The 69,514-nt window shown below is 41.8% G+C and overlaps 3 protein-coding genes across 4 annotated transcripts; all 3 read right to left on the bottom strand.

Annotated features, from left to right (window-relative positions):
- Positions 1-9,089: 9,089 nt before the first annotated feature.
- faxcb (failed axon connections homolog, metaxin like GST domain containing b) lies at positions 9,090-28,542 on the bottom strand (the record flags this gene model as incomplete). Its single annotated transcript, XM_080426115.1, has 6 exons — positions 9,090-9,406; positions 11,663-11,779; positions 14,405-14,622; positions 24,737-24,933; positions 25,311-25,446; positions 28,271-28,542. 6 exons carry the CDS (start codon positions 28,540-28,542, stop codon positions 9,090-9,092), a joined length of 1,257 nt encoding a protein of 418 aa, XP_080282241.1.
- A 1,426-nt stretch (positions 28,543-29,968) lies between these two features.
- On the bottom strand, positions 29,969-46,459 carry coq3 (coenzyme Q3 methyltransferase). The gene is made up of 6 exons (XM_080426089.1): positions 46,164-46,459; positions 43,970-44,107; positions 42,125-42,224; positions 40,231-40,479; positions 32,206-32,365; positions 29,969-30,944 (listed from the first exon to the last, which is right to left on the bottom strand). The coding sequence occupies exons 1-6, from the start codon at positions 46,358-46,360 to the stop codon at positions 30,754-30,756; spliced, it is 1,035 nt and encodes a 344-aa protein (XP_080282215.1). The 5' UTR covers positions 46,361-46,459; the 3' UTR covers positions 29,969-30,753.
- Positions 46,460-47,338: 879 nt separating this feature from the next.
- On the bottom strand, positions 47,339-56,367 carry pnisr (PNN-interacting serine/arginine-rich protein). 2 transcript variants are annotated; one of them, XM_080426615.1, is made up of 13 exons: positions 56,271-56,367; positions 55,629-55,741; positions 54,701-54,877; positions 54,269-54,334; positions 53,862-54,097; positions 53,299-53,467; positions 52,475-52,674; positions 52,217-52,357; positions 51,318-51,417; positions 50,618-50,671; positions 50,082-50,279; positions 48,292-49,399; positions 47,339-47,704 (listed from the first exon to the last, which is right to left on the bottom strand). In XM_080426615.1, exons 2-13 carry the CDS (start codon positions 55,720-55,722, stop codon positions 47,671-47,673), a joined length of 2,577 nt encoding a protein of 858 aa, XP_080282741.1. In that variant the 5' UTR covers positions 55,723-55,741; positions 56,271-56,367; the 3' UTR covers positions 47,339-47,670. The 2 variants fall into 2 exon arrangements, with proteins under 2 accessions (XP_080282741.1, XP_080282742.1); XM_080426616.1 differs by lacking the exon at positions 54,269-54,334.
- Positions 56,368-69,514: the final 13,147 nt, after the last annotated feature.

Raw genomic sequence — 69,514 nt, 5'->3', positions numbered from 1 at the left:
ACATGTGGGCAATGGGCATCTGAGTGTGTACCGTGTGCGCATTGTGTGTGCGTGTGTGCGTGCGTGCGTGCGTGCGTGTGTGCGTGCGTGCGTGTGAAGATGTCCAACTGTGTATCCTGGGGGTCCCACCTGCAGCAGGAGGCAGGTTCTGGGGCTGTAGAGCAGCTGGCCTGGGGGCTGCCATGGCCCCTGTCTGTCCCACCAGACCCAGGCAGTAGGAGGCAGATGGACAGACTGCAGCCACTGCCAGAGGGGCCGAGGGGGCCACGAGGGCCACGGGGCCACGGGAGAGGGCCAGCCAAATCCAACAACAATGCTCACACACACAGTCAGAGAGGCACACAGCAGAACTGCACGGGCCTCGAATTTTAACCCGTTTAGACCTGGAAAGCATCTGTGTCTATTTTAGGATTTAGACATTGGTGTAAAAAGTACTCACATCTTTTACTTCAGTAAAAGTATCAATACTGCAATGTAGAAATATTCTGTTACGAGTAAAAGTCAAGAATACAAAATGTACTTGAGTAAAAGAACAAAAGTATATCAAAATGTACTTAAAGTATCAAAAGTAGAAAGTACTCATTGTGCAGAATGTCCCATTTAACATGTTTCAAATGTATACAAATCAAATGGCCGAAATGTATATAGGGCTGAAGTGGTTAATGTGTGATTTGTAATAAAAATCTACAAAGTAACTAGTAACTAAAGTTTTCAAATAAATGTAGTGGAGTAAAAGCACAATATTTGGATCCGAGATGTAGTGGTAGTAGAAGTAAAAGTATTGGAAATTGGAAATACTCAAGTAAAGCACAAATACCTCAAAATTGTAGTAAATAGTAAAAAAAAGTAAATGTAGGCTACTTAGTTACTTTCCACCACTGGATTTAGAAGGCGTTCCTCTACGGTCGGGCAGAAACCTCTTATCTCCATTTTCTAACTGGTTGTAATTGTATTTTTTCGTAAATTTGTGCCCTACTTGATCATACTACACTACAGCATCACACAAAAGGTTTTGAGCTTGTTGATCTGCAATTTTTTTATTTGAATTCTGAAAAGTTTTGGATATATGAGGTTCCAACCCGACAGACGATTTGAAGAATCGGCCTCAGGTCTAAATTCGGTTAAAAAAGCACAAACTGTATTTACAAATTGTGACTGAGGTGTGCAGCCAAATAGTGGTGGCGTAGAAGGTAGCCACCGGCTCCGCTAGTCCAGATGCGCCACTGTTTGAGTGTTGACTCGGTGTAATTTGTTTGCACTAATTTGTTTTGGCGTGCCAGGGGAGTTCCCTTTTTAATTTTGCACTACGTGTTGATCTGTGAAAGAGAGAGAGAGGGAGAGGAGAGAAGAGAGAGAGAGAGAGAGAGAGAGAGAGAGAGAGAGAGAGAGAGAGAGAGAGAGAGAGAGAGAGAGAGAGAGAGAGAGAGAGAGAAAGAGAGAGAGAGAGAGAGAGAGAGAGAGAAGGGAGAACAGACAGTGTAGTAGAATGAGAGAAACATAGGGGCCTAGAGAAAGAGAGAAAGAAAGAGAGAGAGAGAAAGAGAGAGGAAGAGAAAGAGAGAGAGAGAGAGAGAGAGAGAGAGAGAGAGAGAGAGAGAGAGAGAAAGAAAGAGAGTCAGTGAGAGAGTCAGTGAGAGGGGTGGGGTGTTCAGAGAACCAAATTAAAAAAGGAGCAGTGCAGATTGTTTTAAGCTCTGGCTGCCCCGTCGGGCCCAAAGGCCTCGCTTGCAGCCTGCACCTGCTCCATCCCGAGGGAGCCTGGTTCCTGATCCGTGGCCCTTCTCTTCTCCCCGAGCCCCCAGCCCAGCCCCGCACAGCCCCCACCCTCCCCCTCCTCTCCAAGCCCCCCCAGCCCAGCTCTGCATGTACTGTAACCCTCCTCTCTTGTCTTTTCTTTCCTGTTCTCAACTGTCTCTCACCCTTAACATTTTCCAAGCTGTAGCTCTTCCTCTTGCCTTTGCTCACAGAATTACATCCATCTCTCTACCGTCCTGATGCTGTGACTTCCTTCCTAATCCCTCTTGATTTCCAGTGATGGAAGAAGTGCCTGAGATTCTTTTTTACTTAACCCATTAAGACCTGAGGCCGAAAAAAAAAAAAGAGTTTAAAAAAAAAAGAATATCTAAAAAAAAAGTTTGAGTTACAATTGTTCGTTTTAAAAAATATGTTTTCGAAGATCTGCACAAATGTTGTAGATCTGCAATTTTTGAATAGCCAAATAAATCTAAAAATGACACAGATGCGTTCCCGGTCTTAATGGGTTTTTAGCAAAAGTACATCAACGATAAAAAATAATACGCCCACACTGCACTGCCAAACTGCAACGTACAGGAGCAGCGATTTATTAAAAGAAGCAAACGTTTCGGTCACTGATGACCTTCTCCATGGCCATGCCTGAAGAAGGTCATCAGTGACCGAAACGTTTGCTTCTTTGAATAAATAAAACCAGTACCGTGCCGTTCGGCAGTGTGTGTTCGGGCGTATTCTTTTCCCTTGATGTTGGCCTACGCACCTGCTTTTAAAGTTTTTATTCTAGGTGTGCGAACGTTTTTCTAAACACTTAACCCTCGTAGGGTCTTCGTGTTTTAGTCACACCCAGGGCCTTCGGGTCACTTTGACCGAAGGCCCTGTGTGAAAATTTTCATTTTCATGAAAATGAAAATTTTCATTTTCATATCACATGTTTAGTACAGTAAATAAGGCAAATAGAAGAAGTTTCATAGAGAACAAAAAATGTTTACATACTTTTAATTCATGTTGAAAATGTTAAACCGGGTCAAAAGGACCCGAGGACCCTACGAGGGTTAAGCAAAAGCAGCAATTTACCGCAATATCAAAATACTCTGTTGCAAGTAAAAGTAGGCTACCAAAGCAAACACACTCCAATCTTTCAAAATGTTTCAAACTCTTTTGATCCACAACGTGACGCGACGCGTTGTGAGCTTGTAGATTTTCAAATAGCCGAAGTGTAAAATGCGGCATAAGTGGTTAATTTGTAATGAAAATCTAACTCTATAAAGTAACTACTGTAGTAGCCTCGATCTCCAGGCTTTTATTGCTTAGTTTTGCTAAAAAATAAAAGCCTGGCCCAACTATAGCCTGTACTGGGTATGAGGAAGTGTTTCATTTCCCAACCAACCAGAGTGCAGTGGGCGTCGCTCGTAATGTTGTGTTAACGGGGCGGGGGTTGACGGACAGATCGGTGAACCAATGGGATCAGGCGCCGTCTCTCGCCGGCTCTATACACACGCCCCTTTATACACGAAATCAGGAGGGTTGCAGCAGGCTACTACTGTAGTAACTAAAGCTGTCAAACAATTGTAGTAAAAAGTGCAATAGTTGCTCTGAGATGTAGTGGTGGAGTAGAAGTATATATAAAGTATCAAAAAAATGACAGTAAGTACAATAAAACCACCTCAAAATTGTACTAGACCTGTTACACCTATACATTGTTATAGTATACCTTTGAAGTTTTCCCGAAAACTTCGATTTAGAAGGTGTTTTTAGAATCAGCCTCAGGTCTAAATGGGTTCAGTACAGTACTCGAGTAATTGCACTTAGTTACTTTCCACCACCGCTCTCATTTCTCATTCCACCTGACTACTCTCCTCTCCTCTCTTCCCCACTGACTTCTTCCTCTCTTGTTCTCTCCCTTTCGGACGACCCCATAGTCTTCCTCACTCAGCAGCTTGGTGATTCACCCGCCTGCCCTCTCCTCTCCTCGCCTCCGGACCACCTGCTCCTCTTAGGCCTGGTTTACACTTCACCGTACCACGGACCCCCATGTCCAGAGCCAACAGGAGCGCAATGGATGGGCAATATCCAGTGGTGTAAAGTAACTAGGTACATTTATTCAAGTACTGTACTTAAGTAAACTCTTTAGGTTCTTTTACTTTACTGGAGTATTTCTTTTCAGATGGGGGTCCGTGGACAAATGCATATTAATTTGGGGGTCCTTCACATGAAAATGTTTGATAACCACTGGTTTAAACAACATTATAGGAAGCAAGACCAAATAAGCAACTACACTTTAGAAACAAGCCCAAAGAAACGCAACCCGCAACTACAAATAATTACAAGCGATGCATTTGTCCACGGACCCCCATCTGAAAAGATTTTATGCCAGGGATCCGCATACAAGATGTGTGTATTTAAAATGTTCCAAAAAATAATTTGTCAAATCTTTTCTAGATTTTGAAAATAGAGATCTATGCGATGCGACGTGTGTGTGTGTGTGTGTGTGTGTGTGTGTGTGTGTGTGTGTGTGTGTGTGTGTGTGTGTGTGTGTGTGTGTGTGTGTGTGTGTGTGTGTGTGTGTGTGTGTGTGTGTGTGTGTGTGTGTGTGTGTGTGTGCATGCTTATATGGCCCGTAGTAGCTTCTTTTGGGCTTGTTTTCATAGACCTGGATGCTTGTTTCTCTCGCAAAATCTGGCATCTGCTTCCAGGACCATCAGTGGGGTCAGTTAAGTCCAAACCTCCTCTCTCTCTCCTCTCTCCTTGTGCTCCCATTTCCAGCTTTTCTCCTACACAGTAACTCTGAGAGTGTAAAGATTGATCCAAATGTACCCGGGTCAATTTTTACATTCTCTTAACCACTCAGACCCTACAGTATATACTTAGTTCAACCGGGTCCCCAGGGGTCTGTACTTTGTCACCTCCTTTTTTCCCCCTCCACACCAATTATCCTTGCTAAAAGTAGCTGATCTACAATCTTGAGCTTAGAGATGTGCTATTTCTTTTCCAAATGGTGGCTTATTTTCACTGGATGTTTGCCCAGTTCACCTTATGGCATGCCCAGAATAAAGGTTGCTAGCGTTCATGTGTGTTAAATAAACACTGAGGACTGAACTGAGCATCACCCTGGCCCCGGCTCTTTCCATCCCACCCCTCAGCTTCCCCCGTTTCAGTACTTCTCTCCTCCTCCAAACCCCCTCTCCTCCTCTCCTCCTCCAAACCCCCTCTTCTCCTCCTCCTGCTGTTCTCTCTTCCTCTTCACTACTCACCTCAGCTCCCAAGTTTCTCTCCTCTCCCCACGTCTTGCCTCCAGCGGCTGGCAGAACCTTAATCAGCCTCCTCCTTCGTGCCTGGATGACTGCCGCTTGTTAGCCTGATTGAAAACACACTCACACACACACACACACACACACACACACACACACTCTCTCCCCCTCTCACACGCGCACACACACACACGCACTCACACGGGAATGTCACATATGTAAAAATGTAGACTGAATACTTAAGTACAGGTCACGTGTGTGTTTATGTGTGTGTGTGTGTGTGTGTGTGTGTGTGTGTGTGTGTGTGTGTGTGTGTGTGTGTGTGTGTCATGACATCAATAGGTTATCTTCAAACCAACATTACAAACACATTTAAGGGCACCAATCAAACCGATGAATAACACAAAACTCACACGCGTAACGTGTAATTAAAATTGTCACAGCTATTCTTTATTGAAATCGTTAGGAGTGACCAGTGTCGCCCAGCCACTCTGGGTTATTATGACACTATAGGTCTACAGAGTATTATAGTATTATGTTACAGTTTGTCACACGTATTTACATGACCCACGGCTGTAATGTTACAGTATGGTTTCAATAACAAGACATGTTTAATTCGATGTGTTCTCTAATATGGCTTGATTAAAGCAGTCAGACTTGATAATGGTGGTCAGTCTGTATGTAGCGATAGCATGGACAAAGCCACCCACAACACAACCCAGGCCAGATACAGTGTTGTATTCTCAAGTCAGTCTTCCCACACAGAAAAATATCTGAGGTTAATGTACCTCTGAGAGGTACAAATGGATCAAATTAACACTGAGAATCTTTTTAGTGCAGCCGACTGGAATGAATTCTGGGGGTGATAAGGGTCATATTTGACACTCTCAGACTCGGTTTGCCGTGTATCTGTTTCCATAAACAAGACTTGTCATTCACATTTACAACCTGAAATTACGCCGTCTATGTACGTATAAGTACTACATTATCTTTTTTTTTATTCTACAACCATCATAATGCTACTGTGAGTACCTCCCTCGAAAAACTAAACGGAAGAGGATTAACGTTTTGACCACTTGCTGAAATGTTTTTTTGGTCCATTTTGTACCCCCAGTCAACCCATTAAAACCAGGAAAGCATCTGTGTCATTTTCGATTTTTTTTGTGTTGGCTATTCAAAAATAGCAAATATACAAGCTTGTATATCTGCTATTTTTGAACATTTTTGAAAAAATCTTGAAAGTGTGAGAACTACTAATTAAGAAGGCATTTGTAGAATCGGCCTCGGGTCTTAATGGGTTAAAATAGGAGGTACAGCTTTTTTCTTTTCCTTTTACGACTAAATCACACACACAGTTTGTATTGTAGTTCATTTGGTATTTTGTCACTGTGACTGTGTGTGAAGATTTAATCATTTTCCCATCCAGCATTTTCCTGAAGAAACGTTAACCAGACGAGACACTGACATTCATAATCAACATCTCATCATCTACAGATGCATGCGCACACACACACACACCCACACACACACACACGCACGCACGTGTCGCGCACGCACACACACACACACACACACACAAAGTAAATTCACGCTAGTGCAAAAATAAGCAATAAGGAAACAAAGATTAACCGAAAAAACTAATACACAGCTTTGACACATATAGAAAGAATTGTAAAGTGGCACTGATATTAAATAACATAAGAACTAAGATTCCATAAGACAATAAAAACCAAAACTGCACATTCACCTCATTCCTTTCCTTTTTGAGCACCTCTTGTTTTTAGCTGAACTCTGCTCCACACCATTACGGTATGTCTTTCCATGAAATATATCACATGAGCATATGCACACACGTGTCCATGGGCACACACACGTGCACGAGCGCGCACGCACACACACACACACACACACACACACACACACACACACACACACAATCGTGCACAAATCTAGTCATCATCAGAGGAAGGGCATCACTTATACGCGCTAAGACTGAGGAGAAAGTAAATGACTGCATAATTCTATTCATACACATTCCGCCAGTGACAGAACCACTGACAGGGCCTCCCAATGACCTTGAGGTGATGGAGTAGAGGAGACACCAGGCTTTACTTGAGGACACAGCACCCTCTAGCGGCCACACACTGTACCTGCAGCTCTACTGAATCAACATAAAAATGTAAGTCGCCTAGACCAGGGGTCTTCAAACGCACAGATCCCCCAACATTACTTTCCTTAGGTTATAGACGCCCCATTTGAAATGATTCTGTCCTATTAGACCCTGATATGAATAGAGGTATTTGTTTAAAATATTTTTTTGTATAACTGTAAATTTTACATGTGATATTAAAATACATTTCACCCCACTGATTTACACCTGTAAACCTGTGATGTGACAATAAATCTGATTCTTATTCTGATATATTGTTGTTGTATACTTCTCATTTGGCTGGGGGGATCCCCTGGAACCCCCTCAAGGATCCCTGGCGTCAACAACTAAAGTAAGCAAAAATGTAACATTCTGATCCAACTGAAACAGGTAGCCTACAGTACAGGTGTACCCCGTCCCCTCCTCATGCCAGTCCCCTTGCTCTAAGCCTACAGATGAGACGTATCGATTGTGATCGTGCAAGCACTCATGCATCACTTTTAGAGATGAATCACTTTTGCTTTGATATTCGTACGGAGATGAAGTGACAGGAGGATGACCTTTTAACGTAACAGAATAGACGACTGTCAGGTGATCAGGTAATCTCCACGTACACTAATAGTTTTGTGCGTTAAGACACAAAGGTATACAGAGCAGTCAGTGTTTCCTCTAATAAGAGAGATGGCACATGCCTCGTCTTCAACAGGTATCTTCTATATAACTCTGTGTAATGAGTAGATCACATCTAGTACCTGCATTTAGGCCAAGTGCTGGCGAACAAGGCGGGAATAAAACAGTAAATAAAATATCCACACACTGGGTCCCAAACAATTTTCTTAAGAGTGCAATGTTTAGACCATGTAGGTCTTCATCAGGCAAATGTTTCTTTTTTGTTTTGTTTTGTTTTTTACAAAGGAACATACCAAAGTCATTGGTTAATGACAATGTATAGCACCTGTGAGCCAGAATGAAGCAGCCTAGCAAATAATCCAATCACAGGGACAAATCAAACATTTGCCGTCATGGTCGAAATGTTGCAGTCTTAATATATATATCATTTGGGAGCTTTAACCCAGTGTGCAGATATTTTCATTTTCTTTTGTTTATCTTCTCTATCTCTCTCATCCCTGGACCTTCAAAAGTAAACAAATGCCAAATTGAATGCCTAGCCTACCTTCCCCATAACCCATCTCCAGCTCTGCAACGAGACCAATAAGGCAAAGCGGAACTGTCAGAGAAACAGTCCCGACAAATCATAGCGTCGCTGTCAGGGGGAAACCTTGTATGTCCAAAATGTTTTACTTTTCAGAAAATGGGGGAAAATAGAACCTGTGTTCCAATGGGTCCACTGTAGTTATTATTTAGTCTTTTGTGTTAATTAAGTTTGTGTTAATACTTTTGGATTTTTTTCAATATTTATACAAACCACAGATACACTTTAACTCTTTACAATTAAAAGAATAGCAATAATAGCCAATCTACAAGCTCACAACTCGCCACATCTTGTAGATCAGCTATTTTTGCTACTTTTGCGCCACAGTCTTGTGTGATTAATTTACAAAAACTAAAAAAGTTGAATTATGGAGATACAAGGTTTCTACCCGACAGCAACACTATAATAGCATGTATGCGCTTTCAGTTCATATGCCCTGCATATAAATTAAATACCCAGTTTGTCCATGAGACGGTCGGTTACACACTGATGTTACTCTATCGGGAACTTGGATGTTTGTCATCAGGATGGAATAGTTGGAAACAGTTTTCTCCATGAGTGAGTGAGTGAGTCTTCTCTGGCCCTGTAGGAACGGCCGGTTGAAGGTCTGTAACCTTGCTCCACGTCTGTAAAACCATACAGGAGGCCAGTAGTATCTCTGGACTGGTTAAGGCTGCGGTCAGTCGGACTCTAATGTCAGCCAATCTGGTCACTCGCTCCCAATAGCTCAAACATCCAGGTCTGCCTTCGACTCCTCTTTGAGCTGAACCTCGTTGTCCGACCCCGTGCCCACGTCCGAGCCAAAGAGCGAGGGGGAGGGCGGGGTGTGTGTGGGCGCCGCCGAGTGGCTGCTACTGTCACTGTCGTCCAGAGTGTCAGTCCTGGAGAACAGGCCCAGGTCCAGCAGGCCGGTCGGGGAGCCGCGGCCGGTGCTGCTGTCACTGTCGTCCCCCTCGTAGTACAGGTCCTCCATGTCCACGAACCACTCTGGCCAGAACCTCCGGCGCATGCGCTCACAGAACATGGCCAGGTTGATCAGCTCGCCTAGAAACCAAGACAGGAGACAAGAGGTTTGACCCAGTAAGACCTGAGGCCGATTCTACAAATGCCTTCTAAATCCTAACAGTTTTCTGATAAACTTACGTTGCTATATCAGTGGTGCTCAAACGTTTTCATGTCAAGGACCCCCAAAATTTTATGTATTTGCCCACCATCTCAAAATAGAGCAAAGATTTGAGTTAAAAATGTTTGCTTTAAAAAATATATATATTCAAATATTTGCAAAGCTATGAGCTTGTATATCTGCTATTTTTTAATAGCTAATGTATAAAATATGGTTAAAGTGGCTACACAGATGCTTTCTCGGTTTTCATAGGCTAACTTCAAGAGTGTACACAACACGGAACCAAATCCATTTGTAACCTTGTGGGGTCAAAATCTAGACCAATCACAGACACTGGTACAGTACTGACTGTATAGCATTAGACTTTAAACAGAGATCATACAGTAGGCAGAGATATTTAATTAATGAGCTGCTATGACATAGTCCAAGGTAACTACAGACACATCAGTGCTTTTTCAACACACTTACTGATGACAGGCTGGGAGTTCATGCTTTGATGATGGTTTTGTCAGAGATGTTTTGTTTATGATCTCATTGTGTAAGCTCATTCATCAAAAAACTACACTAAAACCACAGAGACACAGCTTGATGCCTTGTGAAACGTCTTGAAATGACAACATCTGATATTTATGTATGTTCACACTTTGATTTCTTTATGCTGTTAACAATCTCTTTGAAGATACACAAAGGAAATGAAAGCCTGTGTCATCAACACTGCAATGCAGCAGTCTTTCACTGCCATCTAGTGGGGCAACAGATAAATACTTCCAAACCTAGGTTAGGTTCTCTGGAAATACAGTATCACTTGTGGGAATAAAGCTCTTATAAAACAAGAAAATGCTAATATTTTCAATTTCAGATTCCGCATTACAATTTTGTAAGGAAATGGGAAGGATACATGTATACATAAATACATACATATTATACATATTTACAAGCCGGATACATATTTAATGTTCATTAAAGCTACTCTCTGTAAATGTTTTGTCCTTGCCCAGATTCCCCCGCACAAGAGCTGAAATGTTTACCACCTCACTAATACTGCAGAGCACTAGTTTTAGCTTGAGACTCAATAGAGAAATTTGATGTCTCCCTGGGACCCAAACTACTGAAAATAGACGATCTACAAGCTCACAACACATCACGATGTGACGCGTTGTGAGCTTGTAGATAGGCTATTTTCACATAATTCAAGTAATCTTTTTCTAATTCATGACATTTCGTAGATTTTTGTATTCAGTTATAAAATTATTTTGAAAAATGTTTGAAGTTTGTTATTCATTTATGAAAAATTGTGAATTGTTTGGGATTTTTTTTTAATCTTTTGAAATAATGATGATTAAAACAAAATCTAGGACACCAAAAAATAAAGGGATGTTTACGTGTTTGGGAAACAGTGCTGTAGTCTTGCTCAGGGAAGATGTTATGAAATTTGACCTTCAGACAGTACCACCTGTCAACCAGTAGGGGTCAAACCAGACCAGGATCATACATTTCTCAAAAGATGAGCAGGGAGACCAAATACAAACCACTGTAATTGTGTAAGTTATATTGTTTTAACAATTACAATTAAGGAATTTAGCAGAGCGACTTACAAGTGTTTATTGAACTTTAGTCAATAAACAAGGAACATTATCACATACTGTAGATAGGGTGCAGAGAGAACCGTGTAGTTGGGCCTCAAAGGCACTAGGATACCAAGTAAACAATGAACCTAGCATCTGTCTAAAACAACATAACTAAATAATGTTTAGTTTGAAACTACTATAGGATATCAGGTATATAATAAACCTATAGCATCTGTCTAAATAGCATGATATCTAAATCACATTCTTGACATTTGTGATGTGAACCTGATGTGATCTAAGAGAACTAGTGACCAAGATATTTCTGCATAGAAGCCATATCTTGGTCAATTGCTAGCATCAATCCAAGGAAAAGATGTCAAGGAGGGGTGCAGGGAGAGTGAAGTGCTAGGGGGTGAGGTGGAGTCTGAAGAGGTGAGTCTGCAGAGTACTTTGGGAGAAGATTGGGAGTGAGTCTGCAGTTCTGACTGCAATGGGGAGTTTATTCCACATACAGACTCTACCATAAAGATTGGTCAAAATAAAAATGTATTCACAGATTTCACACACACACAAAAAAGTTACAGTACATAATGTATCGGATTAACTAACCTTTAATGAGCTGTTCTGGTCGTGTGCCGGGCAGCGTCCACATAGCCTGGGCTAAATGGCCGAACACCGTGGCATCTAATGTTGACATCTTTGCACCCATGAAGTACTTCTTATCTCCTGTGAGACACAGAGGAACAGCAACACCCATGTTTATAGTATTGTGTAAGACTATAGGACCTCACCTGTCCATCCACTCAAGCATGATGGCATCATCAAACCTCTGCAAAGAACGTGAAACAACCAAACATAAAATCATTGCATAAGCCAGTGGTTCTCATCCTGTGGGTAGGGACCCCCAGGGGGTTCCCCACATGATTTAGGGGGGGGTCCCCAGATGACAGTGAAGTGACAATTTAAGGACTTTTAAGACCTTTTTAATACCAAAAAAAAAAGACCATTACTGCATCAAAATTAATCAACAAACTATACTAAAAAAACTGGTCAAACATTGGCCAAATTCTCAAATTCTCAAAATGATATATTTTTGGGAAAATAGTAAATCTACAACTACTATTTTCACAATATCTTTCTGTGGAACCGAGTAAAACAAAATGTAATGCCTCAACTCTTACATTCCAAGTGCTTGTCAGGGGGAGAGGGGGGTCCCCAATTAAAACATGATTATTTTGGGGGGTCATGGCCTGAAAAGGTTGCATAAGCTACAGTACAAAACCACATGCTGAAATACAGTTGGCCAGCACAAGCCACTGTGTTCTCATAAAATAAAATGCCGTCCTGCAACCTTTACAAGATAGCACAGACCTGACGTGGATCCAAGTTCCCTATTGGTTGGCACTAAACTCCTTAAAGCCTTGTAAAACTGTGTTACAGTAGACTTGATGATCTTATGCAGTCGTTTATCCTTTAGAGACATTATACACTAATTTGAGCATGGACAATGTGCTTTTAGCATCACTATTGACCTTTTATCTCCATATTGTCTGGCATAGAAAGTATATACACAGTATACACACAAAGCTATAGAAATTAGGCGCTGGTTCTGAAAATACAGATGCGCTCTGTCTGGGAGAAACTTCTATTTTCCAAATATTGGCCATATTTCATAGCATAAACAGATCAATGAAAAACGAGTTTCCTCCATAGGAAACGACTGCTTATTTGCATTTTGATGTCTCACTTAGGCAGCCCTGCGATCGAAGGTCCCAAGCTCTTCCTGTTACTTTGGCCCTTCCCTTCTTCTATTTTCCACATTTAGACCTCACAGATGTACAATTTAGGCATTTAGCAGACACTCTAAATCCAGAGCGATTTACAGTATGCAAGGAAAATACGAGGCAATACATCAAATGCATAGAAATAGTAATCTAGGATCATAGGTAAACCAAGAACCTATCATCAGTCTTAACAGTATAATATAAAAAAATCTGTACATTGAAACTATACACACCATAGGATGCCAGGTCTACAAATGAACCCGTCATCGGTCTACATAACATGCTATCTAAATTACATTTTAACCTTTACATAAGACTGCATGGTCGTCAAGGCTAGGGCCAGTAGCACATTAGCGCGCACACACACACACACACACACACACACACACACACACACACACACACACACACACACACACACACACACACGTTCCTCTCTCAGGCCAGCTTTACAATTTACCCTGTCATAAAGGTTAAAATTATATTTTGTTTGTTAAAATAAGTGTTGAATAGGTATATAATCTGATAGTACTCATTGCTATAGACTAGTGTTTGTCCAATAACAGCGGTCTCCCTGTCTCTTCAGCTCTTTAGTAAACAAAAAAAAGCATTTTCAGGTCAGGATACCAAAGGATACCAGAGAAAACTCATACAGGATATGGGATAAACAGTGGACAGTGGGCAGACAGACACAATTGGAACTGGAAAATTGAAGCGGATAAATCTGTACTCTCTCCTGATGGGATTAAATCGGTAACCCTCTCTGAAAATGTATTTTCTGTTTATTAAGAGGTGGAGAGACAGGTGGATCCATGTTACTGAACAAACACTCTATACTATAGCAGTGATTACCATCACAATATAGAGCTTAAGTTTCGTTTTAACCAAAAGATATGAACCTTTAAAGTTTAAGCAAGGAGTCTGAGTAAGCTGATGATGCAGAACTCGTCCGCCCCCACCTCCACCATCCAGCTTTGTCGAGGGCGTACTCTTTTGTGTATTTTGTTTATTATTGACGGTGCTTCTTTTTGTGTGATGTCTTGACTTTACCCTGCTGTTTCTTGCCCTGTAATAGTATCTTAACCCATTCCATCCGGGTACGCATCTACAAATGTCTTCTAAATCCCAACAGCTTTCTGAAAAAAACGTATGTTGCCATGTCAGTGGTTCTCAAACTTTTTCATGTCAAGGACCGCCAAAATTACATCTATTTGGCCGCCGACCCCCATCTCAAAATTCTTTTTTTCCAGGAACCCCCAGCAGCAAAGATTTGAGTCAAAAATGTTCCCTTTAAAAATACATACATTCATAGATTTTCAAGGTTTTTCAAAAATAGCAGATCTACAAGCTCATAGCGCGGCACTCGGTGCCGCGCTATGAGCTTGTATATCTGCTATTTTTGAATAGCCAACGTGTAAAATAATCTAAAATGACACCGATGCGTTACCGGATTGAATGGGTTAAGTGCTGTGCTGCCTTCTAGGCCGACTGACTTTTCTCCTAGCGGGGAGGGATCAATAAAGGACTACGGTCTTTATCTGATCTCATCTCTCTTATCCATCCATACCCAGCAGCGTGGCCAGTGTCCTCATGTCCCTCTCCATCAGGGCGTAGACCTCCTCCTTGGAGAAGCGCCCGATGCCGTGGCCGTACATCTCCCGGCGCACCATGCTGCCGTTGAGCTGGCCCAGCAGCCACTTGAGCGTGTCGCTCAGGGGCCCGCTGATGGCCAGCAGCTTCTGGGTCTCCTCCAGGTTGTCCACCCACTGACAGTACGCTATCGTCCTGGAGAAGACAAGGAGATGTGGTATACCGTCCCATTGTTAAGGATATCTGAATAAAGTTCATCATTTAGAACTCTTATTTCTGTATCAGTGTGTACTCAAAAAAGGAAAAGTACTCAATTTTGTTAATTAAGTCAAAGTATCAATACTGCAGTGTATAAATACTCTATTACAAGTAAAGGTAAGGTATTCAAAATGTACTTGAGTAAACGTACATAAGTATTGGTATCAAAATGTACTTAAAGTACCAAAAGTAAAAGTACTCATTGTGCATAATGTCCCATTTCACAAGTTCAAAATGTATAAAAAATCATTTGAAAATAGCAGATCTACAAGCTCACGATGTGTCACATCGCATTGTGAGCTTGTAGATCGGCTATTTTCAAATGTCAGATATATATATAGGGCTGAAGTGGTTAATGTATGTTTTGTGATAATAATCTAAATCTGCAAAGTAACTCGTAACTAAAGCTGTCAAATAATTGTAGTGGAGTAAAAGTACAATATTTGCCTCTGAGATGTAGTGGTAAGTAAAAGTATTGAAAATGGGAAATACTCCAGTCAAGTAAAAAATCCTCAAAAGTGTCCTCTTAAGTACAGTACTTAAAGGGCCATTTCACCCCTGGAAGAAGTTTTCGGTCTTTTAATGAAGTTTAGGAGTCAAGAAACAAGATCCTGGTTTTTTTTTGTGAATAATCTGTGTTTTTAGATATCTAGTAATCTTCGCAAACGTCGTGGCGTTATTTGCGTCATGAGAGATTGGTCTCATTCCTTTCCGCACTACATGTCTCGGCGTGTCTCAGTCAGACCATCTCAAAAGACAGCCCCAATGGGGTGTCCGTAACACTTTGTTCAACCTTCTTTCCCCACTCGGCCACTCCCATTAGCTGCGGCCAGCGGCCCTTGCAGAGTGAGGCATTACTTTACCTGAGTTATCTTCTGATAGTTGTACTTGAATGTTGACATGAAATAATAATCCTGTGTAGTGTTTCATAAGCGCAAGCTTGAAAAAAAAAATACAGCGTGGAGTAGCAGCGCTGGTAAACAAACACTGTCACGAAAGGCTAGGATCATAATACCAAGGATGTGACAGTGATGTCAATACTATGCGACACGGAAGTGAAACTGCATGAAGATACTAAGGATGTCCCAGTGATATGACATCACTAACGAATCCTTGGACATATATGTAACTAGATGAACGTTTGCGAGGACAGCCAGTGTTGCCAGATATTGTGAGAGAAATAAGCAGCCAGGTCTATGAAAACAAGCCCAAAAGAAAAATAACTATGCCAAGAGCACTTTACCTAGACATGGGATATTATATATTTGAAAATTGCTGATCTACAAGCTCACAACGCTTCGCAACCCATTGTGAGCTTGTAGATCTGCTATTTACAAAAAAATCTTGAGGGGGAAAAAGTCCAAAATGTGGATTTTTTTTTTTTTGCAAAATATTTTTATTTGCTTTTCAAAATGTGGAATATTTTTGACACATATTTGTTAGGGGCTCCCTGCCACAAATTATAATTTCAGATGGGGGTCTGTGGAAAAATACATGAACATGTTTGAGAACCACTGGTTTAAACAGCAATCAAAACATTTGGAAACAAGCCCAAATATCAACTACATTTTAGAAAGAAGCCGCTTATAATAAGCAGACATGGCGACACTGGCATGCTGTTTGGATGTTATTGTTGGAGATCACACCCACATGGAACCTCCCCTGCCACAAGGCACCAAAGCATTATGGTCATTGTAGTAATGCAGCAGTCCAGTCAAACCCTAGTCAAACACACAGATTTCATTATTTTTCTGGCCATAGGGTGCAAATTTTAAATTGTGCTACTGTTATCTACTACAAATACTATTACCATTGAGTGATTGCAGTTTCTTCCAGGGGTGAAATGCTCCTTTAAGTAAATGCACTTAGTCACTCCACTGAGTGTGACCGGTTTGCAGTTGAGAGTAAGCTTGGGGTCGAGTGACCTGTGACATGGCTTTAGGCTGCTGAGATACATGCGTCCTTGTCAATACAAATGGGTGTCATAACAGATAGGTTAGGTACACAAATAGAATGAAGCCATACTGAGAAAGAATGTGTGTCACGTGGGACGTCAGCTTCAGTATATATGTGCTGAGGGTTTGGTCAGAGGCTAAGACAGGCAGAATCATTTGAGAGTTGGTTTGTACCAAATGATGTCTGTCTTCATTGTTCGCAACAATAAAACACGAATCATTCATGCTTTAAGATATTGTTTCGTGTGTCCTTGTTTCTGAGTCTTTGTTTCTGAGGTTGTGCCGACAGATTTCCACGACATCACATACAGGAGGGAGACTATAGCATATATGTCCAGGCTAGTTGTCCTGGAGATGAAGAAGTGAAATAAGATACAACTTTCACAGAGACACAGCAGGCCATCGTGTGACACATACTATAGCATCTGTAAGATAGATACACTGCATGGACCCCTAGATACACACCAGGGCTGGGCAATAGATCAATATTATATCATCATATGAAACTAGATATCGTCTGGGACTTTGGATGACATAATGTTGTGATATGACATACGTGTAATTGTTTCCTGTTTTTAATCACTTAAGCCCTATTTTATCCTTACAAAATATTCAAATTTTGTATATATAAATATAAACTGTATATTATCATCACTACGTAATACTATCATCACAATATTGTGATTTTAGATTTTGTCCATATCACCTAGCCGTAACATTGTATACACAGAGGTCTCAGCTGGCTCCCATACTGGACAAATCAAGGAATGTACCCGGTCATACCAGAGAGGAAAGGATTACATTTTCTGTGTAAATATGTACAGTATATACAGTACATACAGTATAGATTAACACAGATGCTGTAATAGGCTGCCAGTAGACTCACGTGTTGAAATGAAACACTGCATTTACATATTACATAACTAATTAGCCTTTGGGAACCAACGGTTTCCAGGCCATGTGGCGTGAGGCAGCTTGATGTACAAGTAACACCCCCTGGACATGACGCTAGCATGTCACAGGGACTTACCCCCAAATCCCACCCGTACCCCATTAAGACCTGAGACGATTCTTAAAAATGTTTTCTAAATCCTAACAGTTTTTTGAAAAAGATCTGAAAATTTTTTTTTCACGATTTTTCAAAAATAGCAGATCTACAAGCTCGTAGCTCGTGAGCTTGTATATCTGCTATTTTTGAATAGCCAAAGAAATCTAAAGTGACACAGATGCGTTCCAGGTATTAATGGGTTAATGCTGAGTGCCAAGCAGGGAGGCATTGGGTACCATCTTTATAATAGTCATTGGTATGGCTCGGCTGCTTTGCCAAGGATTGAGCCCCGACCTCTCTCATAGAGGAGAGGATTTTTATATATTTATATATTATTTATATATTGTACGTAACAGTATAGATGAACACAGATGCCATAATAGGCTGCCAGCCCCAGTACCCAGTAGACATGTGTGCTGAGATTAAACACTGCATATTCATATTATATAATTTCATATTTATCCACACACACACACACACACTAGAGAAAACTATTATCCTGGAAAACAACACAAACTCAAGCAAATGTTACAGTATCCATACAGTATTCTCCGACAGAAAATAAGAGACATAAACATTATCTGTCCAGAAAATGGGACTTGATGACCCAACTCAATAAAAATGCAATGCTTTGAATTAACTTGAAAATTCAGGCACTAAGAACTTAATCGAGGTCATGTTTTTTCACAAAGTAATGAAAAACTAGTGAGCTGCTGAAAATCTTGGAGCGTAATACAGCTTCCTCCCTCTGTTCTGGCTGTGTATACCATTCTCAGTACATCAAATCACATTCAAACGATGCTTAAGTAAGACAACGTTAATGTGATACTGTACTTAAAATGAATACAATTTAGGCATTTAGCAGATGCTTTTATCCAGAGTGACTTACAAGTGCGAGATCAGAGTAAGCGTGAACCCTAGTCATCAAACAACAAGATAAATAGTCACATAAGTAGAGTGCAGAGAGAACAAAGTAGTGTCTCAAAGAAACTACTGGAGGATATACCAGGTACACATTGAACCCATCATCTGTCCAGACAACATGCTATCTAGATCACATTCTTATCATTGGTGGTCAATAAAAAAACGAATCTATAAAAACATCTGAACAAGTAACCAACATTATAGCTATCTGCATATCCAAGGAGAGAGGAGCTCTAGGGGGTGAGTCTTCAGAATAGATAAGGTGTATTTTGCCCATACAGTGTTTTGTACGTACAGTGTCCCCTCATTTAAGCCATTTAACCAAAATTGTTTATGCAGTGGATCTCACCACTTCCTCATCTCTACACACACATATCCTAGTTCCTATTCTGAGAAAAGAGGCTGCAAGCTGCTGCTTAACACAATCAAGATGAAGTGATGTGGCAAGCAGGATAGCAAACCTTTGAACAAACTGTATGCATATTGGCACAAGCAGGCTTGATCAATACAATCACAGCATCACTTCCTCTATCTATCCCTCAACTATCTACCATAGTAGTGCTTTCAATTCAATGCTAGACAGTGACACTAACATCATGTATATCCTCAAATGAATGCCCCGTTTTATATACAGTAACAGTGTCAGTACTAGGTCACAACGCATTGCGAGACATTAAGAGCTTTTAGATCTGCTATTTTAACTATTTCCTTGATACATTTTCAAGTCTTCTGCCTATAATGACGTGCCCAAAATCGGGACACCAGCTCGAAAGTTTTTTATAAATACGTATGTAACCAATGAAAAGCATTAACAGGAGCTTGTGACTGAATAGTAACTACATTGGATCCAATGGAACACAGATTCTTTTTTCCATTTCCTGAAAATAAATGGTGTTGGACATACAAGATATACAGCGAAGATGTACTGTATATATATTCACTTCAAACTGCCAGGCTGCTGCTGCTGCTATGTGGGAACGCTGCTCTTATATACATAGGTAGCTGTCCACTGCTGCCTAGCTCTGTCTGTACACACTTTAATTATTTATTTATGGCCACAAATAGAAGCCAGCAAGGGACACAGACGTTGTGGTCACAAAGCAACAACGCAACTTGCATAACTCAAGCTCACGGCATCATCATCATCATCATCACAGATGTTACATGCAAAACAATACACACAAGTGACTGCCTACACGGCAACGCTTCACTACATCAAGGACACTGGTGGAAAAAGTACTCACATTTTCATTAAGTAAAAGTATCAATACTGCAATGTAGAAATACAAGTAAAAGACCGCAAAGTACTCATTATGCAGAATGTCCCATTTCACAAGTTCTCAAAAAACTATCTTTTGAAAATAGCCGATCTACAAGCTTGTAGATCGGCTATTTTCAAATGGCCAAAATATATATAGGGGTGAAGTGGTTAGTGTATGTTTTGTAATAATACTGAAAATCTACAAAGTAACTAGTAACTCAAGTTTTCAAATAATTGTAGTGGAGTAAAAGTACAATATTTTCCTCTGAGATGTAGTGGAGTAGAAGTAAAAGTACTGAACATTGGAAATATTCCAGTAAAGCAAAAAATACCTCAAAACTGTACTTAAGTACAATACTTGAGTAAATGTACTTTACACCACTGATCAAGGACAGAGGTAATGTTAGGGCCAACGCCAAATATGGCTACTACCAATAATAGCTGACACAGAACAAATAACTGTTGAGTGTACAGACCTACCAGCTGCAATCATCTCACTATAGCAGCCTGTGCATGTGTCCTACTACCTAATGGTGGAAAATAACTACGTACAGTATATTTACTCAAGTACTGTACTTAAGTACACATTTAAGGTATTTTTTTACTTTACTGGAGTATTTCAAATTTTCAATACTTTTACTCCACTACATCTCAGAGCAAATATTGTACTTTTACTCACATTAACTTACATAAACCACTTCAGCCCTATGTATACTTCGGCTATTTGAAAATAGCCGATCTACAAGCTCACAACGCTCGGGAACCAACGTTTCCCGAGCCATGTGGCCAATAGGTCAGGAGCCTATCTCCTATTTCCTTAGCATGAGGCAGTAATCCCGTTCCGACCCTTCATGCTGAGTGCCGATAGGGAAGCATTGGGTACCATTTTTATAGCCTTCTTTTATGACTCGGCCGGTGATTGAACCCTGACCTCCCGGTATCAGGACATACACTCTAACCACAAGGCCACTGAGCTGACGTGTCCTACTGATACCCAACCTGTGAGATTTACATTCACAAAGAGGATCATATTTTAGCAGCTTAGCTCAATCAGAAACACTCACGTCAAAGCAGATTTAACCATTTATTGCAACAAATGGAATACAGTTAAGCTTGGCGTTAAAGGCTCCGCTCTTGAAGATATTCCCTGAATTTTGTCGAAGCAGCATGCTAAGCATAATCAGGGAATGCTAAGCAAAACCCCCATAGGGATACAATATCAAACAATACATTGACATATTAGTGTGAATTAGCAGATATAATATATCACAAGAATTTGAGCCTATGCCAGACTCTGATCAAAAGGTGGAGGCTGGGGTGGAGGAGGGAGCTAAGCAGCAGTGAAGCAGGTAGCAAGACAAGCAGAGTCAGAGACTAGTGAATGCAAAGATGTATTTAAAGGGACCTCCTTGTTAAGGCGTGAGCTCTGATTGGAGTATGAATGTGTGACGTAATGACCAGCAGAGCTGTGAATGGGGAATAGAAAGATGATGTTCACATCAGCTGATTACAGCTTTGGCGTGCAAGACTTCCGTGTCCTAACGCTATGCTTCATTAAAAAAAAAAAAAAAGCCTTTTCTAGGCTGCAGTCAAAGGCACATCTGACCTCCAGAACAAACACCTTTCTTATTTCTTAACCTTATCTCAATTAACCCATTAAGACCGGGAACGCATCTCTGTAATTCTAGATTTCTTTGGCTATTCAAAAATAGCAGATAAATTAGCTTATAGCACAGCACCGAGTGCCGCGCTATGAGCTTGTAGTGTAGTATCTGCTACATTGAACATTGAACATTTGAACATTTTTGCAAATCTGTTGGGAAGGAAAGAAAAACACTCTCCTGTTTATAGATTTCCAGTTAGGAAGTGGCTCCTGGGTGTGATATGCCTGCCTATAGATGTTAATGGTGGTGTTTTTAGACCTACTGGCTCCAGGCTGCAGTCTCCTGGATGACTGGCCATGCATGCCATGGAAATTAAATAAGAGCATCTGGTATACATCTCTGTTGACTGTCCAGTGCTCATTCATTACACTCTGTCCTCTCGTAACATGATATACAGTACGCTCTAAAAGGAAAAACACACCAAAAACACAATTGCAATCCCTGTAATGATAGTTAACGTCCCCTAAACCTGCTGTAAATTATTTACCGAAAAGTAAAAAAAACATATTTAAAAAAATAAATAAAACGTGATTCTAAATCATCACCATGTCCAAAATTAAATAAAAATTAAGATCATCATTAATTCACCACAAATACAATGTCACAGGCTAAAAAGACAACATTTTAATTAATTATACCTTCTTTGTTTCCAAACCATTCATCAACAATGCACCCAAATGGACCCTTACGGGTCTGCAACTCTGAGAGTATACGAATGGAACCAAATGGGCCCTTATTGGTCCATTTGGTTCACTGAGGATTTAAAAAAACTGTATCAAATGGGGGTCCTCCCGGTGGTCCCCAGATCCGGTGTTAAGAACCAGTGAGATAGGCAATATTAAGATACAGCCAACATGGTTGCAACTGAGGAGCTTCCTGAAGCTACGGTCACGGTCGTTACAGTAACTTCAATCAGACTCATGGATGTGAAAGAAAGTGTGAGAGCGCATCACCATGGTGACAGCTGATAGTCAGCAGATGGCCCTACACAGAGCAACAAGATGCCCCACTGCCCTTCCTTGACATAAATAATTCAATCAATACGTGGGTCTAAAACCATGGTCTAAACATAGCACAAGGTGGTTGGCTGGGGGGTTGGGGGTGGCGGAAGGCTGGCGGAAAAGCACAGAGAGGAGAGAAAGGAGGTGAGAGGGAAACGTCATGAGGGAAAATAGAGAGCTGTAAGAAGAGAGAGAGAAGAACGGGAGGTATTTAGGTTCATGTGAAACGACCTCTACAAGCTTTCTTCAACTGTTTCACTCACAACTCCAGGAAACGCAATGTGTACAACAACCTGCAAAGCATCCCTAATTACACAACAGTGGGTGCTGGGCCAATGAAACTAATATTAAGAGAGGTAGAGGCTGCACACCGTCTCTTCAAGGATCCCTTTATTGAGTAGCTATCTCAGTAAACTGATCTGATGAAGATACTGGGTGTGAGATCGAAACGTTCTTCATCATACACTACAGTGTCACACAAAAGTAGCAAAAATAGCCCATCTACGAGCTCACAATGTGTCGTGATGCAACACGCCATGAGCTTGTAGATCTGCTGATTTTTTGCTATTTTGGAAAATGTTTTAAAGTGAAAGTGTTAACGAGTGTCCATTATTAACAAGAGCTTATGACTAAATAATGACTACATTGGATCCACTGGAACACAGGTAAAAACTAATTCCATTTCCTGAAAAGTAACAGGACATGCAAGGTTTCTACCCGACAGTGACAATATGTAATAATAACACAGGCAGGGCCTTCTGGGTTATGTCATTTACAGTACACTGCACTGCACTCTGTGCTCCTATCTGTCCGCACACTGCACATGGAGCAGAGAGAATATGATATCATTTTATAATTGAATGCTTAATCTTGAGTCTACCCTTCTGTCGGGGGTTGACTGTTACATAAGAAGCCAAGTGCCAACATCAAAAAGAAACATAGAGGATATGATATCAAATTTTATATGGGATGGGGCAGGGGGGGGATTAAATGCCAAGAATTTGTAAGAGGAGGAGGTCACAAGGGGGACTCGGGCTACACAATTTCTATCATATTACTTGGCAGCTTGCATAAAATGGCTCTCTGGATCTCAGATACGGATAATAATTTGATTCAACTAGAAGCTAAATCTAGTCATTCCTCATCCTTAAAAGCCCTGGGTGTGTAGCAGCCTTCCATTTAAATATAGACAGCACTCCTCTAACCCCATAGTTCAGTGGTTCCCAACCTTTTCTGGATCAGGGCCGACTAGAAAATCTGGAAAGCTTCCGCGGCCCACCCATTTGACCACGTAATGTTAAGCTCCCAACGGAGAGCGGAGCGGTGTCCGGAATCGCCGATCCGACCAATGTGCCCAGGCCCATACAGTATATAGGCATATTTGGAGGTCTGGTTGTCCAGAACCACCAATCAGACCGATATGCCCATATATGGGCATGTATTGATGACGTCAGGGATCTCCATACATGGGCGTAAAAGGGCTGAGGCCAGACGGATACAGAGATCTCCATACATAATAGGGACTGACAGACGGGTACAACAGGTATTGCATATTGAAGCCCAACAGGCATTTTGACCTTGTCAAACAGCAAGAAGGAGAGAAGGTGACAGTGTGGATCTCTGAGTGGAAGGAGCTGAATGATGATGGATAATGCTTTTAGGTAATGGAAAACATCCTACTCCTCTGTGGGACAAGGCAGAGTGCTACATGACTTCCTAGCAACAGTGTGTTTCTCAGCAGCTGTATGACTCATCACTACCACGGAGGACATCCATCCTGTTAGTGACAACACAGACTGTCAGATAAACATTTAATCTCCCCCCAAATTAGCCAGGACGGGACGGGGCGGGTTGGTATACTCATTAGTTAAGGAGTACACCAGCCTTTGTGACATGTGGGTCCTTCGTCACTCTTCATTTCTCACAACTGTTTTTTGATCACTTATGCTACTGAGATGTATTGGCCTATTCATGATTGTTATTAAAGTCTAATGTCTCTTAGACACATCTTAAACACCTTGAAATCTTTACTTTATTTATTTATTTCATTACCACACTTTACCACACAAGTGTTCTCACTTAGATGTTGTAATTTAGGTCCATTGTGCCCTGTAAATCTGTAAATTCACTTCAGCCCATTAGTCTGTCTTTGAACTCACTGTTACCTGTGGTGTGTCGTGTGTCAAAGCCAAACTCACCAGTACAAATGCTCCTCCACCATCTTGGTGATGGCGCGGGACACGGCCCTCTCATGAGGAGTCAGGTTGTCGTTGAGATTGACACCCAGCTTCTCCTCCAGGAAGTCCACAATGAACTCTAACCCGGACACCTGCTCATGGTTGTACTCGATCCACGGCATCTTTCCCTGTGGCGACAGCTTCCCGTCAAAGAAGTTCTGCAGTGGGAGGGCAATGAGAATATACTGTAAAATATACTGTACATTCTTCTGGGGCAAATGAATCATTTGCCGTTAGTTAAACACATCAAATACATGTTCACACCTTGGTTGAGGGTAAATAGTTTAGTCCAGTCATGTTTTATGAAAGTAAACACTTTTGTTTCTGGTCAAAGAATGGTTGTTTGATCAAAGCTAGTGGGCATCCACATAAATCTTAAAGAACTTAGAACATATAAATAAAACACATAAATCTTAAAGAACTTTTCTTGACCTTAGGTATCAAAACCCCATAATCTTTTTCAAAACTACATGGATGAATTGAAACCAACATCTATATTTAGCAAACACTGAATACTGACTCCGTTTATTTTTACCTGGTAGGGGAGATCCAGCATACGCAGGTATGTTTCTATTTTGAGGCAGAACGGTGAGAGGCTGGGAACGCCATTCTTTGGCCTGGAGAACTGATGGAGTATTATGGCATCCTTAGAGTCCAAATCTTGCTCCTTCCTACAACACAAACACACACAAAAAAAGAAAGACTCAATGGACATATAAAAGGCTGAGGAACCTGCCTGAGAGAAGCTACTGTATCACAATTGCCGTGTAACATAATGCTGCTGTGACATATATACAGTGGTGGAAGAAGTACTCAGTACATGTACTTAGCTGCGGTGCTTTCCACCAATGCACACAAACAAAAAGAAAGACTCAATGAACGTATAAAAAGGCTGAAGAATCTGCCTGAGAGAAGCTAGCGTATCTCAATGGCCGTGTAACACAATGCCGCTGTGACACATATACCATGACTGGTGCAAAGTAGCAGAGCATGCTGTTCATTTGGAGGCTTTTCTCCAAGGAAGCGATAGGGTCTCACCTTCCGCTTATTATAGGCTGTTGACACAGCAGGGAGAGTCCCTGCTTCCCTGAGCTCTGTTTCTTAAAGAACAATGCCCCCCCCCCCCCCCTACACACAGACACACACACACACACACACACACACACACACACACACACACACAAGCTATTCTCAGCGACTTAACTCGCTATTAACTCTCAAACACTATTATATTCTCAGGGTCCTAATGTTAAAATGTTGTTACTCTCGCACAGACCAAAGGAAAACATAATGTGGGAAGAAACTTTTATACAGCCAACAAACTGGAATAAATAGCGAGCAGCAGGTTGATTCATTTGGATTCTTCTTTTTTGATCTGCTTTATTTCCTCACTGGGCCTCATCACCATTCACCACAGCACCTCTGTTATTTCTTGATCAGTTAAAAAGTAGTTGTACTGTTAACTGTTCCAGCTTTAAGTAATGTGATGTGGTAAAATGGTGGATCAAATCCCGTATAATTAAAGCTCACTGATGAGATGAGAGGCACAGCAGGAAATTGCATCTTCATTAGGTAAATGGCAGTCATTTCATGTAATTTACGTGGTTGATCATGACTTTGCCCCAGTAAAATCACTTCCCAAATTGACTAGCCAGTTTGGAGACTACCCAGTTGGCATGGCTGGTTTAGGAACTTATAAAAAAATAATTAATTTGGCAATCAATCAACAATACAAAATTGTGGTACAAGTTGGTATTATTCATGTAGTAGTTGCTGCATGGTACAGTATGGTTCATGCAGCAACCATGGTCTGTTCCTTTGGCTTGGCTAGTCTTTGACTACCTCTCTGACACATACATTTGAGTGTGAATAATTCAGAGTAACTACAGGAGGGCTTAGGACTAGCAGTTGCCCACACTTACTGTAAGTCTCCCTTTTCTATCCAAGATATAGGTCTGAATAATACAGGCCTACCATGCAAGACAAAATTTCAAACCACTCATCGCAACGTTAGTTATATCAGAGAATGTATCACTGCCAAGACAATTTAGCTGGTTACACTTTCTAAAGGCCTGACAAAAATCTGTATTTCTGCATGCATTGGTTAGTTTTCAAATCTTTTACACCAGAATAAATTACTGTCTAGTCTAGTAGCCTACATCAGTGGTACTCAAACTTTTTTCATGTCAAGGACCACCAAATTGATATTTATTTAGCCACGGACCACCATCTGTAAAATAATTAGGCTAGGGACCTTCAGAAGCGAAGATTTGCTCGAACTTTTCCAAACATTTTTCAAAAATAGATGTACAAGCTCGCAGTGCGGCACGAAGTGACACGCTGTGAGCTTGTAGATCTGCTATTTTGATATAGCCAACATATAAACGGATAAAAGTGGTTAAAATGATTGTGATGCTGTATTAACACATTTTGCTGCGGACCCCCCCCCCCCCCCCCAAGGACCCCTGGGGGGGGGGGGGGGGGCACTGGCCTACATGCCTTCAGTGTCGCTGTCCACTTAGTGTGGGTGCTGAAACGGTCCTTCAATGTCGCTGTCTATTCGCAAAGTGGTTCTGAAGCTGCCCTATAATAGGTGAGCGTTTTGTAAAGCGCTCAGGCTCTGACTAGCAGAGACAGGATAGGCCTGAAAACATGACTATTATGCCATAACTAAACCAATGCCACTGTCGACATATATGTCACATGGTTAGAAAGTAAACAGCTGCAGATGCAGCCACGGTAGCTTTATACACGTGATTCAGCACCGTCTCCACACGCAATGCAACGTTACGGAAGATGATTTATTACCAGAGGGAAGTGATAAACATTCATGCCATGGTCACTGCATGTAGGCTACTGTATGGTGCAGGCCTAGTCCAAATAATCCTTGACTGAGAGGAGAAAGGGAGAGCACAATTCATTGCACAATAGGCCCGAACTAATCTTGCAATGCAAAGATTACAGGATTTCATTCATTCTCCGGTCCATCCGCTTTGAGGTGGTCGGTGGAAATAATAACAGGCACGATGAAAGCCTTTGATTTAACGCCATTAGAGCACGGCGGCAGCGCCGTGTCACAGAGGAGTTCAGCAAAGGTCGTCCTGACACCGCAGCGCCGGAGGAGCGCTTTATTTACGCACAAGCGCCTCGGTGGAGACAACACGGGACCTGGCACACGAACACACGCGTGATTCCGTTTTTTTCCCCCCCAACTGATAGTCTCGTGTCCTTGCGAGGGCAAATATGGCTGATCCCTAGTCACTGCCCAAACCAGCCATATTCGCAGTCAGAAATCTATTGATATCTAAAGGTTTTTGGCAGCCACCCTTCCAACGAGCCCATCCCAGGGCCAAATAAATCACTGTCATTAGAAGGCTGATTACCAGCCAAACAACAAAGATACAATACAATTATAGCCTATCAAATAATGGATTATGATGATGATGATGATGGCAACAACATATTAGATTTATGTGTTATGTCATAGACACCAACCTGATGGCGAGCAGTTCGTGCAGAAGGTAAGCTGCAGCAGCGAGCAGGGCACCGCCGGTGATGTACAGAGTCTTCTTCCACCAGGAATCGGACCCCAGCGCCGACATGATCCCACCGTATTCATGCAAAGGGATCGCGATGATGTAGCCATACAACGACTGGTGCTCATCGATGGAGCCACACAGCCCCCCGAGGGGCATGAGGCTGTGATTCCGCCCCAGCTCCACCACAGACGGCCGGGAAGAAGAGGCGAAGCCAGCACCCCAGTACATTCTCTTCTCTTTCAGTCAGTTCCCCCCCGGCTAGGCTTCCTCCCTCCGGCTCCGAGTCCTCCTGCTCCGCGCTTTGGGTTTCATCAACAGACTCCTCCTCGGCATGGCGACGTTTGGTTGTTTATCTGCCCAACATAACATGTAAGAAGCATCATCTTCGCCGCTGATGGTGCCCGCACCCTGCAGTTCGGAGTCTTCCGCAGGCACTCGGTTCGGTGTGTCTTTTGTCTGTTCCAATGGAAACGAGTGATGTCACCACCGCCCTCACCGGTGAGCGGTGAGGGCTCCCTCTAATGCCGGTGGAAAACGACACAGCTAAATACTGGAGTTGATAGAAATGGCCTGTTTACACTGTAGATCATGTTTAAATATTACATTATACCGTGACTCCATTTACGCAATAAACTCTAAAAACATGACAGAGGTCAGGTCTTTAATAACAGCCCACAATTTAGTTCAAGAAACGATATTTTTTAGGAAAACCCCAAGGGATATGATCATAGACTACTTGATAAGAAAATATTCAAAACGAAAAAAGGTATAGGCTACTTTTGCGCATTTGCAACAGTTTGGTTTGCATATGCTAGGCCAAGGGCACCTTAATTATAGACTATGCGAACATAAATGCAGTGGATAATAATGCAAATATTAGGCCTAGCTAATAAATATGTAGATATGGAAAGCAACAGCACATAACAAGCAGCCTACTCAGTTGGTAACAGCTTCACTAGTGTAAGATAATTCTATATTTATGAACATATCAACACATTGAACTTCAGATTTTGGTATTGTTGATCATTACTATCACTATTATGAATAACTCCCGATAGTGAAAATGAAGATTTCATAAGAATTATTTAAGGCCTGTTACATCACATTTATCATCAGTAGCACCTTATTCCGTTACCTGCATCTGTGTGCTAGACCAGTGGTTCTCAAAGTGGGGTCTGGTCCATGGACCTTCTGGGTTCCTTGAGGGGGTTCCAAATAGACCCTTAAAGATCTGCAACTCTAGAGTATGTACAAATGGAACCAAATGGACCCCTCAGGGTCCATTTGTACACTCAGAGTTATGGGGGTCCTTGAAATTACCAGTTCCTTTTAGACAGCTGCAGACATGAATCAGTCAACTATAGCACATGTTTTCAGATAGATTAAAGCAGTTTACTGCTATTACTATTGGGATTTAAAATACTTGGGTCTATTTATGGCCAGTTTCTGTGGCAGACCTGGTAAAAGGGATTTCACCATCAGTCTGAGACAACCTTTTCCTCAGGCAATCGGTTGGACATGACCATTCGCTCAGTAAGAATTCAATGTTTTAAATAAAATGATCATGCATCCAGCCACTAAAGGCAAATGCATGTGTCCCTGGAAAACTCACATCTTTGATGTCAGGCAGTAATAATGTACAGTAAGTCAGAGGCACGTGTTGGGTTATGTAATCCACATCCATCCATCCACATTAGACCAATATAATATAAACTCAGTATAGTGTCAGCTCCAGAGACCAGTGTCTTCATGTAAATGTGTGAACATAACATCTGAAAGCCTTAGAATCACAAAATCCAGCCAATCATACAATGAACTCATGTCAATGACTTGTCATATTAGAGAATTTAGCGATTTTACAAGATATGACATGGCAAGATGCACAACATTTGATGAGCATAAAACATACAATATCTTTTTAGATATGTTCTTGCATTGATCAACCTTTTGACAGTTAACACAATGCTTAATGGTGCTGAAATAGCTTGCATGTGCCTGTCAACTCCTCATCGAACGAGCAGGATGTCATCCCTAACCAAAACCAACAATATCAGAACTGTTATAATGCTTAGGAGAGCTTAACAAGAACTACACTACGGGCCCTATCTTGCCTTACCCCTTAACCCTAAACTTATTAGCCATATTCTACTATTTTGAAAAACCTTTTTAAATGGTTAAACTAGCCGATCTACATCGACACGTTGTGAGTTTGTAGATCGGCTATTTTAAAAATGTTTTTCAAAATAGTAAAAAATGGCAAAAAGGTTTAGGGATAAAGGGTAAGGCGGCGTGCAAGATAGGGCCCCTCATCTTCCCAGCTTCTTCACAGCTTTTCAATGATAAGTGTGTGAGGTCCGTCTTCATTCTTTCACTGAAGTCTCATACAACGCTGCATCACAGCTGGCTTCTAGGAAGCAGAGATTCTTCCACTGGTTCAGGTCAGTTGTGTGTGGCGGCCGCAGCTTGGTCTTGGGGGTCGGGGCGGTCTGCCTCGGACGTGTCCGTCTGCGGCTCCTCGCTCAGCTTGACGGCATGCAGAGCGTAGTTAATGGCCGTACTGTCGGTCCAGCTCCACCCTCCTGACACTGGGTTGTAGAGCATGCCCTGCACAGACTGCACCGAGAAACCGTCTGTGAAGAGGAGAGGGAACGGGGTAGGCAGAAGGAAGGTGGGAGGGAAAGTATGGATGCGAGGGAGGGACGGAAGGAATGTGAGTCACAGAAGAATTAAGTCTAAAAGCTTAAACTTTAGTTTATTAGAACTAATTTTCCTCAGAATAACAAGCAAACTGGTATAGTCAAAATAACCTCCAGTATGACCTCAATAAAACAAAGTAAATGGTGATTGTCTTTTGGGTGGCATGTCATTATTCCGACTGCCCATTATTCTGACGTCCTGTTGGTCCGACTGGCCCCATTATAACTAACCCTATCTATCCCTATCCCCAACCTCACACTAACCTAATGATCGGAATAATGGGATGTGGGAATTATGAGCGGACCCCCATTCTGCAACCTCTGGAAATTGAAGACAAGCTTAATATAGCAGGCTGGTTCTATCAAGTTTCTTGGCCCTGTAATTGCCAATTTCTTTCAATGGGAAATACATACAGATACAGATGCAATTCTGAGCAAGCTCAATGAATGTTTTTCTTAAGACAACTTGAGAAATGTGGTGCCAGTAAACAGACTGCAAGGTTTCTTTCACAATACTACAGCCTAAAAGCCTAAAATATCATATATGAACCCTCCCACCCTGCCAGTTCCCTCGGGGAAAATATTCAGAGCCATTAACACCATTAGCACCGTTAGCAGCCTCTAGAGTCCATGCTGTTCCTTACACCCAACTGGAACCATGTACACACTTATCTCCTGTAAACTAGGCCCATTACTCCCCACCACAATGGGTATTAAAATCAATGCGGAGACCACCGAAGAAAAGATTGATAAAATTGATTGAAAGAAGATAAGATTGACTACCTCTGTCAGCAATGAGGATAGATCCCCCGCCCAGACCGTCGCCCCAGGAAGGTTATGAGAGAGAGCGGACACTATACCATTCCTAACCATTGGTTCCTTTTGGTTTATGCTGTTGCCGATTTCGCAATAATAATAATTTAGCAGGTTTTATTCATTTTATTATTATTATTATTCTAAGCAATTGTTCCATGTATTAATCATATTTAATTTGGTTGCTGTTTTGTACCAACAAAGATTCTTAGTTAGTGTGGCAATAAACCTTGAACCCTTAAATATTACCAGTTTCTGTGAAAAATTAATTGCTCTTGAATAGAGAAGGAAAACAAAATCATGTTGGAAAGGTATATATGAGGAAAAGGAGAGGAGGTCTGAGGAGGAAGGATGGGGTTGTGATAAAAAACCACAGACTTACTGGACTCCAGCAGGCGCTCCAGCTCCACAGGGCTGATGAACTTCTCCCAGTCGTGGGTCCCCATGGGAACGATGCGTAGCAGCTGTTCTGCTGCTACAATACCCAGCGCATAGGACAGGTTGGTCTTATTGATGGTGGTGATGAAGAGCGAGCCGCCCGGCTGTATAAAAGCACACACACACACATAATAATACTACATCACACTTATATAGCGCTTTTCATGGTACCCAAAGTCGCTTTACAAAACAAATTAAAATAAACAACTCTGAGTCACGTGAGGCACGAAGCAAGATGGCCGCACGGCACTGAGCGCTGATAAGTTTCCTCTTTTTATATATATTTTTTGACTCATAGACTACTTTTTTTCCACAATTTTTTCAAACGTTGATACAATTTAAGATTTAACTTCACCATTATGGATGGACAATCCGACCCATTCGCTTTCTCGCCTCCCAAACAGCCAGGACCAGGCGACGGACCGAAGGCTAACATGCTAACGGGGGATATAGCTATGCTAATCAAACAAACAATTGAATCGCAGATGGGAACCTGGCAAGGACTAGTAGCTTCCATCGTAAAAGACGCAATCGGCCAAGCTATGGAACCCATACAGAAAGGTTTGACAGAGAATGGCGATATTCTTAAGTCCCTGAAAGGGCAACTAGTGGTCCACGCTGAAAAGTTTGCCACGATGTCCAGCCGGATAGATAGCCTGCAAGCTGATGTGCGCACAGGCGAGGGGGTCAATGATTCTTGCCTTGCTGAACTGGTTAGGGTCCAGAAGAAGCTGAACGAGCTGGAGGACCGGTCCAGGTTAAATAACGTCAGATTGGTCGGCTTGCCGGCCGGTGCTGAAGGAGACGATCCAAGGGGTTATCTCCAAAAGATGTTACCTAAATGGATTCCAACCATGAAAAGCTTGCGTAATGCGGTGGTGACCGTCGACAAGGCACACAGGATCTTCTCCAACAAGACATCGGGACCAAGAACGATGATCTTCAGGCTTCTACACTTCCCCGACCGACAGGCGATCCTGGAGGGAGCACGGAAAGCCAAGCCGGCTCTACCTGGGGGAGCCAAACTGCTGTTCTTTGCCGATTACAGCCCCGGTACGACGAAAGATCGCCGCGCGTTCAAAGAAATACGCACCAAATTGTGGCAAAAAGGCATCGAGTCGTATCTCGTCTACCCAGCCATTCTTAAAGTTAACTACAAGGGCAGGAGGATGTCATTTAGATCGGCTGAGGAGGCGAGGGACGCCTTGGATCCAGCAGCGATGGAGGGCGAGACGATGGAGGAGGAGGCGGCGACGAACGACAACGAGAGCGACAACGACAATGCGTAATGGAGATGGGTGAGCTTTGGAGTGGGCAGGCACGGACAAGCGATGGTACTGGGGGTCTTTCGGGGGTTTGATTTTTTGATTTTTTGAAACATTTATTTATAGATTTTCCTCTTGTTTGTTTTGTTTTTGTTTTGAAGAAAACCAAGGCACCTTAGAAGGTATTTTACAGTCCATATAATATTTTGTGTTCAGAACAATGCATATGATAAGACTATACGAGGTAAATCGTCGTCTGTATTTTTATTTATTTTTTAAAATGCAATGTTCTTTCCTTTTTGCGGTGGACTATTAAGCTTGGAAGAGATGTGTATGTTTTGGTTTTAACTGCGCCACGGTAGCCGAAAGGCTCCGTGCTCCAATGTTTTATTTTCTTCTTCTTTCTTTTTTTTTTTTTTTTCTTTCTCCTCCGTTTATTTTACTGGAGCCGCGGTGAGAGTGACGACAACCTTTGGTGTAAATGTCTTTTCGGTCACATAGTTAATAAGTATGTATCAACGAATACGTATATTTGAGTTGTTTACCTAGGATTAAGCAGGTTATTTTTTTTCTATCATATATTTTGTATCTGTGGGTAAGGTTTCATCATTGTATTAATAATGGGGGGGGGGGCAGACAGTGTTCAGTGGCAGACGTTGCTAAGTGTTTCTCACTGATGTTACAAAGTCAGGGGAGGGGGGTGGGGGGAAGTAAGGGAGCGAGTGGGAGGGAGGGGGGGGTGAGGGGGGGGAGGGAGGTGGGGGCGAGGGGGGGGAGGGGGGTGGGGGTGAAGGGCTCTTCTAAGTTCCACTAACAAATCACAACAAATCCAAGGCAAGGTTAATGACATGGGAAGGTTAGAGTCTTTTAATGTTGTATCTTTTAATGTCAGAGGTCTAAACACACCACAAAAACGCTCTAAGGTCCTAGATTACTTACGAAGGAAGAAAATTGACATTGCTCTTTTGCAGGAAACGCATCTTAAACTTGAAGACACCCCCAGAGTTCAAAATAGGTTCTATAAATCAATTGTGGCCTCTTCAGATGGTACACGTACAAAAGGAGTGATGATATTATCAAGGCGCAACATAAATATTACTGTTGATAAGATAGGCTCAGACAGGAAGGGACGTTTGGCATTCTGCTGTACTTCCATTCAAGGCAAAAAAGTTGCATTTGTTAGCATATATGCACCAACCGTTTTTGAAGCTGACTTTTTCCCCTCAATTACTGCAGAACTTCTAAAGTTAAATGATTATCAGTTATATATCGGCTCAGATATGAATGCTGTATTTGATGGCAAAATGGACAAATCCTCTATATCTATGGCATCTGCTCAGGACTCTGCATCTAAGGCCTTAAGTTGTTTTGTAAAAGATCTCCACCTGGTGGATGTATGGAGAGTGCACAACCCCTTTGTGAAGGACTACACTTACTTCTCACCTAGGCATAAAAGTTTTACTCGTATCGATCACATTTTAATTTCCTCTGGCTTGCAGTCCACTGTACATTCAGTAGAATTTTTACCCAGACTTCTGTCGGATCACAGCCCGGTGATGTCTTCATTTGACTACGGAAATATAAAAAATAAGGCTTCAAGATGGAGGTTTAACTGCACTTTGTTGAAAAATGAAGAATTTATTACTCAATTGAGGACGAAACTGGCTGAGTTTATTTCTATAAACAAGGACAGTGTTGCGGATATGACTGTAGTCTGGGCCACGGTGAAAGGGTTTATTAGAAATAATGCAATATGGTTTAGTTCCCATCTACATAAAACCAGACTGCAAAATATTTCCCGGTTGGAACAACAATGTAAGGAGTTAGAAGACACGCTTGAAAGGAACTACACCTTGTCTATAGAAAACGAGCTTAAAGTCAAACAAGCAGAATTAAATGATTTATTAAGACGCAGGGCAGAATACATGATTCACATAACTAAACACAAGTACTATGCAGAGGGCAGCAGGCCTAGCCATTTACTGGCACTAACACTTAAACGACAAGAAGCTAATAGGGCTATACCAGCTATTAAATGTGTTAAAAGAGGTGTGGTATCATCAACAGAGGAAATAAATGAGACATTTAAGGATTATTTTAAAGACCTATATACAGAGGGTGGTGTCCCATCAGAGGAGGACTTTACAGAGTTTTTTGAAGGACTGGACTTGCCTAGTTTAACATCAGAGGACACAGATAAATTGGATGCGCCTATTTCATTAGGGGAATTACTCAAAGCTGTGCGAGATACTAACAAGGGCCGTTCACCTGGTATAGATGGTATCCCAGTGGAGTTGTATTTAGCAATTTGGGAGGTCGTTGGTCCGATATGGTTGGAAACTTTGAACTATGCAATTGAAAAGGGCTTTTTTCATAGAGACCTGAACACAGCTCTGATTACAGTTATTCCAAAACCCGGAAAGGATCACCTGGAGTGTGCAAATTATAGACCAATTTCTTTGATAAATGCAGACCTTAAAATATTTTCAAAAGTTCTGGCCAGCAGGCTGGAGACGGTCATTGGGAAAATAATTAGTCCTGATCAAACTGGATTTATTAAAGGCCGTCTCGCCGCTGACAATATTCGTAGACTCCTCCACATTTTGAGTGCAACAGGCAAGATTCCTCCTGCGTGTGGACTACTGTTTATTGATTTCGAAAAAGCTTTTGATCGCTTGGAGTTTCCCTATATATGGAAGGTATTAGAAAAATTCAAATTTGGAAACCATTTTATCAACATGATTCGAACTTTGTATGCTACTCCATCAGCTCGGGTCAATGTTGGAGGAGGCCTATCAGACTTGTTTGATATAAAACGGGGAGTTAGACAAGGGGACCCGATTTCGCCACTCATTTTTAATTTATCCATCGAACCATTGGCGCAATTGATTAGGAGCTGTGTTCGGATCTCTCCTATTACGGTGGGCACGACGTCACATTCCGTTTCGATGTATGCTGATGACGCACTGATATATATGGCAGATGTGCAGAGATCACTCCCAGTTGTGTTGGAAATATTGGAGAATTTTGGGTACTTTTCAGGTTGTAAGGTTAATTTATCAAAAACTGCATTAATGCTTGTGAATGTGGATCAGTGTGACGTGGCCGTTCCTCCCCAGATCATTGTTACTGACGAAGTGTCTTACTTGGGTATCAAAATTAGTGTTTCTCTATCGGCTATTGCTAAAACAAATTTTTCATTAGTTTCTACAAAAATAGAAGACGATATCAGTAGATGGAAACATCTGCCATCGTCAGTACCAGCGCGTATAGCGGTGGTTAAGATGAATATCTTGTCCCGCATTAACTTCATCAGCTCAATGGTCCCGTTGGCACCCCCAGCGGGATATTGGAAAAAGCTACCTCATTAAGAAAATACATTTGGAATGGTAAAAAGCCGAGCATAAAATGGTCTGTGCTTCAATACAGGAAATCTGATGGGGGATGGGCATGTCCTAATTTCAAACTGTATCACTGGTCATTTGTGTTGAGAAGTCTCAATGTCATGATGGAGGATGATAATACATCTTCATGGAAAGAATTGGAGCGTGACTTGTTAACCCCTGTACAATTGAAGGATTTCCTCCTGATGGGTATTTCTACTAGAAAATGTAATCTATACTATGGACCGATTTTTTCATATTTATTACAGGTGTTTAGAACAGTAGAAAGATTCATAGGATTTAAAAGTAAATGGTGTAAAGCAGCTCCAATATGGAATAACAACCACATTTTGTCTGGGGGAAGACCACTTGTTAACAGAAACTGGGAGGAGAAGGGCATTAGGACTCTGCAAGATATTAATGGCTTGGTTAACATTCTAGATTTTCAAGATATAGTCTCAAAATATGGTGTCGATAGGCATTCTCTATTCTTTTACTTCAGAGTGAGATCCGTTTGTAGGGCCAATAGGGTTCCCTGGGGTAACGAGTTAAAAGACCATCCCATTCTTAGCTGGTTTCAGAGAGCTCCTAAACGAATAGTGTCATATTTATATGATCAATTAAATTCTCAAAAATATACAACCTCGGCAGGAATGAAAGCCTGGAACTGTGATATAACAGATTTGGGGCTAGAATTGGACTGGGATGCTATTTGGGACAATGTAGCTGGTGCTTCAAAAAATCCAAATCATCAGTATATACATCTTAAGTTCTGTCACAGAGCATATGTAACTCCCAGAATCAGGCACCGAATGAGACTGGCACCTGACCCGTATTGTACATTCTGTGCCCCAGGAACCTTGGGCTCGTTTGTCCACATGGTTTGGGAATGTCCGGGGATTATGGAGTTTTGGGGAAATGTGTTGGGGACTTTAACAGACTTAATGCGAGTACAACTGCCAATGGATCCGTTTGTACATCTTTTGAATGATGACTCTAAACTGTTTCTTACTGTAAAGTCACGCAAAATCTGGCTGGCAGGACTTACAGCAGCCAAAAAGATTATAGTCCAACGCTGGAAACCTCCACATGACTTATCCAAAACTGTCATCGGCCAGGATTAATCATGCCAAACAGGGCACGTTAACACTGTGGACAAGTTTGATATCTGATCTAAAAGACCTACTGATTCGATGAAGTTGTGATCGTGTTGTGTGAATATGTGGAAGGAGGGCGGGGTGGGAAGGGATGGGGGGAAGAAGGGGGGGGAGAGGGGTGGGGGATACTGATGTTTTTTTTTATGATTATTGTTTCCTTGAAATGCATTTTTGTCTGTAATTTGAAAAATCAATAAAAAATGAATAACAAAAAAAAAAAAAAAAACTATTAGGAGAGAAGTATTTATTTTACTTAAATTTTTATCCCACGATTTTGTAACCCATTTTTTCACCCTGTGTCAATTGCCTATGTAATCCTGGGCGCTACTCTCCCTCTGCCAGCCTGGGGAGAGCCCAGAACTGAGCTCATGCCTCCTTCAATGCATGAGGAGCTAGCAAGCCGCTTCTTATTTAGTTTCCCCGGTAGGACGTAGTGTGTGGAAGGAACACGTTATTCCAACCAATTACTTTCCCCTCCATCAGGCGCGCACCTGGCTGACCAGGGGGAGGCAGTATAGAGACCAGGGAGAGAAGTATTTAAAAGGCAAAACATTTTGCAAAGACAAAAACATTAAGCTAAGACTAAAAGGCAGAAAGGGAAAACTGACTGCATTCATCTTATAGACAATATTGGGCTAGAAAGGGTACTAATGGTTTTCCATCAGTCGCTTCCTCAAGAGTCACAACAGGTTTTTTTTACACGTTGTCTTTAGCTTGCTCACACTGCTCAGTGCAAAATGACACAGAGTTCCACCTCAGGCAATCAGACGGACATAAAAAGAGCCTGCATGCGCGAGAGAAGCCTTTATGTGGTCATCTGCCTCATACTCAACTGTTCTATTCAGGGTTTCATACAAAAGCATTTCACATACAAGTGGACATGCAAAGATGGCGTTGAGGCAGTTTTGTATCACATTCCAGGTCCTTTTAAGGCTGTTTTTACACATCCAGTATGCCAAAAATAGACAGGAAATCGAATCTTCAATTGACCTGAAAGCAGTGGCATTAAGCGGAGATTACCAGAAGCCCCATTCCCCCCTCAAAGTGTTTGTTTTGCAACCCACTGACCCAGGAGATTATGTTCATGGTCACATATACTGTGTGTGGCTTTCACCTCTAGAGGGCGAAGTGTGGGCAAAATATAATGTGGAAAGCGTCACCACGACTCATAATTATGCAATGCATCTGCATAAAATCACACACACTGTAAAAACTAAATGAAGTTACCATATCGTTGTTGTCGGGCAGAAACCTTATTTCAGCTTTTCAAGTTCTTTCGCTAATCAAGTCCCTACTTCGACATACAAGAGTGTCACACAAAAGTACTGAAAACAGCTGATCTACAAGCTCGCAACATGTCGCGATATGACACGTTGAGAGCTTGTAGTTCGGCTATTTTCACCATTTTAATTAAAAAGAAATAACAATAAAAAAATGTACGGTTTTGGACATACTGCACAAGGTTTGTACCCGACACAGACGCTATGCATGCAAATACGCACAAACAAAACCCTTCAGCAAGCTGTCTGGGAACACACCACATGATCAAAGTGTGTGCTTGCAGTGGTGTAAAGTAACTAAGTACATTTACTCAAATACTGTACTTAAGTACAATTTTGGGGTAATTTGTAATTTTACTTAACTGGAGTATTTCCAATTTTCAATACTTTTACTTCTACTCCACTACATCTCGGATCCAAATATTGTGCTTTTACTCCACTACAATTATTTGAAAACTTTAGTTACTAGTTACTTTGTAGATTTTGATTATTATTACAAAACATACATTAACCACTTCACTATATACATTTCTGCCATTTGAAAATAGCCGATCTACAAGCTCACAATGCGTCGCGATGCATTGTGAGCTTGTAGATCTGCTATTTTCAAAAGATTTGTATACAATTAATACAAATCCAATTAATACAAATCCATCCATACATTCTGCATAATGAGTACTTTCTACTTTTGGTACTTTGAGTACATTTTGATACCAATACTTTTGTACTTTTACTCAAGTACATTTTTAATTCCGGACTTTTACTTGTAACAGAGTACTTCTACCTTGCAGTATTGATACCTTTACTTAAGTAAAACATTTGAGTACTTTTTCCACCACTGGTGCTTACAGTGAGTGAAAGCTAAAGTGGTCCCGTTTACCCACCTTGAGCACATGGCTGCAGCAGTAAGCAAACGTTTCCAGGTCGGCCAGATGTTCCACCACCTCCGAGGCCACCACAGCATCAAACTCGTCATCCTCCTCCCCTTCGCCGGTGAGGTCCTCCAGAGTGCAGGCCTGGTACTGGACCCGGTCACGGAGGTCCGGGTCGCGGGCCGAGTGGAGCCGTGCCGTGCCAATGCTGTCCTCCACGGGGTCAATGCCCAACACGTTGGCTCCGAGACGACCCAGGGGCTGGTGTTGGACGAGAGGAAAGATGAAGAAGAAATTCTTAGAAGAACAAATACCATTGTTTTCACTGTTGATATTAAGTAGGGCTGAACGATATTGGAAATAATTTACATTGCGATATTTCTTCTTTTTTTTTTGTAGGAAATATATAATTTCACTAGACAATAGTTCAATCTGGAAATATTTTATCACTAGCAATGATCATGTTGATTAGAGGGGGAAATAAGGCAGTTCAATCAATACTCTGGTAGACTCAACATGACATGTAAGGCCAGTTATCAAAAAGTAACAAAAAGGTGTTTATCAGATGGTCTGTACTGTTTATACTTTCAGATTAGTCATGAAAATGCAAACCTTTCTAGTTTTTGTTTTCTATCAAGAAGTAAATGTGTGAGCTAAGTTGCACCCCTTGTAATTTCACTATTATGTTGCGATTACATTGCGATGTTCATGCTGAAACAATACTGTATATTGTGCAGCTCCTAATATAAAGAATTGATTACTGGACGTGATAACTGATACAGAGGGAGACAGAAAGAGACCTGACAACCAATTAGCGCAGATGTACTGTACATAAACTGGTAGAGCAAATTAACAACAGCTGGCTTGTGAAATTCAGTGCCCTCTGCTGGAGAACTGCTGTGAACACACAGCAAAACACACACACACACACACACGTGTGTGTGCTTGCATGCACGTGTGTGTGTGTGTGTGTGTGTGTGTGTGTGTGTGTGTGTGTGTGTGTGTGTGTGTGTGTGTGTGTGTGTGTGTGTGTGTGTGTGTGTAGAGACTTGGTTTATCGCCTAGAGGCAAATCTCCATTCTCCCACAGTTGATTTCTTCTGAGGGGAATAGTCATAGAGGCAGTATTTTGAAAGACACAGAATTCAAATGCTCACCAACACTGTGTGTGTGTGTGTGTGTGTGTGTGTGTGTGTGTGTGTGTGTGTGTGTGTGTGTGTGTGTGTGTGTGTGTGTGTGTGTGTGTGTGTGTGTGTGTGTCTATGTGAGAATGAGAGAGACAGAGAGAAAAGAATCTCTGTGTATATGCGTTTTGGGCACACGCTGTCTGTGCGCATGTATAAATGTGCCAGTGTGTGCAAAGGAGACATCTCGTATAAGACCTGATTTTGTCTACTCGGATCACACCAGACTGCTGGTATGTGTTCACTTCAAATGAAGGCCAAGACAAGAGCCCTGTCCTCTTCAGTCTACCTATCAAACCCTACAAACGGATAAACAACTGTAAACCACCTGACCCGTCTTCTCCACCAAACCACAACCAGCCAAATCCACAAGACAGTGAAGACACAACGTGACTTCAGCTGACATTTACACTGTTAGATTACTATTGTGCAAGGGACAACGGACATCTGATTTGAACAGCAGCAATTCAAACAATTGGAAACTCATGGCGGGTGTGTCAAACAAGGCTGATGTCCATGAGATTCACAACTGGCCTATAGCTTGTAAATTTAATTTCAAGGACACACACACACACACACACACACACACACACACACACACACACACACACACACACACACACACACACACACACACACACACACACACACACACACACACACACACACACACACACACACACACACACACACACACACACACACACACACACACCACATTACCTCTGTGAGCAGGCCACCTCCACAGCCAACATCCAGTATCCTGACTCCTGCGAGGGGTTTCCCTGGCTGCCCTCCACCATGCACATTCATCAGATTGTCCCTGAGCACATGGACAAGACAGAAGTCACATTTAAGGCCTCCTTCCATGGCACCGTCGCACCATTCACACATTTTCGGATATAATGCAGGCTCGGGACAGGGAGGGAATGTAATCTTAAATGAAAACGTATGCCTCGACATGGGGCATACGTTCTGGGCTCTCCCTAGGCTGGCAGAGGGAGAGTAGCGCCATAGGCAATTGGCACTGGGTGAAAAAACGGGATGCATGTATAAAAAACAAAAAAACACGGGGATAAGAATGGTGTTGGTTGGTTCCCCCAGAGAATCCCAACTTCCCCACCTTTCACTGTCACAACCAAGTCACTATCGTCCTAAGCAATGCTCAACATCAATTCTCCTCTGGAGAAGGTATAGGCTAGCTGCCAATAACCTCTTTTAGCCCATTTGTTTATCTCTCCACCGCCTCTCTCCCTTTTTTCACTCCCTTCCCAAGCTATCTGACAGCTGTCTCCCTCAGGCACAAGGCACACATAACAGGCAGAGATCTGTCTGTCTATATACAGTATGTCCCTCATTAAAGTCCAGCTGTGGTGCCATAACGTTGGCACAAGCACAAGCAGTGAGGCAGCAAAGTTCAGAGGCAGATTGTCCAAGACTGACTGATTGACTACTGCTGCCCCAACACTTGCGTGTAATGGCATGTCCCCCGATAACAATCCACTACACCAGGGGTCTGCAACGTTTTACAGGCCAAGGACCCCCTAGCTGAGAGAGCAATGAAGCAGGGACCCCCTCTATATTGTATAAAATTGTGTTTCAGATGAAACTTTTTGTTTTACTTGGTCTGCTCTTTTTTCCCTCTACACCTATACCTCTTTGCCAAAAATAGCCGATCTACAAGCTCACAACAGCGTTGTGAGCTTGTAGATCTGCTATTTTTGGCTAAAGTTCTCCTCAGAAAAGGGATGCTAGGGTTCAAGTGGTTTATGTAAAAATAAAAATAAAATCATATCACGCAAAGATTTGGCGGACCCTCTGTAGTAACTCTGAGGACCCCCTAGGGGTCCCGGACCCCCTGTTGAAGACCCCTGCACCACACCATTCTTTATTCAATGAAACATTTAAACTAACTACTCAATCTAGTCTGAATGACGTTTAAATAAAAATAGAGCTGGAGATTTAAAAAGGTACACTACTAGCAGTTCTAACGAAATATGATAAAGCAGCAACAAGGGGCCAGTGTTGTCACATTGCCTCATTTAAACACAGCCCGGGGGCAGAGTCCATCCCGTGTCAGATTCAACCTACAGTGGCAGTAGATGTCACACTGCCACTATAAGGACTCATCATCATCATCATCTCGGAGACAACAGAGGGGGAAGGGTAGAGCAACGCCCGGCTCTCTAACGTACATGGGTAATGCAATGATCTTCAAATCGCAGATCTTATCAATCAAAATATTATCCCCTAAAACATGCACATGATGTACAGTACATACAGTACATAAACAGTGCCGTTTGCAGTGAGAATTCACTTGCTTATTGGTTGGGAATGTGTTAAAGTGAAGAAAATGCTGGTATGGTTTTCTTTTTTTTTCTTACTTCCTTGGGACGTTTTTGGCCTCGTAATTATCAAAAAGGTTCACTCCCCTTCTGGACATTTCTTGAGTACATCAACCTGATAGTTAATCAATTTTGCTGACAGTGGCTGATTGAAATAAACATATTGCTTTAAAACAAAAAAGGATATTGGATATAGTATATAAATACACACACACACACACACCGTATAAAAGGGACTCTCAAGTCATTCATGGCATGCAGAGCAGCAAATTCTCCTCCGTCATCCCACCACTTGCTGGCCAGTGACTGGAACCTCTTCAGCTCATTGGGGTCCACTGTGGTCTGGGAGGCTGATCGAACACTTGAGAAGATAAACGATATAATTAATTATAAATAAAAGGGAAATATTAACGATTCACAGTAAAACAAAGCCTGTGTTAGTGGGCACTAAGGAAGGGTGGGCACCTTGATGTAAAATTGGCTATATTTACCTGTTCAAAATGTAAAAAAATGTAATAGTTGGAATTAAGGTCTAATATTTCTACAATTGCTACAACACCTGTATTTCCAATCATTCTGGGCATAAAGAAGAAGTTTGACAAAGTAAATGTAAGTCTGACAAAGTACTTTACATTACTTAAGACCATTTTTCAAATATTTTATTTTGTAAGATTTTAGAAAAAAATAGCAAATCCTACATCGAGGTGCCTGCTCTTCTCGTATCCTTACAAGACACCAATATGTGGAAACACGGGTTTAAGTGCCAAGTGTAACCTTTGGTTGTTGTCGTTTTCTTTTTCTTATTGATGTGCTGTGTTTTTTGTTGTATGTTTTTAAATGGGTCTGACTGAGTCTAAGGTACTGTAGTTCGATTAATTGAATTGAAAGAACCATTAAATGGTTATGTGGCATGATGGCAGTACATTTTACTCAATTTCCCCTGCTTGATCAATAAGGGAAGTGGTGGAAAGTGGCTATGTACATTTACTTAAGTACTATACTTAAGTACAAGTTTGAGGTATTTTTACTTTAGTATTTCCAATGTTCAGTACTTTTCCCACTACATCTCAGAGGCAAATATTGTACTTTTACTCCACTATACAATTATTTGAAAACTTTAGTTACAAGTTACTTTGTAGATTTTGATTATTATTACAAAACATACATTAACCACTTCAGCCCTATATACATTTCGGTCATTTGAAAATAGCCAATCTACAAAAGATTTTTATACATTTAAAAACTTGTGAAATGGGACATTCTGCACAATGAGTGCTTTTACTTGTGGCACTTTAGGTACATTTTGATGCAAATACTTTTGTACTTTTTACTTTTACATTTTGAACACAGGCCTTTTACTAGGAGTATTTTTATAGTCGTATTGCTGCTTTTACTTAAGTAAAAGTATTACTAAAGTATTGGCATCAAAATATACTTAAGAGTACCAAAAGTAAAAGTACTAAAATGTTTGAAAATGGCAGATCTACAAGCTCACAACGTGTTGCATCGCGTTGTGAGCTTGTAGATCGGCTATTTTCAAATACACTATGTATAAAATAGGGCTGTAGTAGTTAATGTATGTTTTATAATATAATATTTTACATCTGCAAATTAACTAGTAACTAAGGTAAAAGTACAATATTTGCCTCTGAGATGTAGTGGAGTAGAAGTAAAAGTATTGGAAATTGGAAATACTCCAGTAAAGTAAAAAATACCTCAAAATTGTACTTAAGTACAGTACTTGAGTAAATGTACTATACACCACTGCCAACCTGATCAGACAGTTTGGTGCATTGTGATAGACATCCACACAACATAGTCCTCTAACATTATATATAATTTATAATGATAATCTAAACCCTATCTGATCAGACAGTTTGGTGCATTGTGATGGACATCCACACAACGTAGTCCTCTAACATAAAATATAATTTATAATGATTATCTAAACCATTGGTTCTCAAAGTGGGGTCCGGGGACCCCCAGGGGTCCTTGAGGGAGTTCCAGGGGGTCCCCAGCTAAATGATAGATTAGGCACCAAATGGACCCTTATGGGTCTGTAACTCTGAGTGTACAAATGCGGGTCCATTTGGTTCCATTTGTACACTCTCAGAGTTAAATTGACATACATTTTACAATATAAATTGCAGTCCAAGTGATAGAAATGCCATTAAATGGGGGTCTGTAGCCCTAATGCATGTCAAACTGGGGGTCCTTGAAATTAAAATGGTTGAGAATCACTGCTAAAGCCGTAAAAAAAAATCTTCTCTTATGGGGGTCCCTGGCATATCTTTTGAAATAGGGGTCCGCGGGCTATTAAGTGTCAATTTGGGGGTCTCAAGTTTGAGAACCACTGATCTAAACCTAGCCATGGTTCACATGAAGCTTGTATGTTTCAGGGCTAATCTAAACCCTACCTGATCAGACACTTTAATGCATTGTGATGGACATCCACAATCCTCCTCTGGCTCTGCAACAGCTGTGTGCAGTGTTTACACACTGAGGTCCAGCTGAATGAAGGACTCTTCTTCAGCTGCACCACATTCTTCACGTTTACTTCTGGACGTGTGTGAACTAGCCCCAGCATTAGACGCCCAAACTTCCTCGAGTACATTTTGGTATATATTATTTACAATGTGGTGTATTTATGTTTTTACGCCATTGGCAGTTATATCATGGGTCGCTAGCGGTTAGCGAATGTGACCGTGCTAGCTTCCCCCACGCCTCTAGTGTTCGGGTAGAAACTTCACTCTCTTTATAGTTCCTAGTACTGTTCAGGACACATCAATGACTTGCGTTCGTCATTCTTTTTCACCCGATTGACCGATAGGCCTTACTTTAATAAGAAAAAACATAATAAATGTAATATAATTTCTGAAATAAAATAAACAAATACATATATAATTTGTCCCATTTTATTTTTCTGAAATAAAATAAACATTGTAAATACATATTCAAATTGTCCCATTTTATATTTTTTACTGTCATCTTCTAGGTTGGCCTAATGGTTGTTTTGTCGCCTGACGACTAGACTTGTAAGAATATATAGGCTGCAGCTTTATAGTGTTTTTGTTCTTATGAGCTGGGGTGGGGAGGGGGGACATTGGGGTTCTAATGTGTCACATGGATTTAGATGTAGTGTAAAATATGAAAACATCTTAATACAAATATTAAAATAATGGTTGTTCTTGCAGTTAATTCCCCAGCCTCTGAGGACATGGAATTATACCTGTGATTCAATCAGTTTCCATTTTAACCTCAAGTCCAAACATCCGATAACAGTGAAAGTTACAGGTCATTTAGCTGAAATAAATCATAAATCCATCATACCCAATCATGTTGATGCTTTGTGAATACAGAAAACCCTAAGTTTACAAAAATATTATCATATTCATATTCTTTTAATCATTATACAGGCATACTGTGCCCTTGGAATATGAATCAAGTATTTTGAATGGCATTTAATAGCTTAATATTGATCATAGTTATTTATTTACTTAATTCCTACATGAAACCTGATTAGTAGCTTTTAATTTGCAATTTATTATTTTGAACTTCATCTTTTATAGCAAGCATCGTGAAAGAAAACAGCCATGGTACAATCAGTTTATTGGACAATTTACACGATTTGGAAGCGGTCACTCCTGTTATGGGTTTTAAAACGATACAACTTCAGAGCTTTAAATGTCCACAAATGTTACAAGCAAAAAAAGGAAAGAAAAAAAAAATACTAGCATTCAAAGTGTCCTTTCTTTCCGCAGTATTCACTTTTAAAAATAACATATTTACAAAGATGAACAGGGGAGAGGGGGGGTTGGGGGTAGGAGTGGCATTTTCACCTACACCGTTGCCTCTATAATGAGACAAGCCTGTTAAACTCATGGAATTTAAAAAGCGCACAGTTCAAGAGGCACTCTGTGCTCCTCAGCGCCTGCTGCGGCGGGAAGGAGACGTGGACCTGAAAGAGAGTCGTGGGACAAACTTTAGTACTGCACTAGTTACAACGAGCCACGCAGACACAAACACACATACAAGCGCACCCCCCCCCCCCAACACACAAACCTACAGTTCATTAGTACTTCTGGATAATTAGCCCTGCCAAAGCACTTATAAAGAGTGCTAAGAGTTTTTAAGATTCCTTGGCAGATATCCATTCATGTTCATTAATATTTTAACATTTAAATCATATCCACTGCAGGGCAGCCAGATAAACATAAACACAAAGTTATTAACTAAAACCGAAGGCTCCACAAAGGCACAGAGGCAATAGACTTATTATAAAGATTTAGGAAATAGACACTGACTGCAAAATCATGTAAACTATATACATCAGACTTGAGCCCTAATAACGCTTATCTAATTGTTAGAGGAAATAGCTATGATTGCAATTAATTGATAGAATATGGCTGCATGAAATTACATCTCTTTCCTTGAGTTTTAGAATGGCTATTCGTTATAGGCTAGAATTGCTGTAAACAATCATACAGAGACATACAACAAAGACATTATACTACAGAAAAAGAGAGAGAATAGAACGAATACTACCTTGATCGTGACTTAGACTTGTGTTTGCGGCTTGCCTTCTTACCAGACTTGTGAGATTTTTCCGTGGATCTCGAACGACTACGTTTGGATTTCTTAGATTTCTTTTCCTTGCTAACTTCAGGGGTTGGGGACCTACTAGATTCAGAATCGGAGCGCTTCTTGCTAGCTTTGGCGGAGCCCTTCCTGCTGGCCTTGCTGTCCTGTCTGGAGTGCTTGTCACTCTGAGAGTCTGTGTGAGAGTCGCTCTCTCTCCTCTTTTTTGACTTGCCGTTCTCCTCGGCCACAGCACTGCTTCCCTTCTCCTTTTCCCTCTCCCTTTCTTTCTCTTTAGGTTTTGGCTTGTCTTTCTTCTTATCAGACTCTTTCTCCTTCTCCCTCTCCCTGTCTTTATCCTTCTTTTTCTTGTCTTTGTTTTCTTTGTCGTGGCTGCGGCTCCGGTCTTTCCTCCTCTCCCTGTCCTTGCTGGAGACCCTCTGCTTGTGTTTGCCACTCCGACTGTGACTGCTGTCCCTCCGTTCCCTACTCCTCTTCCTGTCTCTGTCTCTCTCTCTGCTGCGACTGCGGCTCTCTCTGGCCCTAGCTCTGTCCCTGGATCTACTCCTGTGGTTCCTGCGTTCCCTGGAAGCGCTGCGGCCGTTCTTGTGTCGTCCGGAGCGCTCCGTGCTACTGCGCCTCCTGTCCCTGACCTTGTCACTACTACGGTCGCCGTGACGCCTGTGAGAGCTGCGGCTGCGACTACGGCGGCCGCGAGCCTTGTGGGAGGATGAGCGACTGCGCCTCCTCTTCCTGCGTGGGGTGGAGGACCGCGAAGAACTACGGGAGGAGCTCGAGGACGAGGAGGAAGGGGAAGAGGAGCGACTGGTGCTCCGGCTGGAGCTGGACCGGGAACTGCTGCTGTGGCCGTTGGCCGGGGACTCACTGCCACCTCGCCCTGTCTTGTCCTTCCCTCGCCCCGAGTGCCGGCCCTCGCTGCCCTCCTTCTCGCTACGGGACCTACGCCTCTCTACCACAGGCTCCGCCTCCCTAGCTTCCTGTTTGTGTAAACTCTCTGCCTGAACCTCGTCATAATCCCCACTTTCTCTGCTCAATCTCTCCTTCGACATCTCCTCTGTGAACACAGAAAAACAAACTGGTTAGCGGCAAATATACTGTCCAAAGTTCCATTTAAAAGAGATTCTCACAATGGGAGGCATCATTGTAACTAAAAAGGTAAATGTATTTATTTTGTTAATATTCTCTCCCCCAGGTTGTGTCTGCATTTTCCACTTGATTTAACCCATTAAGAACAGGAACGCATTTGTGTAACCACTTTAACCATTATTTTATACTTTGGCTATTCAAAAATAGCAGATATGTTGTACAAGCTTGTAGTGTGGCACCAAGTGCCGCGCTACAATGTTGTCGTTTTTTTATCGTGAAAATGTTTGCAAATCTTTTAATATATGTGTTTTTTAAAGCGAACATTTTTTAACTCAAATCTTTGCTTCTGGGGATTCTACAAATGTCTTCTAAATCCTATTATTTATTTATTTTTAAACTTATGGTGCTGTAATATCAGTGGTTCTCAAACTTTTTTCATGTCAAGGACCACCCAAAATGATATGCATTTGTCCACGGACACCCCCCCCCGCCTCCTCCCCACCCATCTCAGAAGCGAAGATTTGAGTTAAGAATGTATATACAGTATGTTCAAGGATTTGCTCGATTTTCTTTTTTCAAAAATAGCAGATCTACGACTGACTTGATATCAATCCATTGAACATGCTGAGAAACCAACATCCAACTCTCACCACGGGCAAGCATCGAAGCCTCCTGGGCTTGTCTCTCCTGTAGCTGCTGCGTCTCCCTCTCTTTACGGCGGAAGGCATCCTGCTTCTCACGGATGCGGTGACGCAGCTCCTCCTCGTCTGTGTCGGACGACTCAGACCCCCGGGCGCTATGGTCATCCTCATCCTCGCTCTCGTCCGAACCGTAATCACCAAGCCCGCCTGCCACAACAGAGCCCCCCGATTATTGAGATAAGAAGGGACCAAAATCATAATACTCAAACTGCACGCTCATTCTCCTCCATCTCAAACAGAGCTGTGCATATTTCTAATTCATCAACCCTTCAAAATAGACATCTACTTAATATTTCTATGAGAGAGCATGCTTCTATCAGTGAAGTCCAAAAACCCAGCGGAATCATTGACGCTGTCAACTCTGCCCCAATCTCAAAACTACAGCTGCAACGAGACTAATTTTCAACCTGTCTTACCCACCCACCCACCCACCACCCATTGTCCAACCCTCGTGCCCTTCCCAGTAACAGAAATGGGATACTCACTGAGACCAGTCAGAGAAGCCAATGCACTTGACCGTGCCAGCTGTTTTGCAGGAGCTTTGATTCACATCAACAACAGGAACAACATGTTAAAACACATACAGCCACCACCACTTTCTCAAAGGCAAGAGAGTCGCTAGAGTAGGGAGGTCACAGAAAACGCACTATTCACAAGAGCTGTCTTTGATAACAAGAGGAGAAAAAAATGGAGAGAAGAGAGAGGGTTAACAAACAAGCGGTTTGCCACACAATCCAAGTCAAACAGTCGGACAGGAGTGATAGAAACCACTCTGTACTAATGCACTGTCACTTCAACGGAGCAAGAACCTGTGCATCTATAGGCGGGAGGTGATCATAGAGTCACTGGTGAGACGCTAGTCAGACTTACAGCCAGTCAAGTGGTCCCATAAAGCCAAGGAACCAAAAGGAACCAAAAGGTTCTCTTTTCCTTTTTTCATTGTGCTCTTAAAAACACCCTGCTCTGCTCTTTCCTTCCGATGCATTAGCAGAGAATGGTTGAGAAAGCATACCATAATCAGACATGATATTCCCAAGTGTGCCTCTCAATTAGCCTGGTTAACAGGGCACAATTGAGTCCATTTTAGAGACTTATCAAACACAGAATGGATTCTCTTCAGACTTAAACACAATGTCTTGGTGTCAGGCACAGATGATGGATGAGCTGTAGAAAACAAGAGCAGACCTTTGGTGGCCTTGCGGTGCGCGTCTCTGGCCACATGCTGGATCTCTTCATTTGTGACTTCTAGCAAGATTTCGGTCAGCAGCGTTTTAGTCAGGAACATCTGGGGAGAGAGGGCGGGGGGGCGGCCAAAGAGAGAAAGTCAGCACAATGCTTTTATTTTATCAACAGGACAGTAGGCTGACAGGAAATGGGGGAGAGAGATGGGGAGTGACATACAGCAAAGGCCGTCGGGATCGAGACTCGAACCTGCGTTAGCTGTCAGGCTACACTGAGCCTAGATGCCTGGACTGCAACGCCAGCAGTCCAGGCCAATGCTTTTAACCCATTCAATCCGAGAACGCATCTGTGTCATTTTAGATTTTAGATCTGCTATTTTTGGAAAAGATAATCGTGAAAATGTGCAAATCTTTTGATATATATATACAATTTTAACTCAAATCTTTGCTTCTGGGGGTCCCTGGAACAAAATATCTTTAGAAGGGGGGTTCCGGACAAATACATATCATTTTGGGTGGTCCTTGACAAGGTTTGAGAACCACTGATATATAGCTAGATAATTATTTTTAACCGTTAGGATTTAGAAGACATTTGTAGAATCCCCAGAAGCAAAGATTTTAGTTTAAAATGTTTGCTTTAAAATATATATATTCAAAGATTTGCAACTGCAAAATTTTCATGATTTAAAAAAAAAGTTGCAGATCTAAAAGCTCGTAGCGTGGCACTCTGTGCCGCACTTTTTCGCTTGTATATCTGCTATTTTTGAATAGCCAAAGTATAAAATAATGGTTTAAGTGGTTACACAGATGCGTTCCCCGTTTTAATGGGTTAATCATTCAGGGCAAAACAACGGCCACGAAAAGTACATTATGAGCCATTTGCTCAAAGACAGGGACACTGACCAGTTGGAACTCTCTTTCCTCCTCGGTCATCTCCGGTTCGCTGTCCTCCAAGGGAGGAGATGGGCTCCGGCTGACAAACTCCTTCTTAAGGGAGGCCTTTTCCTCGTGTTCTTCGTCATTCCCCTCCTCATCGTCACTGTCCTAATAGCAGATTAATGCAGGAACTCCATTCAATGAAATACGTCGTAGGCACACAGAACTTGTAAAAGAAAAGTAGCTATTGTGACTTAAAATACGGGATGGCCTCGGGTAACTTACAAATTTACTCCTGCGGGGTACGCGGGGCTCACCCCCTCCGTCGTCATCCTCCTCATCCTCCTCCTCAAGGCGTTCATCTTTTCCCGATATGATGCGTTCCTTCTCCATTCTCTCTCGCTCGAGTTTCTTCTGCTTCTCCCTCTCCACTTTCTCAAGGCCCTCTCGTATCCATGCAGGCAGTGTGCGCCTTTTCACAGCATCTGAAGGCAAACGTAAAAGGTCAGAGTAAGAGATCTACATTTTGGCGTCGTGTTTAATTGTAAACACAGAAGAAAAGGTTTCTGACAATCACTTATTCCTACTTCTAGACTGCTTTTTTTATCAGTTTCATCATGATGACCCACTTTCTAACCATCTGGATGTTTCCCACCATGTTTACAGCTACTTGGATACAAGGGCGCAGAGGACAATTTAGAACTGAAGGGGGCCGATTTAGCTATATAAACTACATCAAATACAAAAGTAATCATCTCCTCATGCATTACTGAACACCCCTGTATGAATGAATGAACCATTTTAAAGCGCTTTGAGCACTTGGAAAAGCGCTATAATTCAATTCATTATTATTATTATTATTATTATTATTGTACAATATCAGACACCAGAACAAGGACTGTGTGTTTTTCAATGAGTCTAATAACATGGTTAACGTGGAATCTGAAGTTGAATGGGCTTAAACAGGAGGGGGGCGTGTCTGATCAAAATGTCTAAACAACGTTTTTAAGTGAAATACCCATATAAGAATAACAAACTGAGTGGAAAAGACAGAACGGCAGTTACTATAGGTCACTGCCCTCCTGACGGTTCAAAGAGGGCACACTCACCTAGTGTTGCTGGGGCCTCCTGTTTGACAGGGAGCTGGATTGGGGATCTGGGCCGCTCCCTGAATCCAGGGGCTCTGTTGTCTCGTCTATTCTGAGGGGGGCCCTGCCAGTATGGGGGATGGAAGCCAGCGGGACTGGGGCCATAATTTGCAGCGGCGCCAATGCCATGCTGAAGAATGGTAGAACACACATTTAAAGTTAGCGTTCAAACCAATTACACAACTGACTCTGCAAATTGCCACCAAATGGCATTTACAGGATGTGGTGATGTTGGCGTCTTTTCAAGAACAAGGCAGGTAAATCTTTATCCAATACACAATGGTCTAAAAAGTTAAAATGTAGAAAAAAGCAAAGATTAACTGATAAAAATCATACCAAACCATGCTGGGTCTTCAACAATCGAACATTCTCTGCAAGGCATCAAGAAAGCCCTGACTGTTCTAGAAGGCGCCTAGATTCTGGCAATCAGCACAGTTTCTACGGATCCCACCTTCTCCTTTTACTTGGTTGGCACACTTAAAAACGCTAACTCGTCAACAAATCCTACTGGGACATCTGCATACCTGATAATCAAACTGGTTCATGGCCAAGGGGGCCATGGCGTAGCTGTCGGGCTGAGCCCCATACCCATGGCTGTTCTGGGGGTAAACCCCATGGTGGGCGTCAGAGGTGAAATCTATGCTGTCCTGGCTGTTGCTGTCCTCGTTGGGGTTCACCACGTCCATCGGTACCGACGCTGGCGGGATCCAGGCCTGGTCCGGGGGAGGCGGAGGAGGGGGTTGGCCGTGCATTCCCCATTCTGTGGACGATGGACAAAAGCCAAAATAAATGTCAAAGGCTCATTCATGTTTTTCTGTGAGAACGGAAGTTTAAGTTAATAATACTGAATGTGTAATTGCAAGTGAGAATGCTGCCGAACTAGCCTTGGATCAAGACGATCATAGCTGTATATTATCGAGTCTTTACTTACGTGGAAAAATCGGATTCTGTCGGAAGTTCTCTGTATTCCTCAATGGGTGGTGGTGGCGGGGCGCATCTACACTCGATGTAAACAGGTTGTAAACAAGGAATTAAATGGCGTTCAGGCACAGACGGGATTAAAACGCATATCTATTGAAAAATACAGACTCATACGCAGGTTCCTAATGTCGAGTTAACAAATTGTGGCTTCAGGGTTAGCACTTTATATGTTTTCTTTTGTACATGTACGGAGAAGTAAAGGCTTTCCGCGCGGATGTCCAGAGGGGTAGAGACCAAGACGAAGGCAAAAGTCAGACTCGATAAAATACATATATCATAGTCTTGATCCAAGGCTACTGACGAACAGATAATTTCGGTTGTTGATTTAGATATCTAACCAGAGCGACTAATAGATCACTGATTATTTATATTAATTGTGTACCAGGCTGCCACATTCTGCCAAAAGATGGGTCACTCTGGAAGGCTCCATGGTTGTTCTGTGGAATAGGGTCTAGGCCTGGGATATCTTGACCGTTGGGTTGGAGGTTCTGCTGTTCCGGTCCCGTTGACTCTTTTTGTGCAATCCACGCCTGAGCCAGTGCTGCCCAGTCCACTTGACCTGGTGTAAGAAGAAACAAGTCAAACAGGTTTAGAACTGCAACTATTTTGCTATTATTATCAAAGGCTGGCTAAGGCTGCCTCAAACCAGTTCTGATTTTAAAAAAATGTATCCAGCTAAAATATGAGTGGATCTGTTATTCACCAGTGGTGCAAAGTAACTAAGTACATGTACTCAAGAACTGTACTTAAGTACAATGTTTAGGTATTTTTACTTTCCTCAGTATTTACAATGTAATACTTTTACTTCTACCCCACTAAACCTCAGAGGACAATATTGTACTTTTACTCCACTACAATTATATGAAAACTTTAGTTTCTAGTTACTTCTTTGTAGAATTTTCATCATTATTACAAAACACACCAACACGTATATATATTTCCGCCATTTGAAAATAGCATATCTACAACTCGCATCGCGTCACATTTTGAGTTTGTAGATCGGCTATTTTCAAAAGATTTTTAATACATTTTGAAATTGTGAAATGGGACATTCTGCACAATGAGCACTTTCACTTATGGTACTTTAAGTATATTTTGATGCAGATTTTTAATTAATTTGATGACATTTTAAAAGAAAATGTTTTTTTTTTATTTGAAATGTTTATTCAGAATAAGGCAAATGAAAGCAAATAATTCAGAACAGTAAAATAAAACATTTAAAGATTAAAATAAAAGTAAAATGTATACATATATTACCTACACGGCTCTGTTTAAAACCATTAGTCCTAGTTAGTTAGTTATTCACTGACCTGGATCTTGCTGGTGTGAGAAGGACTGCATCCACTGCTGCTGGCTGAGAGGCCACTGCGGCCAGGGCTGCTGTCCTCCTCCCTGGTCCCACATGATCTCTGTCTCCAATGCCCTGAGAGGCAAAAACACAACACAACAAACAGGGTCTTTATTTTTAAACACACAACAACGTTAAAGCAGTCAGAGGACAGCTGCCACTAGCTACAGCAGCAGCTTCAACAACACCAACCAAAAAAAAGCAAACACAAAAATTTAGCCGACAACACCAACCTAGCTAAACAGCTAACATTAGCATAATTTAGCATCCATTTCCGCCAGCTTCTTGAAATGAAAATAGAAACCACCAGGCATTCGGTTAATGTTGATAATAATGTGTGCGTTAAGTCAATATTAGCCTCCTGTTAGACTAGAAATCAGGGCCTCGAACCCGCCTGTTGACAAGACGTCTCCCAGGCTAAAAGGAAGGGGATGGCTAAGCTAAATGCTAAGCTACAGCATCAAATAACTCTACCGTTTAGCAACAAGAGGTTTGTTAGATCCAATGTTCTCAACAGAAGACAGTGTTATTGTTACAGCTTCACTTCTTTACGAGCTTATAGATAGAAAAGCCGCTTTAAATACGGTTGCTCTAATATTCCCACCTTTTCCGTCTTTCCCAGAAAGCAGCGTTTTTACACTAGCTTAAAGCAACAATCAAAATGGCTTCAACAGGGAACTGGCTGCTAGCCACCACCACGGGCACGCGCATCGGGAGACCAGACCACACGTGCGTGCTTTGTCGGGCACGTGTCGTGCACGCGAGTCATCTTGGAGGAGGACCTTGGCACGCTGGAGTTTACTTTACCATAGCCATGGTTCACGGTGCCGAGTCCCCCTGGTCTAAAGTTGTGTTCGATTTTTTCACATTGCCATCTCTCACATAAACATAAACGTTCAGATTTGAAATATAAAGTGCTTACCACCGAGCCACGGATGTTACAAGGCGATGCGGACCGCGATGAGTACCCGTATCTCCCGTATTGTTCAATAAAAAGCATTTTAATCCCATCGCCCGCCATTTTCTTTTTCTTTTTTTTTTTTGTTGTAATGTATCAGGGTGCAATACACCTTCCAACCATTAGTGTCGCATGGTTGAAAGTATCGGAGACAATTTGGAGAAAATGGCCGGCGATGGGATTTAAAATCCTTTTTATTGAACAATACGGGAGATACGGGTACTCATCGCGGTCCGCATCGCCTTGTAACATCCGTGGCTCGGTGGTAAGCACTTTATATTTGAAATCTGAACCTTTATGTTTATGTGAGAGATGGCAATGTGAAAAAATCGAACACAACTTTAGACCAGGGGGACTCGGCACCATGACTGTCATGGTATGACAGTCATGTTTCAGGGCTAACTTTACCATTATGGCAAATAGTCAGCGGTGGAAAAAGTACTCACATTTTGTAAAAGTATCAATAATGTAGAAATACTCTGTTACAAGTAAAAAGTCCGGAATTCAAAATTTACTTGAGTAAAAGTACAAAAGTATTTGTATCAAATTAAATGTACTTGAAGTACCAAAAGTAGAGTAGGCCTACTAATTGTGCAGAATGTCCCATTTCACAAGTTTTCAAAATGTGAATGTAGAAATAGCAGATCTACAAGCTCACAACGCACATCGCAAGGCCTTGTATCAGCTATATTTTCAAATTGCTGAAGCCTGAACTTGAAGTACATAAAGTGCTGAAGTGGTTAATGTAGCCTACGTTTTGTAATAATAATGAAAATATGCAAAGTAACTAGTAACTAAAGTTTTCAAATAAATGTAGTGGAGTAAAAGTACAATATTTGTAGTGGAGTAGAAGTAAAAGTACTGAAAATTGGAGATACTCAAGTAAAGTAAAAATACCTCAACATTTTTACTTAAGTACAGTACTTGAGTAAATATACTTAGTTACTTCACACCTCTGTAAATAGTAATACTTGATAAAAACGGGGGAAAAATCACCGTCAAACACACTAACCTAACGGTCGGAATATAATAATGGGACGTCGGAATTATGAGTGGACCCCAATTTTGTCTAGGGCATAGGTCTTCAACAGGGGGTCCGGGACTCCGAAGGGATCCTCAGAGTTACTACAGGGGGTTTACCAAATATTTTTGTGATAGGAACTCGTTTTTGTTGACTTGAACCACTTGAACCTTAGCATCCCTTGTCTCACTTTACACCACTGACTTGACCATCATTTCACACTCAAACTTGTATTATTTTTCAGTGTAGTTTTTGAAACACATTTTCTTTTGCTGGCTGTTTTTTGTGTACATCTCTCATTCTTGTTAGAGCCCTTGAGCAGTCATGACAATAAGTGTCATCAAAACTACTACAAAATGATAAATAATACAGCATTGTAAAACAGCAATAAGTCTGAGTAGTTGAGTGTATATCTCCCAATATTTAGCTATAGTATAGGGGCAAAAATAAGATATACCAGGACCTCACATTGTTTAGTAGAGAACTCCAGCCCAGGTGAATGCAAGGTGCTCAGAAAGTCAAATATGTAGATAGACTATAGAAAAAGGAGACGCCCGTGGGCTAACTTCAGGCACACACTCGCACCAAACCATGTGTAGCAGGATGGGCGTTGTCTCCCACTCTGCCCATGGCGTGTGCAAGAGTTCAAGGAGCGCTGCCTTTGACCAGTGTGCGGTGGAGTCCTGAGCACGCGTCCATGGCCCATCCTCCTCCCACTAATCAGTGGGCTGATTACCTGAAGTACATAAGCAGCATACACTCTGCCCTTGTGCGCTGTCGCCTCTCATTTGTGTGCGTGTCCTCACTGACCGGGTTCTAAAGCTGGCCCGTTGGGCTTCAGTGCCGGTGCCATGCTTGTCACCGGCGTGTGCGTGTCCTCACTCACTGACTGACTAACTTCCTCAAACAAAGCTGGCCTGTTGGGCTTCAGTTGTTTGTCCACTATGCATCAGCGCAGGTACTGTATGTTTCCCTATTGTTTAGCAAGTGCCTGCAGTGTATAGTATGTGGTCATGAACTTGACAGTTTGTTTTATGTCGTTTAGTCCCTGTGTGCAACTGTCTGTCTCCCCACGGAGAGCACGTCCCCCCTCGGGTTGTCAACCCCTAGCTGGGTGTGTGTGACTGAACCACACACAACTGTGCCTGCGGGCATGGCGAAATGTGCGCTTTGCCCTTGGAATGCATGGTAGGTTTACTCTCTTTACATTGTGGCAATGATCTTCAGTGGAGCACTATTAAATGGTAGGCTAACAGCTGCCGCTTGTGTTTCTAGGGCTTGGTGAAGAGGAACACGCTGCTGCTTTGCCTGGGTGTAGTTTCACCCCTGACCATCAGCCCTCGTGTTGGGTTTAATTCTGGTCCTTCTATTATGTTGCGTGAAACCCCCGGTCGCCTATACAAGTATCAAGGTCTATTACCGGTGAGTGATACTAAGAAATGTATTTTAATCCAATGTATGAGACCGTGCCACACTAATGTATTTCCTTTCTGTTTAGTTCTTATGCTGAGGCCCCAAGTCAGCAGTATAGGCCAGTTGGTCTCTGGTCTCTGTCTTAATGTCTTCTGATGGGAATCACAGGTTGCTTTCTTTTTGACAATATTTTTCGTTTGCTTTTTCTTCAAGTTGCAAAGTACTATAAAGTCTGAGACTGCTTTTTTTCCTCTTTTTTTCCGTTATTACCTCTGTTTTGTCAGATACACCACTAGCTACTAGCTTTCAATCTAGTGCAGTGGGTTCTCAAAAGTGGGGTCCTTGTGAGCCTCAGGGTTTCTTGAGGGGGTTCCAAAATGGAACCCTTAACTCGTCTGTAACTCAGAGTGTATGAATATATAAATGCACCTTATTTTTTTAACAAACCTAAAGTTTGTTTTGATGATGAAGACGGCTTCACACATGTTTCTGCTCAACAATAAAGCACGAGCGTGTGCAGTCTGGATTACAAAGCGCTGCATGACCCAACAACCAATTTCCCAGTCATCCTAGGCCATGAGGGTGTTGGTCGAGTGGAGAGCACTGGTCCACTGGTCGCCAAATTCCACATTGGTGAGCGACAAAAACAAAACAATATGATTGTTTGATTACTTGATTTGTGTCTGCTAGGCTGTCCAATTCCCACGGGCTACGGTGCTGTACTTCTTGGGGACCAGCACATTCTCCGAGTACACCATGGTGGCTGACCTCTGTCTCGCCAAGATGAATGTGACTGGGACGCCAAGGCTTGATTTGTGTCTGCTAGGCTGTCCTATTCCCACGGGCTACGGTGCTGTACCAAACATTGCCCAGGTTGGTGATACAATTGTAAAATTGAAAACTGAAACCTTCCAGAACTTGTTGAAGTTGTGTGTTTTTTGATCGTTTCCATTTATTACCAGAACCAGGGAGACCAAATGGTTCATTTATATGTGTTTGTGACGATTGTAAAATTGAACGGGGCTATTCATTATAGGGCTGCTCCTATTGATTATTTTCTACTACTATTAATTAACATATCTTAATGAGGTAATGTATAGGCAGAGTACAACAGCAATATACAGTTGGACACATTAACAATCGAGCTTGTAGAAAAAGAAAAGGGGAAAAGAAAAAAAAAAGCTTTTCAGGTCTTAAGCACGAGCGTGTGCAGTCTGGATTACAAAGCGCTGCATGACCCAACAACCAATTTCCCAATCATCCTAGGCCATGAGGGTGTTGGTCGAGTGGAGAGCACTGGTCCACTGGTCGCCAAATTCCACATTGGTGAGCGACAAAAACAAAACAATATGATTGTTTGATTGCTTGATTTGTGTCTGCTAGGCTGTCCAATTCCCACGGGCTACGGTGCTGTACTTCTTGGGGACCAGCACATTCTCCGAGTACACCATGGTGGCTGACCTCTGTCTCGCCAAGATGAATGTGACTGGGACGCCAAGGCTTGATTTCAGGCATGCAAACAGCCCCGAGGTGAAAAAGGTGACAACATGTTGTTTTCTTTTGGGTCAGGTGTCACACAATTGCCCTATTTGGGTTCAAAAAGGTGACTGTAGCTGAAAAGTGACACTTTTGCATGTCTGTGATTTGTGTCTGCTAGGCTGTCCTATTCCCACGGGCTACGGTGCTGTACCCAACATTGCCCAGGTTGGTGATACAATTGTAAAATTGAAAACTGAAACCTTCCAGAACTTGTCCAAGTTCTGTGTTTTTTTGATTGTTTCCATTTATTACCAGAACCAGGGAGACCAAATGGTTCATTTATATGTGTTTGTGACGATTGTAAAATTGAACGGGGCTATTCATTATAGGGCTGCTCCTATTGATTATTTTCGTAGTGATTATTCTATCAATTGCTTTTTTGATTAATCAAATAACTGGGAAAGCACGTTTTATAATACATTTTATGTTTTATAAATCAAGATCGTCCATTTTCACTATTTTTTAAACTGTTTGACTTGAAAGAAAAAACGTCGACTATAATGACATGCCCAAAATATTTATTGACTATGAATTGATTTGATTGAAAATTATCCATTTCTTTTTATAATTGATTAAAAAATGTTCAATTAATTGTTGCACCCCTACTTCATTATAAATTAATTGTAGTTCTCTCTGACATACATAGGCAGGTTTCTATATAGATTAATGATTATTATTGATTTCCTCAGCCAACATTGAGGTAGCCTCGGAAACCCATGCCTTTTTTTTTAACATTGAGGTGAATCTATATGTTGTAGCTGACGGGACCTCCCGCTTCCGCTATCCGGTAAAATGGGGCGAGACTGTGAAGCACTTCTTGCATGAGTAATTAACCTATCTTAATGAGGTAATGTATAGGCAGAGTACAACAGCAATATACAGTTGGACACATTAACAATCGAGCTTGTAGAAAAAGAAAACGGAAAAAAAGAAAAAAAAAAAAACTTTTCAGGTCTTAAGCACGAGCGTGTGCAGTCTGGATTACAAAGCGCTGCATGACCCAACAACCAATTTCCCAATCATCCTAGGCCATGAGGGTGTTGGTCGAGTGGAGAGCACTGGTCCACTGGTCGCCGACTGTGAAGCACTTCTTGGGGACCAGCACATTCTCCGAGTACACCATGGTGGCTGACCTCTGTCTCGCCAAGATGAACGTGACTGGGACGCCAAGGCTTGATTTGTGTCTGCTAGGCTGTGCCATTCCCACAGGCTACGGTGCTACGAGACTGTGAAGCACTTCTTGGGGACCAGCACATTCTCGGAGTACACCATGGTGGCTGACCTCTGTCTCGCCAAGATGAATGTGACTGGGACGCCAAGGCTTGATTTGTGTCTGCTAGGCTGTCCTATTCCCACGGGCTACGGTGCTGTACCAAACATTGCCCAGGTTGGTGATACGATTGTAAAATTGAAAACTGAAACCTTCCAGAACTTGTTGGGGGAACAAAGGAATGGCATGACTTATAAACTTATAAGGTTTATGTTTTAGCTTGTAATTAAAGTATATAAAAGATGTGTTCATTTTTTTTCATTTACTGCTTTCTATAGTTTTAGCAATTTTTGTGATCTTTTTTTTACAGTGAGCGGGGGGCTAAATATGAAAGACATTTAGCCTATATAGACATATTTAGGCTAAATAGGTCTTTTTTTTTTACACAATAAAAAAGGTCCCATGGTCTTTGATGGCCAGATTTGAGTTATTGGGGGCTAGAAGAGCTACTGTAAATAATAAAGAAATGACTGGGTTAATGTAAAAAAAAAAAAAAAAAAAAAAAAAAAAAAACACCACCTCTTTGGAATTACACTTATCAAAATAAATATTAATCAAAACTTCTCAAATTCTAATCAGAAAACTCAAAATGTCTTATGGAACTCTTGGTATTTTTACAAATTAATTTGTCACAGGATTATTTCCCCACACAAAATAACCATACAATATTTCTCAAACAAAAATAAAAATGATCAGAATATCTCAAACTTATTTTTTCAAAGAAAATAAATGTTCAACTTTCAATAATTCAACTTCAACAAATTCAACAAAATATCAACTCCTGTTTTCCTCCACACACACCATACAGTCTGACCTGAAGCCAAGGGTATACTGACTCTTGCGCATGACTGAACCTTCTCCTGTAGAGAACTTGCAGACCAAAAGGGTACGACACTGCCATCTTGTGGCCGACTCGACAACTGCAGCGAGTTCATGAGCGCGACGTCACAGCAGATGCGTGCTGGGCCTTGCTGGGCTGGTCTGCTGGGCTGGTCGGCTGGGCTGTTGCGTGTGGTACTGCAAGATGACGAGTCTTAGGAAGACGCTCCTCTCCCATGTAGAGTAGTTTGGAACGCTGGTGTCCTAGATTGGTTGATTTATGTACTTTATTTAGTAAGACATGAGAACATCAGTACATGGAAGTGCAAATTCACAATACAAGGTCTACTAAACTGGAAGACTCATTAAGCACTGAGCTTGTTTAAGATGAGAAGATCCCCATGCACACAAATCATGATGACATATAAGAGACAGACAGATATACACACTACTATACAGAAGGTCATCAGCTTACAGGTTACTGGTATGATCCTCCTGAGCCTCACCGCCGTTGCGAAGTGAATGGCCGATCTCTAGCCGACGTGAGTCACGTGACGTCTTCTTTTCACCGTGGTAGTGACACTGGAAACGGCCTTCACTTTGGCAGTGAATGACCACGTTTTTCACTGTAACTGTTCCTAAATTGTTTTGTTCTGAGGCAGAATAGACCATGCTCCACTGGCGTTCACAAGGGCTTTTTATTTCCACCCAAGATAGATGACGTGAAAAACTGCAAGATAAAACAATATATTTTTTAACACAATGAATTATAAACGTCATGAATTATAAATGTCTATGTTGACAGTCATACTGTAATTTTAAGTGTCCATGAATTGTCCGTAGCCTATTGATGAATGAATTGTCCATAAACATACCTAATACAACTACAATGATGACAATTTATACAAAGGAAACACAACAAAAGACATACCATGTGCGCCTTCTGCACAGAATATCTAGGAGGTTAGGTTTGTAATGTTACATGTTAGAGGAAGAAGGAGCTCCTTCCCTCTTCAGAAACTCAGCTGTATTGATCACTTGCATACAGTGGTGAGCTGTGGATTTTGTAACTAAGGGGGCTATATTTTATGACGTCACGTGCGCGCGCACGCGCACGCGCAGGCATGTGCACATAGCAACATGCCTGCATATCCAACATAGCAACATTATTTTCCTTTTTTTATTTAAAAGCCCTTTACATATATTCACCCACACATAAGTACTTAAAATAATCAATCAACTTGTCTTTACTTGAATAACTTTTTTTTAAAGACTTACATTGCTTTTAAAACAGTGTTTTTTAAAACAAGTAAAAAATAAAAAAAATACCCTTTTGCTACTCACCAAAACAGACGGTTTTATGGAGTTGAAAGCCTACTTTACTAAATGGGAACACTGTGAGTCCCCACCTCACGTCTAAAATACACTTTTTGGCCAGAAAAGGAAATATTTCACCGGAATTAAAACCTGTTTTTCGTTACTCCACAGTGCCCTCTACAGATCTGGTCAATGGAATTTTCCTATTAGACCAGATTCTTCCTTCCGGTGAAATATTTTCTTTTCTGGCCAAAAAGTGTATTTTAGACGTGAGGTGGGGGCTCACAGTGTTCCCACTTAGTAGAATAGGCTTTCAACTCCATTAAACCGTCTTTGTTTTGGTGAGTACCAAAAGTGTATTTTTTATTTTTACTACAGACGAGAGGCTGCGCTACCGCGGTGCGAGGGGAAGAATCGAAAGTACCATAACGTTAAGGAGAACTCCTTCTAACGCTATGGACCAGAGCTAGACAGGGATAAGTTTGTGAGTGTCTGGCAGGCTACTAGCTCTTGTCCTCTGCTAAGCGATTAACCCTTTCACACTCCATGGCTTTAATGTTATGCAAAGCAGCCAGGTTGAGGCCATTGTTAAAGGTGTTAAAGACGGCTCGCCCCCATAGAGGTATAATATAGCTCGCCCCTGACGGTGCGTTGTTGTGTTAATGATTGATGGCTCGCGGGCGGCTGACGGTGAGTGCTCGCGCGTGCATGTGGAGCACGCGCGAGCCCCCAGCCTGGGAACTAAGGGGTCGACGACCCCCCGTAGCACCCCCTTCAGCTTGCATCATCTATAACAGGGGAAACCAATGTTCTGGTGATTGGTGTTACGTGACTGCCCAGGTAATACCATGACATGACCTGAACAGTAGATGGCACTACACAGTGATATACAAATAATCAATACAGTGGATCACTCAAATATAATGAATCACATTCAAAATGTAAATAAAATACAAAAATATACAATATATAATATATACTAATATAATATATATTAATAGCGACAGCTACACTCATCTTTTATTTACTTTAATTACAAGCTAAAACATAAACCTTGGTTGTAAAAAAAACAAAGTTGTCCTTAAAGGTTTACTGTCTTCTAGACTAGGCAAGATTTCAGAAAATGTGCTCATTTAAAGTGCTGAAGGCAAATCGTGTTAAATTATGGCACACATGTTTTTTAGGGGTATTAAGGTGTGCTGAATCCAAATCTGCTGTGTGCCCAGCTCAAAAATGACCGCTAAGCCCTCAAAATGGACCATTTAAAGATGGCGGCCGCCACTATGCTGGAATATATTACAAAGCATCTAGCAGGTAGAAACAAAGCAGGTAGAAACTAGATTGATTTTCTTTTTTTTTTGTTTTTCATTTATGAGGAATCCAATTAAATATTTTGATTTGAAATCAAGTGTGAGGAAACTGCTTAAAACTCATATATGTTGTGAAAATTGTCATTTATTGGTGAATATTATTCACCAAAACGAACCTATATGTTCCCAATAATGATGTACATAAATGTGTCATTATATAAAGGTAACCAACTCCATAATACTTGTGAAGAAACTGCTGAAAGAGCATATTGCAAGCCTGTGGTATAAAGTGATGGCCTTACTCAAATATCAGCCACAAACACCTTGCTCAGCGGAGTAGAGAATGGCTAAATGCTACACTGTAGCAGCTACAGGAAAGAAGAGTGGAGGCTTAGGTATTACCAGAATAGGGTCTGCACTGAGTGGATGGACATTGTCATATAATCTGAGGACACACATAGTTTATCAGACAACAGCTTTGCTAGGAATGACATCAGGCAATGAAGATGATGAGTACACACACAATGAGTGCACAAAAAAAAGAAAAAGACAACTTTGATGAAGGCAGAATTGTTGTGTCATTGAAACAGCATGGTGTGTTTCAAGATGGTGGCGACACATTGAAAAACATGATCAACTAGAAAAAGTGCTCCTCGGAGCACAGGTCTCCGCCAGGTCAGGTAGGTTATTGTGGCCTCCTGTTGGCGCTATAATAGGCCAATGTGAAAAGGGTGCCATTTCTTCTTAGGCCTTGCACGGCAATCGGACACTGCATTCATGATTTGAGGCATTTTGTTCAAAAAATGTGTTTTGCTAAATTAGACCTGCTGGTGGCGCTATAATAGGGCAATGTTGAAAGAGTGGCATTTGTTCCTCAACGTAGTGCAAATGTGCGTGCAAAGTTTCACCGCAATCGGACGCTGCGTTCATGATTTGCAGCATTTTGTTCAAAACGGGCCACTCCTGCAAACTTTAGATGTCAATCTTAGTCAATCAGGATGGAATATGAAAAATCTAACAGATCCGACTTGATCACATGACTATAGAGATCATGTCTTCTGATTTGCGTGAAATTTTGATAAAATCTGAAGGAGTAATATCAAAAAATGTGTTTTATATAAGTCGGCCTCCTGGTGGCGCTATAAAAGGCAGATGTGAAAAATGCAGGGCAAAGGTTTTTCCTAGGCCTGTAGGGAGTGTGCATACAAAGTTTTACACAGATCGGTGCAGTTATAGTTAAAAACACGAATCGGCCTATTATAGCGCCACCATGAGGCTGTTTTGAAAAAATTCGAGTGGCATTTCTTCCTCAGCCTAGTGGGAATATATATGCAAAATTTCATGGAAATTGCACGCTGTGCTCATGATTTGAGGCATTTTGTTCAAAATGGAGCACACCTGCAAACTTTGGAAGCCATTCTTAGCCAATCAGAATCGAATATGAAAAATCTGAAAGAACTGTTTCGTTTAATGACAATAGAGATACTGTGTACCGATTCGCGTGACGTTTGGACCAAATCTGTAGGAGTACAGTAAATAAATGTGTTTAGCAAAAAGCGGCCTCCTGGTGGCGCTATAACAGGCCCATGTGAAAATTGGGGCAGAGGTTCTGAATTGGCATCCAGGGAGTGTGTGTGCACAGTTTGGGAGCGACCGGGCCAACGGTGCCGGAGATTAGCTGGTGACAGACGGACGGACGGACACACACACGGACACACGGACGGACGGACGGACAGGGGGTAAAACATACTCTCTCGCCATGCCTTTCGGCCTGGCGGAGACAACAAGGATGTAGTCACATCTGAGATTCAGGAATCTCTGCTTAATGCAGAAGAACTTGGACAAAAGTACAAATGAAAGTCTTTGTCGAGAAATGTCTGTGTGAGCCTCCAGATAGTGACCAGCACCTGGCTCTGAAACCACCTATTCGAAAGAATAAGGCCAAGACATTTGCCTCTTTATATGAAGTTGTGCAACTTTCCAAGGGAAAGCAAAACACTATCAAAGTGGATAGGAACATTCTACAAAGGCTCATTACAGCTTACAGAGCAGGGCACCAGGTAAACCTTGAAAACATGCGTAAGGACGCATGAACTCATGACCATCCCACTACCTTTGGCCACAACTAATGGTAGTCTACATTCCACAAACAAATCTGTGCTAGTAAACATACTGACAGAACAAGTCCAAATGCCTGCAAAAGTTACACTTGATGATTCCAGCTGCCTGCTCATTGATGGCCAAGCACTCGTGATGGCACTAGGAAAGCAACCTGGAAAATTTGGTGAATATGCCAACATGTTTGCTGGAGCTGTGTTTAGAATGGGAGAAAACTGCCAGCGGATTGATGTAGTCTTTGACAGGTATCAAGAGGAAACGATCAAAGCAGGCACAAGGATTAAATGCAAGCAGCGCCACCGACCAATACGTCGTAAAATAGAGAACGAGTCAGTTCCTCTTCCACAAGACTGGTCTAGCTTCATGGCACTTGAGGAAAATAAAGCAAACCTTGCTCAATTGCTTTCAAACCATCTGATTAAACACAGCCCTAATAATCTAAGTTGTATCAGGGGGGTTTGCCGAAGGATTTGTCATCGGATCCAGATCTTGAAGTCTCTTCTCTAAGTGCTGACCATGAGGAAGCTGACACACGACTGATTTTGCATTGCATCCATGTTCAAATGGAAACACTAGTTGTGTCAGCACGTGATACAGATGTGCTGCTTCTACTTCTGGCACACTATGACAGAATGCAATGTAAGCGTCTCTACATGAAAGCTGGGACATCAAAGGCGCCGAAGTATCTTCCAGTACATGAAATTTGCATGTTGCTTTCTGCTGATTAAGTTGACACACTACTTGCCTTCCATGCTGTCACTGGCTGTGACAGCATGTCATAGTTCAGTGGCCACAGTAAGAAAACAGCCTGGCAGGTGTTCCAGCAACATCACACAGGTCTCATTGGGCTTGGAAAAGGCCCTCTCACAGTAGACATAGCTAGGTCAACAGAGAAATTCATCTGTAAGATATACGGTGTGCCTGAAGTTGATACATGCAATGAAGCAAGAGTCAAGTTGTTTTGTATAGGTTGTGCACAAGAGACTCTGCCACCAATCTCAGATGCAGCAGCTCTTGTCTGGAACCAAGCTCACTTGCCACATCCTGGTCTTCCTCCAGTGACCAAAATGGGATGGATGCACCTGAATGGTCAGTTGGTGCCATGGCTGCTTTATCTGCCACCTATGCCAAAAGCATGCAGGGAGATCACGTCATGCAGTTGCACAAAGGGATGTCTCAGCCAACGCTGCGGCTGCAGGAAAGTACGCATGGAGTGCATTGAAGCGTGCAATTGCAAGAAACCTGCCAGAACACTGAGCAAATACAAGTCAGAAACACAAATTAAGGCAAGTATCTTAAAGCAATTATTCATTACCAACCCCCAACAAAACAAAAAAACATTATTCATTACCAAAGAGGCCAATTTTCACAATATAAATTATATAAAAGTTATATCACAATTTATCTTAAATCAGAATATTGCATTGTATTCCCCATATATGTAAACATAAAAAAGGACATTTCAGTCTATTTTCTACTTTGTTTAATCAAACATATAGTGTTTTATTATGTTTCAGCATAGTGGTGGCCGCCATCTTTAAAATGGTCCATTTTGAGGGCTTAGCGGCCATTTTTGAGCTTGGCACACAGCAGATTTGGATTCAGCACACCTTAATACCCCTAAAAACACATGTGTGCCATAAATTAACACGATTTGCCTTCGGGGTTAAGATTTTTGGAAAACTGACCTAGTCTATTCTGAATCACAGGTTGTTTTGTTTTTTTTACAATATTTTTCGTTAGCTTTTTCTTCAAGTTAACAAAAAAAGAAGAAAAAAGCAGTCTCAGACTTTATAGTACTTTGAAATGTTGTCTCTGTTTTGTCAGATACCACACTAGCTACTAACTAGACGCAAGAGAAAAACGTCTTGCCCACCAAAGAAGTCATCGAACAGGAGAAGGCAGCAGATTCATGAAGACCTCTATGCACTGTACAGTCCACGAGCTTTGCCCTTTTTTTCCAGTATCAGTGCAGTGGGTTCTCAAAAGTGAGGTCCTTGGGAGCCTCAGGGTTCCTTGAGGGGGTTCCAAAATGGAACCCTTAACTGGTCTGTAACTCTGAGAGTGTATGAAATGACTTGCA

This window comes from Gymnoscopelus braueri (genome assembly GCF_963280865.1).
Source record: "Gymnoscopelus braueri genome assembly, chromosome: 4".
Lineage (NCBI taxonomy): Eukaryota > Metazoa > Chordata > Actinopteri > Myctophiformes > Myctophidae > Gymnoscopelus > Gymnoscopelus braueri.
Note: the sequence above shows the minus strand (reverse complement) of the source record. Positions and strands in the feature narration are given on the sequence as shown.

Coding starts and splice junctions, on each gene's coding strand:
- coq3 (XM_080426089.1), bottom strand. CDS start 46,360: ATGTACTCGAGGAAGTTTGGGCGTCTAATGCTGGGGCTAGTTCACACA. Junction 42,225..43,969: donor TTGAGAGTCCCTTTTATACG/GTGTGTGTGTGT, acceptor CCATGTGCTCAG/GGACAATCTGATGAATGTGC. Junction 40,480..42,124: donor GAGGTGGCCTGCTCACAGAG/GTAATGTGGTGT, acceptor GTCCAACACCAG/CCCCTGGGTCGTCTCGGAGC.
- pnisr (XM_080426615.1), bottom strand. CDS start 55,722: ATGTGGGACCAGGGAGGAGGACAGCAGCCCTGGCCGCAGTGGCCTCTC. Junction 51,418..52,216: donor AGGAAAGAGAGTTCCAACTG/GTCAGTGTCCCT, acceptor CTCTCTCCCCAG/ATGTTCCTGACTAAAACGCT. Junction 49,400..50,081: donor GGCTTCGATGCTTGCCCGTG/GTGAGAGTTGGA, acceptor CTGTGTTCACAG/AGGAGATGTCGAAGGAGAGA.